At 46.6% G+C, this 72,089-nt stretch overlaps 1 long non-coding RNA gene across 1 annotated transcript; it reads right to left on the bottom strand.

Moving 5' to 3' along the window:
- Positions 1-8,568: 8,568 nt before the first annotated feature.
- Positions 8,569-58,154, bottom strand: LOC102576352 (uncharacterized). The gene is made up of 3 exons (XR_002094116.1): positions 58,072-58,154; positions 53,851-54,036; positions 8,569-9,367 (listed from the first exon to the last, which is right to left on the bottom strand). It is a non-coding gene; the product is annotated as an uncharacterized LOC102576352 (long non-coding RNA).
- Between the last annotated feature and the right edge of the window lie 13,935 nt (positions 58,155-72,089).

Consider the following 72,089-nt stretch of genomic DNA (forward strand, 5'->3'; position numbering starts at 1 on the left):
GGGAACAATCTCCAGGCGAGGTTCTTTTGAGTAGCTGTGATATCTTTTATTAGACCAACTGAGTAGTTGGTCTAATAAAAGATATCACAGCTACTCAAAGAAACTTTCCTGCCTGTGTCCTTAGACCAACACTGCTACAGCCAAAAACCTAGGGGAACAATCTGGATCATAGGCCAGGAGTACAGTGTAAGTATCCCAGCTGCTCCCTAACACCAGGATTAATCTGCTTTCTCTCTGCTCTTTCTGCACATGGTGCTGGTAGGGAGAGAGCACAGGAACACTGATACCCAACACCCATGTCTTCTCCCTGCCCCTCAGCAAAGACCAGGTCAGTCTGCCACCCACTCTGGCCTTTTTCTCTCCACAGCTCTCTACCAGGCCTGCAGTGCTGTGTGGCTAAAGAGGCTCACACATTAAAGCCTTATTCCAGTCTGTGTGACAATTACTGACACAGATGCTCCTGTGTCAATATGGGCTCCTCTCCCTATTCCGGTTATAGCAATAGGTGGGCCTGGCAGGGGCTCCCTTCAGCTCAATCCAGGAGAATTATGGGCTTGGGAAGGAGCCATGGCTGGATGGGATTCCACAGGGGAGTGGCCTCCCAAGCACATGTTCTGGCTTCTTCTCGAATCTCCTACCCAGAGACCCCTGAACCAGATCACAAGCAGCAGTAGCACTCTGCAGTGTCCATGCCTTGCTGCTTCTTCCGGATCTATGTGCAGCGTAGTGCAAGCAAATGTGAGAGGGGCAGTGAATGCAGTGAGCAGGAGGGGCATGTATAATGCAGGGCATGCAGGAAGGGTGAGGGGCACATGCAGTGTGGAGCACATTTGTTTTGAGCCAATGAGTAGAAAGAATGCAGGGCCCTGGCATTGCAGCTCTGCTTATAGCTTTCAGATTGTTTCCACATCCCCTCCTCACTCAGCTTCTCCCCATACCCACTTTCCTTTAGACTAGGGAAAGACAGTCTTTATAGTTGTTATATGACTAGGGCATGAGCAGTCAGAGCAGTGGTAGGAGCTAAGGGTCAGAAGTAACTCGGGGCCACAGATCAGTGGCAGGAGACAGGTAACCAGGGCCATAAGCTAAAAAGCAGGAAACAAGTGGTCAGAATCAAAGCAGCGAGCACACTGGATACATGTGCATGGAGAAACCCACGGAGGGCCCTGCTACCCCTTTCAATCAATCAGGCAGAGTGCTGTCATAGCAGCTCAGAACACCTTAGCTGGCCAGTGATTCTTAAGGCTTAAGCAGAGCCAACTGCTGGGGTCCTTCACAAGAGCGTCTATAGGGCAAACCCATTCCCCCTAGCACACATGCCCATCACCCCTCCCCCCTCTCATTCCAGGGGCTTTGTGTACCCCCTGTTCCTTTGTTTTTCTGATGCCAGAGTACCCCATTTTCTCTCCCATTTCAAGGTCTCTGTAGGTCGAATGTCTCTCCCTCTTACCTTCTCTTCCCACCTCATTCTCCCCTTACACTATGCTCCCCATTCTTTGAATTGTTCTTTCTTTCCTTCTGTCCAGGAGGCAAATGTGACAGGCTCACACTCACCATACTGGTTGACGGGCATGCCCTCACCCCTTGGGCCTCATCACACTTGGGCCTATTCACCTGCCATGACTTGATGTTTCATGCTTGGTGTTGAACAGTGGTTCCCTGAGGGCCCAGTGGTCTCTCTGTTAGCACATTGTGGGCCCTGCTGGCACATGGTGTCTTCTGTGGGGCTTCTCCTCCCCTACACCTCACCCCTTTCCACTCATGTGTCACCATCAAATCTGGTGGCACTCTGGTATGATGACAGGACTTTTCCTCCTGTGCTGGATACCCAGTGAGAATGGATGCTACAAGGTTTTTGCTGCTGTTTTGTAAAGAATCACCGCTGCTGTTTTCAAGAATCACAACACAACCAAACATGAATGACATTTGCCTCCAGTGGCTGGTGGGGCATGGTGGCAGGAGTGCAGCAGCAGTGGAAGCAGCAGGAACATGGCGGCAGTAAGTGGGGGAGCTCCCGCAGATGCTGCTGTCAGTGGTTGGGTGGGGAGGGGTGAGTGCTGACCAAGGAGTGGAGACCAGCGACCACCCGCTGGCACCGCCGACAGTGTCAGTGGTGCCTTTTGTAGGGGGTGCACTGCCATGCGCAGGGGGTGCACATGCACCCATGTCCACACGCTACACATCACCTCTGCAACCAAAAATCTAACTTAAATAGTTCTGAGTGGGCAGCAGGCAGGGTGGCGGTGCCCCCATTTTAAGCTATTCCCCTTTGGGCTGATTTAGGCTGTTTCAGTGCCTGGTGCACCCTTCTCTCACCCACCATAGAGCTCACTAGGCCTCCTAGTTAGCCAGCTTTCTGGCATGAGTTCTGCCCATCTTGTCACCAGAACAGGTATGGCACTGCCTAATGGTTTCCTCCGGCATGATCATACAAGGTTTGCGACTCTGCCAGTCCTCTTGGTGTGCTCTGATCTCGCAGACACTCTGACAGGCTGTGCAGTGTCAGGGGGGTTTTGGGCCTGGGTTTCCCTCCAGTTGGTTCCCACAGGGCCCACTGGGCTGCCGTCTCCAAGCCCCACCTGATCCATGTGCTTCTGCGTGGCCATCTGCATACGGTGGGGAGCTGTGTCACAACCAAGCTGCGCTGCTTGCCAGCTGAGTCAGACATGCTGGTATCTGGTCAGGTCCCTGGTGTTCCATCAGTGGCAGTGGCTTCTCTGGGCTTTCCCAGGTATTTCTGCCCCAGGGAAAGCAACCAGCCTCCAGCCAGTTGTAGTGTGTGCAGGGTGTTTCCTGGATGACTCAGCTGCTGGACATGGGCATGCCACTTCCCTGGGTGTGCTGGTCCTAAGGGAAGGCGCTAGATCCCTTCCGGCAGCGGGGAGAGTACCTGCTTCCAGCATTCCAGCATGCTCTCCTTCTGCCTTCAGCTTCAGGCCTGCTTTAAACACATGGCCTCCGGGCTCTGGACCAACTAGCCATGTTCCCTCTGACCATGCAGTGCCAGCCAGCTTACAGCCCAGTCACCTGGGCTACAGCACCATGGTAAGTCAGGCAGGGGCCTGTTACAGCAAGTCAATTGAGATGTCACCATGTTCAACTCAGTTAAGATGGGCAGGGCTGAGATGTTATATTGGAAGAGTAAACTTTAAAGGCTTCTTTATTTTGTGGGTCTAGATGACAGGCTCTCCCCATGTCCTCCATATCCCACTTCTCTCTTTTCTGATTAGCACCAAAAACCAGAAGTTTCTATCCACAGAGGCCTAGGACTATCCTCAAAAATTCCAGGTTGATCACGTATAGCATCCAGAAGTTATCACCTTCCATCCAAACAGTGAAATGCCATTAAGCTGAGTGCAGGGGTTTAGCCAAATATTGGTAATGTATGTTCAAGCTATAGAAAGCATACATGGCATTCTGCATGCACCCTGAGCAATAGAACAAGTCCTATCACTGTAAATCGTTACAAGCAGTTAGACAGCCCCAGCTGCAATGGTGTGGGCTTTTCATAAGTAAAGAGTGGTTTTATCTAGAGTTGTGGGATTAACAAGTGCTAGCTAATATGTTTCAGAAGGTTAATGTAGACAAAGCAGTGTGTGTCTTAACTGGCTAAGACAGACCAGCTGAATTCCACAACCCTCCCTCTAACCTGAGCATTTTAGCACACAATTAAGGCAGTGAGACTTCCTAGGCTGTGGTTAACACATGCTAGCTAACATTATGTTAGTTAACCCAGATTATAGGTATAGCTGGATAAGGCAGATCCTGCCTTGAAACCAGAAGATGGACCTACCTCTCAATGTCCCTTCCAGCCCTCTTTTCTATCATTCAGACATGCCCCTATTGAAACCACCCATCTCTGCAATCCCTTAGCGCCAGTGAATGGGAAATGAGAGTCCTTCTATGGACTGACTGATCAGTGCCCTGGATCACTTGAAATCTGCACTCCCCAATGGCTCCAGAACAGTCCTCAGAATTTAAGTCCTTGTCCCTTTAAATGTGATGCATGTAAGGAAAAAATTGACAAGCTCCCTCGCTCTCAAAAGAGTGAGAAATTTTCATTGATTGATTTCTTCATGGCTTCTTAAACAGATAATTAATTCACCGTGAACCTGCGGACACACCGTAGTGAGTCGTTAATATTGTAAATTCACATATACTTCGATAATCGCCTGACCCCCCCGTCACCCCGAAAAACAGATAGCTATGCAGAGGTGGGGGTGGGGAATCGATTTTCGAAGACATGAAGGGATCACCCAGCAAAGGGAAGCTATTGATTCTCTTTTATAAGACACCACTATAATATTTATTCTTTTGTAAACAGAATTAACCTGGTATCATGGGTCATTCCTATTGAGCAGCGCTCCTCTCGTGCGCACAAGGAAACAGATTGCATCAGGAGAGGTGGAAACATCCAAACCACACCACCTACTTCAGGCTGCAAGTCAGGAGTGGATCCTTTCAGGGCTGCTGATGCTTGCCTTAACAGGGGAGACCCCTCCTCTGCCCTATTAGCTGTCCACTGTGTCCCAGCTGCTGATCCAGAAGGATCTCATGTAGGATCCCATCCCTTCCATGACCAGGTCACAAAATCCTTGGACACAGGTGTCGTGGTGGACATAGTCTTTCTGGACTTTAGCAAGGCCTTCGACACGGTCTCTCACCCCATTCTCATTAAAAAAACTAGGAGACCGTAGCGTCAATATCTACACAGTCAGATGGCTCACTAATTGGCTGGAGTGCCGCACCCAGAGAGTGGTGGTGGACAGGTCTTATTCGACCTGGAGGGATGTGGGCAGTGGGGTTCTGCAGGGCTTGGTCCTCAGGCCCGCACTGTTCAACATCTTCATCAGCAACTCGGACAAGGGGGTAAAAACCACCTTGTTCAAATTCAGAGATAACACTAAGATGTGGGGAGAAGTGGGCACGCTAGAAGGGAGGAATAGGCTGCAATCAGACCTGGACAGGTTACAGGGGTGGGTGGATAAGAACAGGATGGGTTTCAACACTGACAAGTGCAGGGTACTGCACCTGGGCAGGAGGAACCAGCAACATACCTACAGGCTGGGGAACTCCCTTCTCGTCAGTGCAGAGGCAGAAAAGGATCTTGGAGTCATTATTGATGCCAAAATGAACATGGGCCGACAGTGTGGGGACGCGGTCAGGAAGGCCAACCGTACCTTGCCATGCATCCACAGATGCATCTCAAGCAGGTCCAAGGAGGTGATCCTCCCCCTCTGTGCAACACTGACTGGTCAGGCCACAGTTGGAGTACTGCATCTAGTTCTGGGCGCTGCACTTCAGGAGGGATGTGGACGCCGCACTTCAGGAGAGGGTCCAGAGGAGGGCCACTCGCATGATCAGGGGGCAGCAGGGCAGACCCTACGAGGAGAGGCTGAGGGACCTGAACCTGTTCAGCCTCCACAAGAGAAGGCTGAGGGGGGGGATCTAGTGGCCGTTTACAAACTAGTCAGGGGGGACCAGCAGGCATCGGGAGAGTCCCTGTTCCCCCGAGCACTACCAGGAGTGACAAGAAATAACAGTCACAAGCTGGCAGAGGGTAGATTCAGGCTAGACATCAGGAGGTGCTACTTCACAGTCAGGGCAGCTAGGATCTGGAACCAACTTCCAAGAGAAGTGGTGCTGGCTCCGACCCTGGGGGTCTTTAAGAGGAGGCTGGATGAACACCTTGCCAGGGTCGTTTGACCCCAGTACTCTTTCCTGCCATGGCAGGGGTTCGGACTTGATGATCTGCTCAGGTCCCTTCTGACCCTACCAACTATGAAACTATGAAACTATAAGAATTCATGCCATGGAAATAAATCTTCCCCCAACCTCTGGCAGTTGCCCACCTGTTCAATGATCTCTTCCTGCCCCAGGGTGTTCAATGCTAATCTCTTCCACAGACTCCTCTCCTGAGGCACAGATATTCCCAGAAGCCCCTGCAGTGTCAGGCTGTGTACTAGTACTGTTAATATAACTATCATATGCTCCTGCCTGACCCAGATTTTGTCCAGAAATCACAGGCTGGTAGAAGTTGTTAGTGAGTTGAGGTGGCTGTTGCTCAGCAAAGCGACATCATAGAAACATGGGGTCTGTTTAAGCACCAGCTTGGAATTGTTCCAACTGCTTCAGGGCCATATTAGTGCTCAGACCCTTAGTTCAAAGACCCAGCAGGCTTAGCACTGTCTGTACCTGGAGGATGGGTAGAGGGGTCATGTCAAGGCAGGGCTGGATCGCACTGTCTTCTGGTAAGCCTCACCACATAATGCCCTCCTGAAACTGTTGAAAAAACAGGCTGAGTTTAGAAATGTCCAGATGCTGCTCTTATTTTTGCTGGACACCAGTTTGGCTTCTGTCTAACCCTATGGGCAGATGAGAGAGGAAAGTTAGGCTAGAGCTCGCACATCTCTGCTCCTGTGCAGAGGAAGATTTAGCACCTAAAGGGCAAATTGTCAGCTTGGGCACACATCAAGTGCTGGTGGCATACACTGCTTTTCATTGGAAGATGACAAACTGGAGATGGCTAAGGTAAGAGGTACCCCTGCAGAATCATGCCAGTCCAGAAGAAACCCTACCCCCATAGCTTCTTTTACCACACACCCCTGAATAAGACATACACCTTGTTTTTGGAAGGTGGAATGAAGAAAAAACATTTTTCTTGAAAATGCCAGCAAGTATTTTCACAGGGAAAACACAGGCAGCTGCAGTAAGGAGGCAGCAAAAAGCTGTGGCTACTTCTTTAATGCCCTAGCTGCATGGCATGGCAGGTACTGCTGGCTGCCCACCCAGCTCAAGCAGAAGGATCAGGCAATTGGTATACATCAGGATTGGCCCTCAACTGTCTTGGCAGGCATGGCTGGCTGAGCCAAACTGCCCAGCCCCTCTCCTTGATCTGGGAGGCAGCCAGTAGCTCCTGCCAAGTCAGCTAAGGCCTAACCAACTTAAGAGGAGCCAGACATTTGTAGGATCATTTGTAGGATCAAGCCTTCAGCTGAGTCAGCAATTGCCACTGGCTTCCCACCTAAGTAGAGAAGAAGAACCTGGCAGCTCAGCCCCCACATGATTAGGCCCGCTGATCCCCACATTTCCTCATTTACGACATGCACCCTGTCTAGTAGATAATTTTTTTAAAAGGTGCATATTGTATATGACTAAATACAGGTATATGTTTTTCTAAACAAGGGCAGTGGGAAGCAATTGAGCTTTAGGCCATGCCCTTCCAGTGCAGACCTCTGAATCTGAGGAATCCTTGGAACAGGAGAGGCTGCTGAGGGGAAATCAGAATGGCCACTTAACTGAGAGAGCTGGAGGAGGTGAATTAATATAGAAAAGCCCTCCACACTGGCCTAGCTTTGCTCCGATTGAATCTAATGCTAAAGCTCCCATTGGCTCCAGTAGCAGCAGAACTAAGGCAGCACTGGGCACGTCTACATGTGCATTAATGTGCTGTAATTACAGTACATTAATTCTAGTACTGGTAATAACAGGTACTAACTTAATGCACGGTAATCGGTAGCACCAGCACACGTCTTTTAAGTGATGCTAATGCACAGTAGATTAATCCTACTGTGCATTAGCTCAATAGCACAGCTTTTGCTGTGATGTGCTAATGCGCAGTAGAATTAGTTTACTACACTTATAGCATCTCGTGTAGATGCATCCGCTGTGAGGTTTTGAGAATCTCCACCACCGGCTTAAGCTAAACCAAAGACATACGTAGAGATGGAAATATGGACCCTAAGGGTGAAGCTCATCTCTCTGTAAAGGGTCAGTTCAAGCCCTGCATGCTACCTAAAGCCCTTAAGATAGTTGACGTGGCATGGTTCATGAGACACATTCACCCTCACCCTGCATGTGAAAGGAGCATCCTTTACCACTAGGAAGGATGATCCCATACTTGCAGTAGAATGACATCCACACAAGCCTACAGCCTGACTGACTATCCTGTCCTTGACTCCCATTAGTACATGCTACCCAGGAAGCAGGAAGTTGATGAGTCGCTTGAGGGCCTGCTGGGAAGCAGCATCAATCTGCTCAATGCTGCCTATCTCTAAACCAGATGATAAACTCCTGCTTGTTGCCCACCATCTGAAAGCGGGACTTGAAGCCCTGAACTAGTAACAGTAACTTTGGACCTTTCTCTTGCCTGATCCCCAGCCTGACAGTCTTGCCCATTTAGATTGCATGCTCTTCTAGGTAGGAACTACCTCTTTCTACATGTCTGTACCGTGTCTAAGGCCCTCTTCTCAGATGGGGCTATTGCAGTAAGTTTTGAAATGACATGTTAGAAAGAGGAGACAGAGACCCTCTTTCACTAATATCACCATGGCTATTTTAGAAAGCTAGTAACGCTGAGTGAGGATGATGTTTTGTTAGAAGGCAAAAGACTGTTTTGTCCAGTTCACTGAAAAGAGAAATACTCAACACTATCAGCAAATAAAGCCACAGCGTATATTTTTCTGGGCTGGATCAGATCTCTGATAAAGAACCCAGGCATAACTGAAATCCCAGAGAACAGTGCTGAATGTTAGGAAGAAAATTAAATAAAAAGAAGCAAACAGAATATGGGTAATAGAGAACTCACAAGTGCAGGTTTATTGATTCATGGATTTTTAAAGTCAGATGGGAATGTTCTGATCCTCCAGAGTGACCTGCTGCATAATGGAGGCCATGAAACATCACCCAGAAACTTCTGCATTTTGCTCCTTACTTCTGTTTGATCTACTGACAAGAGTTTATATAAAATAAGACTCAGATGATAGCCCTGGATACAAGTAGCCTTGAACTACAGAAAAAAATGTGGGTAGGTCTCTGAATTTCCAAGCTCCCTCTTATATTTATATAGTGACCAACTCTAAATACTCAAAAATGGTGAGTTTGTTTAAAGTATGATCTTTTGTACTGGCCTTCTCAAATGTGAGGCTTTGGGCACTGTGTATTTAATTCTTTTTACTGCAACCACGAGGTCCAGAAACTTTGTGTTTTTAATTGAAGGTGAAACCTTGTCATAATCACCTGGCTTCAAGAACTGGCATCTTAAGAAGCCAAGCAAATGAGGTATGCTATAAAATCATGAGTGCTGGCCATACTTTATGAGCTGAACAATTCTTTGTTCTGGGGAAGTTTGTAGCTAGAGCCCTAGATTTCCCAGCCGGCTTTATTTTCATAATGTAGCTGAACCCACACGCAGCTCTCAATACCACAGAGCTTCAACAAGAACAGGATCTTAGCTCTGAACATCTCTGCTTTGTCCCCTGTTGGCAGCCTCAACATGGCCCTTGCAATTTGGATGTTGTGGGCCTCTGAGGCTCATTTGGTTGTCTTCTTTTATCTTCCTCTTGTCATTGCTCCATCCTGCCGGAAACTAGAGAGAGAGAGAGAGAGAGAGAAAAGGAGAGAGAGAAAGAGTGTTAAATTGTGTAAAAGAATTTAAAAGAGGGAGTAAGAGATAAAGAAAAGTATCCAAGACAGGCGAGCAGCCCATGAACTGCCTGGCGGGAGTAGAAGCCCTAATTAAAAGACAGAAATACAGCGGCAAAGTCTTCCATTCAGAGGATGGACAATGAGAGGGTCTGCGGAGCAGAACTGGGAGGGGATGAAAGGACAAGGAGCGGCAGAGCCCCCACTGCTCCCCTCATCCTTCCAGAGCAATGCTCCGGCATGGGGCTCACAGAAACCCCCTCAGCCATCATACCCCCTGGCATAGAAGGGTAGCATATTTGCCCATATTACCCTGGAGATTCCCATCCTTGTGTCTGTACAGAAGGCAGCTGACTCAGCAATTTTCATTCTCTTGTGTCGATATTTTTTTTCTATAGTTAAACTTTATTTGCCCCTTGAGAGGGCACCTAGGGTCAGGTGAATGAAAGCTGCCCAGGACTGGAGGGATGTGGGGGTAAGGCCTTGTCTGGATGTAAAAAAGACTAAGCCAAGAGGTGGTGCTAAGATAATGGGGAGGGTTTATAACTAGAGGGGGAGGAAGGGAAATACCAGACCCTCTTGGGTCACCTCCCCAGTCCCCTTGGCTGGACAAATACTGTTCTGGCCTTTCCACTCCAGTGATGCTCCTGAATGTGTTAATTATCCCCAAAGCCCTTTCCTAGGAAGTGCTGCATGAGTCATATGACAGCCATGAGTGGCTTGGTCTTAAGGGAAGATTGAAAGCACGACATTCTTCAAATGTGGCTTTGGTTGGTGGGATGGGGTTATGTGGGGGTTGGGCACTGCTGTTACCCACTCTCTCGAAGGAGGGTCTCTCCCAGGATTGCTAAGAGATGTTACCTTTGATCTTGGGCTGAAGGAGGTGGGGGTGGGGAGGAGTGTCTGCTGAGTCCTGTTCTTTCTGGGAGTGGATACTATAAAAGGCTCCTAGAAAAGAACAAGAGCCCCCAGGCTTGTTGAAGGGCAGCCTACTACATCAGAATTAATTTGGGGCTCTTTCCAAAACAAAAGCTCTCTATGGCTTTCAACATGTTTACACAATAGTGCACAGAAAGAGCATCAGAAATGTCATCTTGAGGGTTCCTCTCCCTCCCCTCCCCTCCTCTCCCTCCACTTTTCTTTCTTTCCCTCCTCTCTTATGCACTCAGCATGCTCTTCCACCTTTCCTTTTTTCATTCATTCTTTTTCTTCCTTGAAGAATTTCTCTCCTTCTCCTTCCCTACATTCTACTCTGTTTTTTGCAGGCCAAAGAAGCCCAACTTGTGGGGTGTTCATAGTTACAGCTACTCCAATCCCAGTCTCGCTCAGCAGGAGGGTTTGTAGGGAGGGGTATAATAGATGTGAGCTGTTCAGCTACTCTGGTCCAGTCTCTCCTAGCACAAGATGCAATAGGGAGTATAATAGAGGTGGGGTGTTCATAGCTACTAGGCCTGTGCAAAGCAGCTACTATTGGCTTTGGATTCAGATTTGGCCAATTCGGGGGACAGTGATTCGATTCGGTGGTTCGAATCACTGTCCTGAATCTATTCGGATGAATCTGATTTGGAGATTCAGCTGCAGCCGAATCAGCCAAATCTCTGAATCACACAGGCCCATCCCCCACCCGCTCTCCCAGCCCCAGCAGTGGCTGCCCCTCCTGCCCCAGCTCCTGGCACTTTGAAAAAAAAAGCCCCAAGTCATCGAGGCCCTGAGGCCCCTGCAGGAGCTGGTGAGTTCAGGGTTTGTTTTTTTTCTTAAAAGGACAGAGCTGGGGCATGTGGGGCAGTTATGGGGGGCTGGGAGAGTGGGGGGGGTCAGAGGGCTCGTGGCAGAGCCCCCCCATGCAGCATGGGGCAGTGGGGATCACTCCCCCCCCAGCTGGGCAGCACCTGGTGAATGGGGGCTTTTTTTTAAAGCTCCGGGAGCTGGGGTGGGAGCAGGCAGGGGATGGGGCCTGGCAGGGGTCCCCCCATGGTCCCCTACCCCCTCCTCCAGCCTCCCCTCCCCCACTCCTACTTATCAGCTCCTAGTCCGGCTTCAGCTCCCTGCTGCAGCGACTGGGGACTGCCCAAATCACCGAAGCTCTCCAAATCGATTTAGACCTTTTAATTGGTCCCCTGATTCAATTCGGATTTGGAGATTCGGCCACTGAATCAGGCCAAATCTCCTCCAAATCGAATCAGTGACTGAAGCTTCGCACAGCTTTAATGTGCCAATCTCTTCCATTAGGCACTACTGGAGGAAAGAGATATAGGAGTTCTAGTGGTAGGTGTTCACAGTTACTCCAGTCCCAGCCTCTCTGAGCAGAAGGAACCATACCTATAAGGAGCTTTTAGTTATATGAATGTCCATATCTTTTGCTGTAGGTCAGACATTACAATAACTGCAGTGCCAGCTTCTCTTAAGGGGTTGTTACACGTTACACTTAGCACATTAACTGCACTTAAACCACTAGCGTCCAAGCGTTCAAGCAGGAAAACACGTTAGACACGTGCTAAGTGCCATCGTACCATAGCAAAATTAGGACTTTACTGGTGGAATATTTCCAGATCCTGTTACCTAACACGTGTTGAGCTAACGCCTGACTGCTCCACAGACGTAATACGATCAGCCTAGTGGAGGGCTGGGACTAAGAACCAGCTGTCTGTCAGTTAAAGCCCCCTCATGGAACCAGAGTGGATTTAAGACTTCAGTGTGGTGAGGGGCTTTGACCAACCTATAGCTGATTGTCAGCCTCAGCCCTCCCTAAGACTGATGTGGTGGGAGGTCTGGGACTGGTGATCAGCTGTTTGTCAGTCAAAGCCCTACCATGGTACAGTGGGAGGTCTGGGATTCTGCTGCTCTTTGCCTCCATGCTGGGTCCCAGGTCCTGCTGTGCTCTCTACCACCACGCTGGGTCCTGGGACTGGGTGCAGAGGCAGGGAGCACTGTGGGACCTGGGCTCTACTACTCCCTGCCTCTGCACTGGGTTTTGAGTCTCCCTGTACTCTCTGCCTTTGTGCAGGACTCAGTATGGAGGCAGGGAGGGGGTGTGAGACTGTTCTGATGGGTCCCCAAGTTGAGACTGAAAATTAGCTGATTTTTGGCCTCAGCAGCAGGATGGAAGCAAAGCCGGTTCAAGACTCCTGCGTGCACTAAGTTCTGTATTTAGATCATAGTAAGCATTAGCATGGGACTGCTCAGAAAACTTTCTGAATTATATTAAGTGTCCTGTGCAACAGGGCCCTCAGTAAAAGCTATTATAGTACCCCTGGCTATAGAGGGAAGTGCACAATTATTGCAATCCCACCTCATCCCAGCAGGAGGTTCTTTGCACAGATCACAGCTTATCACAGCTAGTTCTAGATGCAAACTGTCCAAGGAAGAGCTTATGCTGTAGGGCAAGAAGAAACTGTTGGGCTGGATACAAGACTCCCCCCTAGGTGCAATTCTCAGACCTTTGCAATGTAGGAGGTCAGGCTGGATGGTCCAAATGTTTCCTTCTGGCCTTGAAGTCTGTGGCCTTAACATCTATGAAGGTGATGGTAATGGGTAAGCTAACTGTCATATCAGGCCCAGGTTTGGATTGCACAAACATATTTAAGAATATGACAAAAAAGCTAAAGATAGAGGCCTGGGGCAGTGCTGTGCGTTGTCCACAGGATGGACAAAAGAAAAGGATTGGGTGGAGAGAGAGAGAGAGTTTGGGGCAGGCAGCAGATAGCCAGTAGTCCCAGACCAAAACCAGGGCAGGTGCTCAGACTAAGCCTTTCTATCATAGTCCTCACAGTTAATGGAGATGTGCAGGAGCTCCTCCAAAACCAATATCCAGGTGCATGTGTGCCACATATCCCAACCCGTCTCAAGAGATGGATCCCTTGTGCTTTGTAGATAACAACACCTAGCCAGTCGCTTTCATGAGAACTCCCCCCCCCCCCCCGTCTCACCTCAGCTGGGCAACATAACTCAATACACATGGGTAAAGAGCAGAAACCAATGGCTTCCTGTACATTGTGGACTCACTCGCAGGAGTATCTTTGTCCACATGCCTTGCATGTATGAGATCAAGGAGGGGATGTCTCGGACAATGGTTTGTTACCATGCTCTGGCACAAGATAATATGCATGCATGCAATTCAAGGGGCCTACATAATGCAGTACATTTGCTGGCATATTCTTTAACATACATACTCATTTCTGCAGTAAGCTGTTGGTGTGGGTGGGAGTGGGTATCAGGTCACCTTTCCCCATCCACTGTAGAGGAACAACACAAATGATTCATCAAATCTGTATCAATTAGGAAAGAAGGTTTCACTGGGTCTCATTCAGGTAACACTACCAAAATCTATCCTGAATGATACTTTGTCCTAGTGGAACGCAGGACCTTTAGTTTGGTTTATCTGGCCATGCTAGGAGCTACAGGCACAGACTATCACACAGGCCCTACCAGCAGCATGGTGTGCCTTATCAAGTCTCATAGCCTTAGAGACCTCATAGACATACAAAGTCCCATATAGAAAGTCTAGAACTCTAGTTATGGGCAATATGGTAGCACCTGGGATAGGAAGCCAAGAAAGCCTGGTTCTTTTGTCTCTTCCAACAACCAGAGGCACTGAATGAAGCCTTGCTACTCATTTTGTTTCAAGGGTCTGGTACTCCACAGTTGTGACCAGGACTGCTTGGCTTGCATCTGCAGCAGCCAAGGTGCCACAGTAATCACCATCCAAGATGTACAGAGGCTCAGGACTGCTTAGCTTCCAAGATCAGGTGCAGGCAGCCTAATACAATCACTGCTTTGACATATCATTACTTTTTATTTTCTGTTCCCACTCTTTGTCTGTCTTGTCTGCTAAGTCTGTGACTTCTTTGGACTGAACCTCTTGTTCAGTCTCCACATGGTACAGCAATATGAATAATAATGCCCCTCACAGCAGCTCTGCAAGCTCAATAGTAACATCCTAGCCTTCAAAGATTCCATTAAGATTTCATGGGAGTGCCAGAGACCTCCTGGGTGTTCAACAGACCTACAAGGCAACAAACAGGTGTACCATATCTTTTGCAGAGGCCTAATGGAGGAAAAGAGTGCTTGGAGGCCATCAGAGGCTCCTAATTCTCATGGCTTGTTCCCTAGGTCAGAACAGTGGTAATAAAAAGTTTAAGTTGGCAATAAAAAAAAAGTTAAATTGCAACTGGCGACTGAAGTCTGGTGCAACCCTTTGCTACAACAGATATCACAGCTGATCATGCACTGAGTCACTTATTAAAGTTTGCCATTGCTTTTTTCAACTCTGAGCATTCAAAAATCATGCTTCAGGCCCCATACCATAAATCAAGAATTTAGCTTAAAGATGTGAAATTAAAAAACAATGAATTAGGGGGGGATTTTCCTTTTTTTTTTTCTCTCCTTTTTTTTTCTTTTGGCTTCTTGTGTTTTTTTAGCCTTTAGGAGTTACTCTCCCAAGCATATCTCTATTACCACGAGACTCAGATATAGTCTTTAAAGTAAAAGCCAGAATTCTTCAGATAATGACATGAATCCAGGAGATGTGCCTTTAAGAAAAATATCAAATATAGCAAAACAGGCAACAAAAATCATGAGAGCTGCCAGCACAATCATCGATTAAAAAAATTAACTTAGTATTTGGGATGTTTTTGTTCATTGTCATTTTGGCAAGTGGTTGGATTTTAATGATACTGCCTCCATTCATCCAGGACCTCACAATATTTAGAAATAGATAATGAGTGTTACATTGTGCATGGCCCCTAAATATTAACATCCCCTTTTGTAAAATGGGATAACTGAGGCACAAAGAGGTACTGGATAGCAAGCTGGATTCCAGGCAACTGCAGCACATAAAAATCAAGGCCCACCTTTGACTTAAGTAACAAGTCTAAGATCACACGGAGAGTCAGAGGCAGAGCTGGGAAAAGAACGTAGGAATATTGATAGCCAGCACTGTGGTCTGACTAGGCAAACACATCACAGGCCACTACACCATGCCTAGAAGGACTCTATCTACCCTAATGACTCTGAGGACCTACTCACCACCATAGCAAGGAGTTGAGGGTATGCAGACCCCACAGGCCTATCCCAGACACCCTGTTCCAGAATTCTGCATCCTTTGTGGCACCGGAGACCATGTCCACAAATCTTGTGCTTCCCCAGCATCACAGGCCTGTCCCAGAATCTGCTCCCCTCCTTGCACTACAGGCTTGCCCATCACTCTATCCCCGAATTCGGTCCATTCACAGCACCAGGTTCATTTCCTTCAATGGCCCAAGTACCTGGGGAAAGTCTACCTCACTGTGGAGCCCCGCTGTGAGGCGCTGACACGGATCGATCCACAAGCCGCCCCCATGTTCTCCGCTTCTGATTGCTACATTTTTTGTGACAAATTGATAAACTGCATCTTCACTCAGTTAAAGATTTGATCTCACTCTTTTAATCCGCTATCAATAAGATATTAATCGCGCACCCGACCCGCTCTGCTCCCTGGCCGCCTGCAAATCCAATAATCATTTCAGAATTCACAGCCGAGTGGGGCACTCCCTTCCAACAATTAATTTCAGGGGAGTCTCATTTATTTTCCCTGTAACCCTCTCTCCCTCCCCTGCCTCCACAGCCACCAACTTCTCCCTCCCTCCCACTCCCCCCACCCACACACTCACTTCCCCACGGAAACTCTTGCTCAGCATAGATGGCTAGTGGGAGTGTGACTTACACTAGAAACCTGGCAGCATTTCCCAAACTCCCTTGCATTTGCTGCTCCATAGAACCAATTAGCCACCCCCCTTCCCTACCCACACACAGAACTTTAAGCCACATTCAACCCTGATACAATAGCCTGGACTTCAGTTGACTTACACTGGGGATGAATTTGGCCCTGTTCTGCTAAGCTTTTCTCTGTACAAATATATATATGGCAATCATCCCAGTAGGGAGACCCACATCTATGTTGTGGGTTGGTAAGCACAGATTTGAGGGATAATGGCCCAGTCAGCAAATGAACTAGAGAATCCTCCAGTAGAGAATTCAGTGAAGAGCTTGTTCACACTCGGAGTTATTCAGGAATTGCTGCCCCCTGTACAGACAAACCCAATTAAAGAGCCCCTGCAGGCCAGAGGAAGGGCTCAGAAGGGCAAAACATAGAAGGAGCCCTGCTGTGCATTGCCAGTCTTACTCACTCCTTAGTGAGAGTACCCTACCTCCCTCACTAAAATGTCTAAGGTCCTCTCCTTTCAATTGCTGCACTATTGCAGGTGGGATGGAGCATGCCCAAGAAGGTAGGACAAGAAACTGGAATTTTGGAAACCTGTGTCCTCCTGGTTCTGCCACAGACTGGCTGCATTACCAGGCGTCTCTCTCTTGAGTCTTTTTCCCCCCATCTTTTTTCCCCTAGAGTAGGATAAGTGGTAGGTACTCACCTCTGGAAAAGGTTTTGTGATCCAAGGATGAAAAAACTTGAGTGTTACTACCTTGGCTGACAGAGCTGGCCTGACAGTCTCAGCTTGTAAGCTATGGATACTGCTTGGATGGGAAACCAAGCGGTGATCCCAGCCTCTGCAGACACAAGCCAAGCACTGTGGTCAAACACTCTGTGGATACTGGACCATAAGAGTTGACTGAGTGAAAAGACTTTCACTTGGTTCTGTTGCTGCTGAGGGCCAGAAATTAAAAAAAAGGAAGGAAATGTTGCCTTTATGTAGCACGGTGTGCATAGGGCACAGGTGTTATATTCATCCTGAGATGCCTATGGCGAATAACAAGCCCAGCGAGACCTTCACTATGCCAGTCCTCTTCTTCCTGCACCTTTACATGCCTGGTCACCCTACCCAAGGCCCAACCATATCCAGAACCTCCTCTTCAACTTGCTGTGGGCTTTGGCCATGGATTTATCAAGGGGAAGGACGGCTCTGTGGGACTGTATCGACTGTTTTCCTTCTATCCCCCAGCCCAGTGGAACACCACTGTAAGTCTTCCACCCATTCCCTTGAAATTGCCTCCAAGTAGAGAGCTTTGTCCAAGGTTTTTTGCTCTGCCTTCCCTTCCTGTCCCAGTGTGTCCACCATGGACAGGGGCCCATTGTGTGTGCCTTCAGGTCTTCTTTCACATCCTTACCCATTTCCTTCTCTGAGGCCAACCAGGCCAACATCTTTCACTAGTGCTAAATACACTTTCATTGTTCTTAAGTTTATGACTATACATAAGTTAACATGTGCAAAAAGTTGTCTCATGCCTGGAGCTACACAAAGTGTGGCAGCCTTCAACACAGAGGGCAGAAGGATTGCCCTCCAGGGACATGCAGACATCTCCCTGTTCCTATCATGGGGCACTTCCATGCCCGGAGGAGGTAACAGAATCATGCCTACATTTCAGGTTGCTTACCGCAAGGCTAGTCTCAAGCTATGCTTTGGTTGTCCACTATGCGAAATGTGATTCTGCTCTGCAAACCTGCAAAAAGTCTTCATGGGACCTTCAAAAGCTCTCAGGGCAAAGACGAGCTGCCTCAGCAGCTGAGTGCCCCCTAACAGCAGGCTGCACCATTGGTTCTGGGTTTTCACTGAGGGAAGAGTACACCCTAACAATTGGTTGAATGTGGTTCACCTGCCCTCGTGGCATCTTTAGGAGAAAGAAACCAGCCAAGGCAAAAGAGGGAAACAGGAGCTGTGGTTTTAGCAGTAAGTTGCAGAAACCTAGGTAAGGGTTTGGGAGAGGGGGGAAAGCTCAGCCCCCTTGCTAGAATGGAGAAGAGGATCTGACAAATTCTTTAAGCCCTTTGGGCACCAGAAAGTGCTGCGCCAAGTGTTTTAGCAACAAAAGTTTTGAGGAGAAGAAAGACTCTAATCCATTAATGAGCTGACTGATCCCCCTCCTTCATGGTCTGGCTCTGTGTGCTGGGAGAGCCACATGCCCCCTTCGGAGTGACCTGCCAGGGCTGCATCAGAACTGATTCAAAACACTCGCCAGAATCCAATCCAATTACCCTGTGTCCCGCTGATGGCCCCACAGAGACAGCTCTTTCACTGCTGAGTCTTATTGGCCTGTTAATCCTTCCCTCATTAAAAAAAGTCTTGTTCCTCCTTCCTGGGAGGCAGTGGCCGTAGGGGAAAAGAACACAAACCACCGAGATGGAGTCTATGCAACAAACCTCAAGCACTAGCTGTAGTGTTTGCTCCAAGCCAGACCTCCTGTTGAGCAGTCATCCATTCAGGAATGGCCATGAGGGGGACTCTGCTACCTGTCCCCTTCCACTCCTCCCCTCACCCCCATTCCAGCACATGAAATATGGGCTCCACAGGGGGGAAGATCCTGATACCCAATGTATCAGCCCTGCATAGGCCCCACATGCTGCTCCTGCACCACTGCTTTATTGGTGTCTCTTTAATGGGTCTGTCATTAAGCCAGAGAGAAGCAGGGTGGGAGGGTTCCCATAAAACAAAGGCCTCACAGCTAATGAACATGGCACCCGGGGGAAAGGACACAGCAGCAGCAGGTGTAGCTAGTCAAGCAGAGCTGAGCTGGCTTTCTTGCAAGAGAAGGGCCCCTCCTCATTTGGATGAGACCACGGGAAATAGCTGGGCATCCATATACACATAAACGCAAGTGTACACACGTGCACGCAGAATCAGAAAATGGGAGTTAGAAGGGACCTCAGGAGGTCATCTAGGCCAACCCCCTGCTCAAAGCAGGACCATCCCCAACTAGATCATCCCAGCCAAGGCTTTATCTAGCTGGGTCTTAAAAACCTCCAAGGATACAGCTTCCACGACCTCTCTGGGTAAGCTGTTCCAGTGCTTCACCACCCTCCTAGTGAGAAAGTTTTTCCTAATATTTAACCTAAACTTCCCTTGCTGCAACTTGAGATCATTGCTCCTTGTTCTGTTGTCTGCTGCCACTGAAAACAGTCTAGATTCATCCTCTTTGGAACTGACCTTCAGGTAGTTTAAGGCTATTATTAAATCTCCTGTCAGTCTTCTCTTCTCCAGACTAAGCCCAGTTCCCTCAGCCTCTCCTCATATATCATATGCCCCAGTCCCCTCACCATTTTCATTGCCCTCCACTGGACTCTCTTCAACTCATCCACATCCTTTCTGTAGTGGGGACTCAAAACTGGACACAGTACTCCAGGTGTGGCCTCACCAGTGCTGAATAGAGGAGAATTATCCACTTTTCTTGATCTGCTGGCAACAATCCTACTAATGCAGCCAGTATACCATTAGCCTTCTTTGCATCAAGGGCACACTGTTGGCTCATATTCAGCTTCTTGTCCACTATAATTCTCAGGTCCTTTTCTGCAGAGCTGCTGCTTAGCCAGTCAGCCCCCAGCCTGTACTAGTGCATGGGATTGTTCTGCCCTAAGTGCAGGACTTTGCACTTGTCCTTATTGAACCCTGTGAGATTTCTTTTGGTCCAATCCTTTAATTTGTTGAGGTCTCTCTGAATCCTAGCCCTATCCTCCAGCATATCTACAACCACCCCCAGTCTGGTGTCATCTGCAAACTTGCTGAAGGTGCACTCCATTCCATCTTTCAGGTCGTTGATGAAGATATTGAATAAAACTGGCCACAGTACCGACCCCTGGGGCAATCCACTTGATACCAGCTGCCAACTAGACAGTGAGCCATTGATTACTGCCCTTTGAGCCTGACAATCCAGCCAGTTTTCTGTTCAGCTTACAGAAAACCCATAGCTTGCTTGCGAGAATATTGTGGGAGACCATATCAAAAGCCTTGCTAATGTCAAAGTATATTACATCACTGCTCTCTCTGCATCCACGGAGCCAGTCATCTCATCATAGAAGGTAATCAGGTTGGTCAGGCATTACTTCCCCTTGATGAACCCATGTGGACTGTTCCTAATCACTTTCTCTTCCTCCAAGTGCTTAGAAATGGACTGAGGTGAGGCTGACCAGTCTGTAGTTTCCCCACATCTTCCTTCTTTTCTTTCTTAAAGATAGGCACTATATTTGCCCCATTCCAATTCTCTGGGACCTCTCCCAGTCACCACAAGTTTTCAAAGATAATGGCCAGTGGCTCTGCAATCATATCAGCCAACTCAGCACCCTTGGGTGCATCGTGTCCAGCTCCATGGACTTCTACAGCTTTTTCAAATAGTACCTAACCTGTTCTTTTGCCATTTTCAGCTACTCATCTCCTCCAAACTGTGCTGCCAGGTGCAGTAGTCTGGGAGCTGACCTTGTCTGTGAAGACTGAGGTAAAAAAGGCATTGAGTACTTCAGCCTTTTCCACATCATCCGTCACTAAGCATCACTAGGTTGCCTCCCCCAATCAGTAAGGGACACACCTTTTCCCTGATCCTCCTCATGTTGATGACATACTTGTAGAAACCCTTCTTGTTATCTTTCATGTCCCTTGCTAGCTGCAACTCCAACTGTGCTTTGACCTTCCTGACTTCATCCCTGCATGCCTGAGCAATATGCTTATACTGCTCCCTAGTTCCCTGTTATAAGTGGAAACTTGGACAGACGTGGGCAAAATGCGGCCCACGGGCCAGATGTGGCCTGCCAGGCCATTCTATCAGGCCCATGGGCCCCCCCCCCCCAATTTAGAAAATTAATATTTATCTGCCCCTGGCTGCCTGTCATGTGGCCCTCGATGGCTTGCCAAAACTCAGTAAGCGGCCTTCTGCCTGAAATAATTGCCTGCCCCTGTCTTACAAGCTTCCTTGTTGTATTTTAGCTCACTGAAGAGTTCCCCGCTAAGCCAAGTTGGTTTTCTGCTATACTTGCTAGTCTTCCTGCACATCAGGATGGTTTGTTCCTGCACCCTCGGTAAGGATTTTTTAAACTACAAGCCGCTGTCCTGGGCTCCTTTCCCCTTCACAATGGCCTCCCAGGGGATCCTGCCCATCCGTTTCCTGAGGAAGTCAAGTTCAATGAACTTTCTGATGTTCAGTGTCCATACTCTGCTGCTCTCCTTCCTTCCTTTCCTCAGGGTCCTGAACTTAATCATCGCATAGTTGCTGCTGCCCAAGTTGCCATCCACTACTACATTCCCCATCAATTCTTCCCTGTGTGTGAACAGCACATCAAGGAGAGCATGGCCCCTAGTTGGCCACTCCAGCATGTGCACCAGGAAGTTGTACCCAACATGCTCCAAAAACTTCCTGGACTGCCTGCACACTGCTGTATTGCCCTCCCAGATGTCAGGGTGACTGAAATCCCCCATGAGAACTAAGGCCCATGATTGGGAAACTTCTGCTAGCTGTTTGAAAAAACCTCACCCACCACTCCCTCCTGGTCTGGTGGTCTAAAGCAGACACCCACCACAACATCACCATTGTTGCTCTCCCCTCTGACCCTAATGCAGAGACTTTCAACAGGCCTATATCTGATTTCCTACTGTACCTCTGACTAATCATACAAGTCTTTCATAAAAAGAAACTCCTCCTCTTCTCTTCTGCCTGTCTTTCCCGAACAGTTTAACTTTATATCCATTCATGACAGTGCTCCAGGCATGCGAGCTCCCACCAAGTTCCTGTTATTCTAATCACATTATAGTGCCGTGACTGTATGAGGACTTCCTATTCTTCCTGCTTATTTCCCAGGCTCTGTGCATTTGTGTACAGACACATAAAGTAACAAACTGATTGCCCTACTTTCTCAGGAAGAATTAAAAGACCTCTCCTGTTGTCCTCTCCTGCTCATGCTTCTTCCAGGTCACCCACTTCCCCACTTACCTCAGGGCTTCATCTCCATTCCCCCGCAAACCTAGTAGGGCTGTGCAAAATTTCACCGGCTGTTTCAATTCAACACTCTTACGACTCATTTTGAGCTCAAAACAGTGAAATCGAATCGAAACGAAGGGACATTTCGAGTTTTGAAGCCAGCAGCAAGGTGGTGGGAGGCAGGGGAGAAGCAGAGCTGTGCTCCCAGCAGCAGCCGGGAGTGCGGTCCTGGCTCTCCCCATCTCCCGCCACCCAGCTCCGAGAAGCCGATCACAGCACAGGGGAAGGGAACTAAGCCCACGCTCAGTTCCCCTCCCCAGCACTGCGATCAGGCTGGGGATGGGAAGTCAGCCCAGCTGGGCTGGTATGGGGTGGGGGATTGGTGGTTGGGGTGTGTGAGGGCGGGTGGGTGTGGGGGTCTGTGTGTATGGCAGTGCAAGGGGGTGTGTGGGTGCATGTGTATGGTGGGGTGTGCATGTGGGACTTGCCTATGAACACACACACACACACACATACACACACACACACACACTCTGCCCCCCCGCCCATACACCCCTCCTGCTACTGGCCCTGGGGTACCAGTGCAGTCCCATGCTCTGGTCTGGCAATGTAGTGGGAGCCACGTGGTGCTGGAGCAGTGCAGGGGCAGGAAGTCAGGGAAATGGTTGGGGTGGGGTGGGGCTAGGCTGCTTGGTCCTGCTGCAGGCTCCCCCTGGTCCTACTGCCCCTGGCTCCTGTCATCTTTGACAGGCTGCCAGGAGCAAATAAACATTAATTTACTACATTTTTTAGGGTCCCCGCAGGCCAGATAGAATGGCCTGGCAGGCCAGATTCAGCCCACAGGTCATATTTTGCCCACCCCTGGGCTGGGGTGAAGGAGGCCGAAGGGCCAGGGTGGGTCATAGGATGCTCGTCCAGGTGGGCTCCTATTGCTGTGCACACCCTGGTGGAGGCCCGTGGGGCACATGCACCCTGGATCTGTGCATGGGATGGAGGTGGGCTGCCACTGCAAGGTGGACTCTGCACCCCGCTGCCTCAGGAGTGGTGAAATGCCACGTGCTTGCTATGGGCTCAGTGCACCCCGTCCCCTGTCTGCCCAACAGTAGCAGGCACATGGCATCATGCCACTCCCAAGACAGTAGCAGCGGGGTGCAGGGCCTAGCCTGCAGTAGTAGCTCACCTCCGCCCCACACACATCCGGGGGGCTCGTGCCCCCCCGGTTCTCCACCACAGTGTGCACAGTGGCATGAGCCTCCCTGTGCCCCTGGATGACCTGCCCAGGCTCTCAGCGTCCCACAACCTGCCCCGGCCCTGGTGCCCCATTCATCCCTGCCCCTCTCCCTCCCTCGCCATGGGGGCATCGATCTGCCTTCCCATGCCCCTTCTCCATGTCAGACTTACCTGCTGTGGTGCACAGTGCTCTACATGCTGCCAGCCTCCTACAAGCTGCGGCTCTGTGTCTGTCTGTGCATGCCGCTCCCCCGCTGCTGCAGCTGCCTGCAACCTGTGCCCAGGCTTCCCTGTGGCCATACCTGCTGCCACTGCTGCCCCACATGGGAGGGGGGGGGGCGCTAAGCCCTGTTAGCCCCGGCCTTTCACCACCTATAATCACAACCTGTTACTTCCGCTTGCTGACAGTGGAATCAGTCCTCCCAACCTTAGGGATGCCTGGTCCAGCCTCTTCCACCAATGGAACATGCTCCTGTTCCTGCTCCTCTGTTGCTAAGGCTCTGTAACTGTTCTCCATGCCAAATGCTACATGTGGAGATGAAGACTTCTGCTTGCTGCAAGAGGTCACAAGTTTCCAGCTTCCACCTTCCTGGGAGTCTAAGTTCTGTTTCTTCTCTAGCATCACCTCTGGTGGCCCTTCCTCTGTGGTCCTAGAGGGCTCCTCCAGCATCAAATCAATGAACTCACCACCTCCTCCTGTAACTCTCTTGCCTGCAACAGGAGGTATCACTCACATTGCAGGTGCTTTCCTGCTTCCCCCCTGAGCTGTCACTGGAAGGAATGTGCAAGCCGCAGTCTCCACAGCACCAAACCAGAACCTGGGGGAAGCCTTGACAGTGAGCAGTTCTACCTGGACAAACACCTTCCAAGTGCAAGAGCTGGCAGTGGCAGTTCCAGCATTGTGATGTCCTTCAGCCATCTCTCTGGGTCTCTTAATCTTCCACTAAACACTTCCTGCCCCTTTCTCCAAGCAGACCTTCCCTAGCAAACTCGCCTGTAAGCTGGCCTGCTTGCTGGTTCTTGGTCATCAAGCTTACAGTGAAGGAAAGTGAGGGAGTTTCCCAGCAAACTTCCCTTTGCTCTGGACTCTAGTTAAAGCAGGGGCTTAAGTATTGGTCTAACTGCTGAGTATTAGCTACTTACTAGGCCTGTGCAAAGCAGCTAGTACTTGCTGCAGATTTGGCCAATTCGGGGGACAGTGATTCAATTTGGTGATTCAAATCACTGTCTCAAATCGATTTGGCCGAATCTGATTCAGAGCTTTGGCTGCTGTTGAATCAGTTGAATCTCCAAATTGGACAGGCCCCAGCCCTTCCATGGCTGCCATGCCCAGGCCCAGCTCTTGGCTCTTTAAAAAAAAAAAAAAAAAAGCTCCAGGCTCACCGGTTCCTGCCAGGTGGGGGGAGATCCCTGCTGCCTCCCACTGCCCTGAGCTGCATGGAGGGCTTTGCCACAAGCCCCCAGAAGCCCCAACAGCCACTGCAGCAACTGGTGAGTGGGGCCTTTTTTTTTTTTTTTAAAGAACCGGGATCTGGGCCAGGCAGGGCAGCCATGGGGAGGCTGGGAGAGTGGGCGGGGGATGGGGGCTCATGGCAGAGCCCCCCCACACAGCGTGGGGCAGTGGGGGGCAGCAGGGATTGCCCCCTTGCCTGGCAGCAGCCGGTGAATGGGGGTTTTTTTTAAAGGGCCGGGAGCTGGGGCTGGGTGGGGCAGCCCTGGTGGGGTTGGGGGAGTGGGCCGGGGTTGGGGGCACTCAGGAGGGCTGGGGGAGCAGGCAGGGGTCCCCCCATGGTCTCCTCCCCTGCCCCCTTACCAGCATGGAGTCTGGGTCCAGCTCCCGGAGGCAGTAAGCAGGGACTGCCTGAATCTCTGAAGCTCTCAGAATCTTTTCCTAATCCATTTGGAGAGCTTCTAACTGATTAGGACCTTTTTATTGGTCTCCTAATTCGATTCGGATTCGGAGATTCAGCCGCCAAATCAGGCTGAATCTCCTGCGAATCAAATCAGCACCCAAAGCTTTGCACAGCCCTACTACTTTAAATGTATGTAGTATAGTTACTCTTAATTAAAGAAAAAACTTACCTTAAATCCTTTTCTTCCAAGAGCGGGGGTGGCAAACTCACCTATGAACTGACTTGCGAACTGCTTGCAACCTGCCCTGTTTGCTCCTCCTGTTCATTCAGTCTCCATTTATACCCTCTTGGGCTTGGACTGGCTCTGCCCCTTGTTAGGGCTTTTGTCAGACACAGGCAGCAAATCACCCAGCTAGCAGCTCTCCCAGCTGCTCAGAGCACATGGCCAAACACACAGTCCACCAAACAAACACTTAGCAAGCTAAGCACATAGACAGCCCTGGCTCACTTACCTTCCCTGAGCAGAATCTGATGCCTAGTTTGTGGCTCCTCTTCATCTTCTTCCTCTTGCTCCCAGCAAGCTACTTGCAAAATGTCCTGTGTGCTGTCCCAGTTCACTCACTCCCTGGTCACTAGGGAGTCTCCTTTTACTTACATGCACACACTCACATGTTTCCTGGTCACTTGGGGAGTCTGCTTTTACTTACACACACACACACACACACACACACACACACACACACACACACACACACACACACGGAAGGCTTCCTCACACTGAGGTTTCTCCTGCTTGGGATAGGACAGCAGTGAGACCTCAGATTTCCCTGCTCAGGCAATGTGTCTCCAAGCTAATCAGTACTCTATCTTTTTTATTTCCAGTAAGTACATCTTAGTCCAGATCCCTTGGATTGAGTCAGCAGTTTCCCTTCCTGGGCTGCATCCCTTGGAGTGAGTCAGCATTGTACTGTATGGCATGCTTCTCAGTCCAGGTTCCTCCGGCTGAATCAGCAACCTTGCTGCCTTCCCTCCCTACAGGGCAGTCCCTGTCCCTTTGGAGTGATTTAGCAATTTTACACCATCCTATTCTGTCCTGAAAGTGCAGTTACAACATCACAATATGTTATAATCAACAGTATTTATCCTCCGATCATTATTTCAGCTTGAAGTTCTTACTAGTACAGTAGTCACATCTCAGTCCTATCTCTGTAGTTTTCTGCCAGAGCTTTAGGAAGTAACAAAGACCAAAAATGGCTACTGGAAAAGAGCAGAGATGTAAGGTCTGAATACATACAAATCAGCCCCTCCTCATAACAGACCACTTAGCAAACCTACCCCCTACAGGTAATCAGTTGGTAAAGTGACAGAGAACCAGGCCAACACCAGAAGACACAAGAAAAGTAAGCGTAGCATCAATTTTTCAATGAACAGAAAAACAAATGTAGTCCTGGCAATAACTAATCCAGTGAAACAGCGATCAGGATGTAGTCCCAACTAAAAGGTGCTGTAAAAACTGCTGCAATGGGGCCTGGTAAGCTGAGTAATACAGGCAGAATACAATAGCAGGAGATGCAGTTTGGGAAAGGGCAAAGGGTTATCACTAGAAGTAACAGCATAAAATCAAGTAAGGGAAAGTTAGGGAAAACCATTTGGTGGTGAAATCTATTAGCCTGCAGAAACACGACCACTTTCAAGGGTGGAAGTCCCATCATTTGGGGGTTTTAAAAAACTGCATTGGAGAACAAACTTCAGGGAATAATGCTCACCTGGGCTGCAGACCTCCCCTGGACGTACCCTCACCTGGATACACAGGCAGCACAGGCCTGAGGAGACCTCGCTCTGTCACAGACCTGGAGCATGCCCTCACTGCATAGTTAATTTGGGGTATTATTCTGTACCACCCACACATACTTGTGCTGTGCATCGCAGTGTGTGCACCTTTGGTTGATGTGTATTGGGTTTCTTTTTTCATATTTACCGTTTTTTCCCCCCCTCTCCTTTTCCCCTTTGACCTGTTGCTGAGGAGAAAACATGCAGTCTGGCCATGTGGGCAAGATGGCCCCTGTTGTTCTGGCCATGTGCTCTTTACATGGAAAGCTGGAGCATTATATCTGGGTGAGATATAATGCCTGATTGGCCAGGGGGGATCCAAGACTTCTTCAGGCAGATTGGTTAAGAGAGAGAATGGAGTGGGGCACTCCCTGACTGGACAAGGCTCAGATGATGTCATGCTAAAGGATACAAGGTCAGCTAAGCTGGTTTGGGGTGGAGAAGCTGTTAGGGCAGGGCTGGGCAAAATACTGCCTGTGGGCCGGATCCAGCTCACCAACTAACTGGACTTGGCCCACAGCTGCCCCTGCTGTGCTCCACATAGGGCTAAGCCCCCCCCCCGCTCCCACTGGGGCAGCCAGCACTGTACCTAGACTCCTGGTGGCCCCAGGTAAACTTTTGGTATCAGGCCCCCTTTCGCCAGAGATAATGATATTAATAATTGGATAACGGAAAAAAAATTACCATTTTCAGCCCCCTTTCTATCCGGGCCCCAGGTGGCCACCCAGTTGACCCATGCCTGTGTCCAGCCCTGGGGGCGGCCCGCACCGTGCTCCTGCCAGCCCAGCCCAGCCCCCGGCCAGCGTGCAGCTTCTGGTGGGGCTGTTCCCAGTGCAGCTGCAGCTGGCTGGATGTTCCTTTGCTCACCTCACTTGCAGCAGCAGCCACTGCTCCCCCAACCTGGTGTAATTCATTGATACCCTAAATGTGAACCCAGCACTTCTTGCTGCTGACTGGTGCTTGGCAGAAGGGTTACATTTCTATCTGCACAGGAAGTTATCCCATTCATTTAGTAGGGTTTTCAAGCTATGCTAGCTGGCCTGTCCAGGCCTACAGGCTAAAACCAAACTAAGGCCGTGTGTACATGAAATGAGAGGCGTGTGTACACAACACTTTAAAGTGGGCTAGATGCTTCTGCACTGCTTTTATGGTGTCGGTTTTTGCACACCCTGGAGGCATATTGCATGTTAATTCTAGCCACTGTAGGAAATTCAGCGGTGTAATGCATCTTAAATGACTTGGGGCACAGCAAACTAAAACTCCTTTGAGCCGGGTGCCTGCGGGCAGGTGCTGCCTGGGGCGGGGGAGCCCACTGCCACAAAGGGAAGCACCAGCTCCCCCCACAGCCCAGGAACCACTCCACCCACTGGCAGCTCCCTCTCCCCTCCCCGCCTGAGAGGCAGGTAAATCAGCAGGGTGTGTGCATGCCACAGGGGTTTAATCAGCCCTAAACTGAAGTGGTGTTTCTTAAAACCCACTGCTTCAATTTAGGGCCCCCGTTTAATCTACACACACCCTAAACTTCCACATAGGCTGGCATCCCACCCCCAATATGATGTGGAAACAACCTTTATCAGGAGTGGCCAACCCACAGCACACATTTCACAAGTGGCAAGTGTAACCTGGGCAGTACTCCAAGAGGTGCCCCCTCTCCAATTGAAGGGATCAAAGCAGGTGCACAAGAGCTGTGGGAGGTGTAGGGACTCTCCTCCCCCTATAGAGCAGAGTCAGGTCACCAATGGGGACTTAACCATATACCTTTTAATGAGGGAACAGTACTGGGAACATAACCAGTATAAACCAGGGGGGTATAGGGGACACTACAATGCCCCGAAGGGGCAGGATTCAACAAAAGTTAGACACTACAATCATAGACATATTTATCCAGTTGACAAAAGACAGGGTTAACCAAAATGTAAAACACAAACAGCCGAACAAACAATACTGGTTGGTATTACTGGAAATACAAAAGGCACAAAATACAAAATGTCAAATTACAAGGAATATAGGGCTTAGGTACCTGGAAGGGGAGAAAACATAATGGCCCCTTTCCACTGCAAGAAGAATTCCCCCTTGTTAGCTCACTCACCCCAAATCACTATAGCTGGGACTTGAACTCACATCTCCCATTTAATAGGCAGAAACTCTGCCACACAGCTACCAGTGCTAGTATTGCTCCAAGCTGCTAGGGATCTTGACCTTCCTGGAGCCCCTGCCTCACATCAAGCTGCCTGGCCTCTGATTGGAGGGGATGGAAGCAGAGCTGGAAACACAAAGATGAAGTTTCCCACTACTGATAGACTATTAAGAGTCCCATGTCACAGACTGCTAGGACATGCCTGGGAAGATCCAACAGGCCATTTTTCTCTGTGTCTTCTTTGATTTCTCTCTTGTTATTCAATCTGCTTTATGACCTATGCCAGGAGAGGCCACATTGGCATGAGTCCTTTGGCTTTGGACAGAAGTTATTCCTGCTCAAATCTTTTATCCAAAGCCTTTCTTGTCATCTCATCCCTTCTTTCATAAGTGATTACAAGTGTCAGGATATAAAAAAATCAAAGTAATCTCCACTGACACTGTTTGCTTTTGCACTTCTCCTGTAAAAGGAAAGCTCGGCTAGTCAGTTTTAGTTTTTGTATACGGTTCATTTTACTTCCAGCAGATGGTGCTGGGAAAAGATAATGCTGATCTCAACAATTCACAGAGACTCCTTTTCCTATGAAGTTAGCCTTACTAATGGTTTACAATCAGCTGACAATTCCCTCCCATCCATTTCTTATTCACAAAGTTTGGCTGAATACATTCTTAGGAATGATTCAAACTGTGTCTGTTAGCTTTGACTGGGTTCAGAGGTCATATTCTCTACTGTTAGCCCCTGTTAGGATGTATATCACTTTTAAAGTTAGGTCTCTGGCAAGAATCTACTGATTTACAAATGAAAACATTTTTTTTTTGACAAACATTCATTATTTTACTTTTAAAAATGTCTTGGAATATTGGTTCCACAAATATTCCTGCTATCAAACTTCTCTGCTAGGATTCCACCAAACAACAAGCACCAAAGAAGTGAATCCCTAAGAAAATGATACATTTTTGATTGGAGGCTGGACAATGCTGTGCAATATTCAAACACTCCTGTCCCAAATCAATATGGACCTGACCCTGCAAGTTGCCCTCTGGGCATGATCTAAGAATGTAGCATAAAAAGTTCAGTGCGTGGTTAAGTGTCTTCACAGATTTCATAGAGTTTTAGGATCAGAAGGGACCTCAGTAGATCATCAAGTCCAACCCCCTGCCCTAGGCAGGAAAGGGCCCTGGGGTGAGATGGCCCCAGCCAGGTGCTTGTCTAGTCACCTTTTAAAGACCTCCAAGGCAGGGAAGAGCACCACCTCCCTTGGAGGCTTATGCAGTGCACCCAGAGGGTGGTGGATGGGTCGTTTTCGGTCCTTGGACCAGTGCAGTTCAATATCTTCGTCAGTGACTTGGATGAGGGCATGGAAAGCACTCTGTCCAAATTCATGGACAACACCAAATTATGGGGCAAAGTAAACACACTGGAGGGCAGGGAGTGGATTCAGGCAGATTTGGACAGGTTGGGAATGTGGACAGAACAGAATAGGATGCAGTTTAACAGGGATAAGTGCAAAGTGCTGCATCTAGGGAAAAAGAATCACCAACACACCTACAGACTGGGAGGTGACTTTCTAAGCAGCACAGCAGCAGAAAAGGGATCTCAGAGTCATACTTGACTCCAACGTGAACATGAGTCAATGTGACGAAGTGATAAGTAAAGCCAATTGCACTCTTTCGTGCATTAGAAAGTGCATCACGAGTAGGTCTAAGAAGGTGATACTTATGCAGCATTGGTAAGACCACAGATGGAGTAATGCGTCCAGTTCTGGGCACTGCACTTCAAGAGGGATGTGGATAACCTTGAGAGGGTCAAGAGAAGGACTACTTGTATGGTTATGGGCCTATAGGTAAAATCCTATGAGCAGAGATTGAGGGACCTGAATCTCTTCAGCCTCCGCAAAAGAAGGCTGAGAAGGGATCTTGTGGCCATCTACAAATTCATCAGGGGGGACAGCAAGGAATAGGGGATACTTTGTTTATCAGGGCATCCACTGAGGTTACTAGGAACAACAGTCATAAACTGAAGGAGAGCTGATTTTGATTAGACATTAGAAAAAAATTCTTTATGGTGAGGGTTGTTAGATCAAGGTTAAAGTGCTGGGCATTTTGCAAAATTAAACCTTTGAAATGGTTTTCCCTTTAGAGTAAGGCTGCAGTCCTGGAAAACCAGATCAGGTTTTGTCAACTTTTATTTTAAATGCAACTGCAGTGTAAGGACCTAAACTGAAAGGTCTCCCTGAAACTCTCCTCTCTGTGGGCAGTGTTTTTAGCACGGACACCTCTGCGTGCCATCCCTCAGCCATGCAGTGATTTACTTTCCACTGACAAATGAGGCCAGGAAACCTCCAGCCCTAATGCAGTGATTCTCAACCAGGGTACCTCCAGGTAAGCATGAGCCTATTCTTGCCCAGCTTTTCCTCCTCCCTTCCCACTTCCCCAACAGCCCAGTGCAAAAAGGTAACAGAAATTAATTTCTGAAATGGGGTGCTGCTCAGTTCATAAAGGTTACAAGATGAAGGCTCAGAGTGTAAAATGGTTGAGAACCACTGACCTAGCAGAACAATTTCTTTTACAGCAACTGGATTTAAGTACACTGGGCCAGATTCTGAGCTGAGTTCTACTTCTGTAAATCCAGGAGTAACTCCACTGACACTGGTGGATACTTGTATTACTGCTGGACATAGATGACCCAACTGAGATCACAGCCCTCTTGTGCTACACAGACCCATAGTAACTGCTCCATAAAGAAACTGGGGAGAGGAAACTGAGACACAAAAACATGTCTAATGCTCCAAAGCAGCGCTCAGAAAGAGAACCCCGCTCTCCTATCTCTGAGTCCAGAAGCACAAGTATCATGCTACTTCTTCAGATCCAGCACAGATTTACATCAGAGAGCAGGTTGGCCTAACATCCTATCAGCTGCAGAATAGCAGGGATGGAAATCACAAAAAATGTCCTGGGAGATCATGTCCTGTTTTCACTCCTGTCCAGCTGCCACCTTTATCCAAGTGGCTATGAAGTGAATTCCTAGGAGGTGCTGTAGGGAAGGAAGAGGCAGGGGTGGGTGGGCAGAGAAGCTGTCTCCCAGGAGGGCAGAGGCGGCCTTAAGGGAAATGGTGCCCTAGGAAAACTTGTATTTTGGCATTCCCCACCCTAGTGCCCCTCCCACTTCCCTCCCCCCACCCCCCAAGTCATGGGTGCTTGTGCCCTGCCACAGAGGGGCTCCATTGGATGGACTGGGGAGCTGGGCAGGGTGACTGCCAGTGGCAGGGATTGCTGGCAACAGCCCCGTGGAACCTCTGCAGGCCACTGGCCCCAGCCTGGGGCTGCCTGCATGCACTGCCCGGTCCCTCCGATCCCACCCAGGTGGGAGCAGCTTCTGGTCCTGCCCCCATGCGCAGAATCTCAGGAAGCCCGCCCCACCCCACTGAGGCCCACTGCCCCCCAACCCGTGTCACACAGGGTCCCAAGCAACACCCCAGGCACGCCCCACTATCTGTTGCTTGTGACACCCACGTCTGTACATTGTATGTGTGTGTGTGTGTGGGCAGCCCCATGACCATGGCACCCTGGGCGGTCATCCACGGCACCCACCCTAAGGCTGGCTCTGTAGGAGCAACAAGTCAAAGGAAAGTAATTCAGAGCTGGATGGCCTTTGACAGAAGGCCTAGTGATTAGCTGAGCTTCCAAATGACCCAATCCTCATAAACATCTATCCTCCTTTATGACCCCCCTCTTCAAGAATGTTCCCCTAGCACAAGCTGCTTCTTGGCTTCCCCTCACCCTCTGCAGATGATTGTCTGAAAGCTAATTTCCCGGTGTAGGAATAACAGGTCAGCAACTTCAAATGAGAGCTAAAGCAGGCAGTTAATAAGTAAATGATAAAAGGTAACTAAACAAGCTGGTTTCTTGCAGGGACTTGCCTTGAAAGTGGGAGTTACAAACTGTCCTTTCTTAAAAGGTCTCAACCTTTCCTCCTTGCTCAGAGAAACAGTCTCTAACACCATGCCTCCCTTACCTCCTGGGGAGTCATCAGCTGTGACTATTAATTTAGCAGGGGGTCTAAAAGCCTAAAACACCACTCTGCGTGTGGCAGGAGTCAGCTTTCGCAGTCCAAAAGCTGAGCAGCCTCCTGAATATCCATGCAGTCCACTCATTAGTGGAGACTAACATTGCAGCCAGAGCAAAGGTTTCTGGGTGCCACACAATACTAGGTAAGAACAAGTTCAAGAGAAATGAAAATTATTTTCCTTCAAGAATCAAAACCAACAACAGTATGAAAGGACAGGAAAGGCTCCAAGGAATAGGCATGTGCCAGGTCCTTCCCAGCAAGAGGTGCTATTGACTGCAGAACTGCAGTTCCCACTGTGAAAAGACCCCGGAGCTATTCTACTCTCAGCCTCTCCCCAGCAGGAGGCACTGTCTAGAATGGTAAAGGATCAGTCTAAGGCTAAGTACAGACAGTCAAAAAGCCAGAGGTTGAATTGATTCAATCTTTGCAGGTTAATCTAAGATGCATAGATTTAACTGATAAGCAAGTAAACAGACATCCACTTTTGATTCCAGAAATGCAGCCACATGCTGCATTTCCAGCCCAGGCCAGAAGCTGGGGAGTGCTAGAGTACACCTCCTTGCTGGTGGGCACAGATAGCTGGGGCCGAGGCTAGATCATCTACCGGGTGGTGGGGGAGATACAAAGCATTCTGGGATTCTGTGGGACTGTGAGTTAACTTGAATCTGGAAGGGATCTGGGACAGAAGTTCAATAAACTGATGTAACCTAAATCAGTTAAGTCTGATGCTATGTCCGTCCAGGTTTATCTTAAACCTGTTTCGGCCATTTTGAAAGCAGTTTATGTGCACTAAACTTCTGTTGTGTTGCAGATTTGAACCTATTTCTGATCACTTATACCAATTTCTGTCCCTAGCCTAAAAGCTCACAATTGCTGCAGCCTTTACCTTTCCTAGAAGGGGGCGCTGTAAGGTGATGCTAAGCTCCTCCATTCCCTTATCCTTAGCCAGCCTAACCCTGTGGGGTCCTATATTCCTTTGAAACCTGAGTTGTGTTGATGGATATATATGCTGGATGCCTCCCTTCCCCTCTGGGCCCTGGGAGCTCAGCCTGCCCTGTCTGGAGGTTCTGTGAGGGAGCGGGGTCTGGAGTTTAAGACAGTTATTGTTACCGGAGGAAGGAATTTTTGGTTCTATAAATCAGTGGCAGGCAGCACTAGGGCCGGCATACTTGGAGTGTGTGAACAAACTTCATTTCCTGGGAGACTGGCCTTCAATCACCCTCTGTCATACTTCACTGATCAGAGGTGGACATGAGAGGAGTTCATTAAGGTGGAAGAAAAATAATATAATAGGTCCTCCCAATGCATGCACTATTCCCGACCCCTGGAGATGGCAAGACACCCCCTTCCCTATGCTAAGAAAAGATCCAAAACACAGACATGTAAGTGTTCTTCTGCCTAAGCAAATTCCATTCCAACCCTCACACCTCAAATACCATCCAGGATTTCTTCCGGCTGAGTTTAGACTTTCAGGTCAACCCAATTTCAATGCTTCTTCATTCAATCTTGTAGTTCAAGGCTCCAGTTAATCAGAGAAAAATTTGGAGCAGGGCTGCTTAGAAAATAAAACAATTTCCAACACAAAACTACAAGAAATACAATATTTTCAAGTCACTTACATTTAACATAGCTCCAAATGGAAGTATCTTTTTTGTTTGTCTCAAAAGTTTTCATTGTTTCTTTCCCTTAATGTTTTCACCTATATTTTTTCTATCTTGTTTCTCCTTCTTTTCTTCTCATTTTCTTTTTATTTATCCCTCTCTCCTCCATTAGTTTTGAAAATATGCATATCAGTTCTTGAAAATAGCTGGGAGAAAGGAAAAGAAGATCAAATAAGGAAGAAGGAAAAATTGTGGAACACTATAAACAAAAAGTGAAAGTGTTGAGAAAAAAAAATCATGAAAAGCTTCTTAAACAATTTTTCACAAAAGCCTCATCATCTGCTTTGCTCCTGGGGCCAGGAGCATCCCAGTCTGGGGTTGTGTGATCCCAGCATGTGCTCCAACCAGTGGCGGGGGGTTAGACTAGATAATCTATTCAGATCCCTTCTGACCCCTAACTACTATGAAACTATAAAGCCATTTTTCAGCCAAAAAGACTATTTCCTTGAAAAATGTTGACTAGCTCTAATCAGGATTGAGTGGTATGTCACTCACTTTAAGCCAATACTCTGGTGGTGATGATGATGATTATGCATCAAACAGAGAGGAAAGAAAAGGCCCTTTAGGTTTTTGAACCAAGTTGGTGGCCCCAGTTTGGGGTGTCTGGGTTACAAAAAACTCCCCTTTGTTGCTCAGAGGATTCTGGGATCTTATTAAAAGGTAGAATTTGGACCAAGAGCACAAAGTGTCTGAAGGGGCTGAGTAATATGAGACAGACTATTTCACCTCTAGGGCACTGGTTCACATCCAGCCTGACGTTGGCAGAAACCGATTTTGTTACCATCTGATGTCTGCTCAGTGACCCATGCGAAACAAGCAGGTGCTCTCAGTCCAGTCCTTAGTGAACAAGAGGTGTCGCCGTCATCGTGAGCCCACTTGCTAGAATCTCAGCAGAGACACTAGGGGCTAAACAGACACCCAATTATTCCTCTGAACTCAGTGCCAGGAGAAGATTGAAACAAAGGCAAGGCAGCTGAGGAAGAAAAGCCTTCAGCACCATTTCCTAAATTGATCCTACACGTAGATCACCAGCAGTCTTCAGTCTCAGGGGCTATCAAAATGGTGGCACTGTTCAGCAGCACTAAATTCATTTTAGGGAATTGGAGAGAATCTGAGATCATGGGAGAAAAACCTGAATTGAAGCTTCACAGCTGGGAAGTCTGGATGAGAACTGTCTTGTGTTCCATTGTCCTGTCCTTGAGACATGCAATTGTAGGGTTGGAAGGGACTTCAGGGGCAGGTCCCCACATGCAGGGGCGTGCTGTTTGTGGCACCACAAACTGCTTTGTGGCACCAAAAACTGCAAGCAGGGAACATGAAAATGTGCATCGCACTGCAAATTTGCAGTGCGGTGGTAAAATTTGCTACTGGGAGATCCTAATAGCAAAGAAAAGCTCAGGGAAAAAAGTTGTGCAGAGGTAGCCAGAACAAGTGGAAGGCTGGCCATCCAGAGCAATGCTCTGGCTGCTGGCCAGACTCTGTGCTGCCAGATCTGCATACCTGCTGCACCAGGATACCAGGTAATACTGCTGGGGCTAGCACAGGTGCTAGCTCCAGCCTCCCCTACAGCTACCCAGGACAATTTGCTGCATGCCCGGTGGGACTCTACGAATGACTGGACCACAGGTATAAATGGCTATACCCTGTACAGGAGAGATCACGTTAGAAGAAAGGGCAGGGGTGTAGCTCTCTATGTGAAAGAGCAATATATTTCCCTACGGGTGGAGATTGGCAACCAAGGAGGGTGACTTGAGACCCTCTGGGTAAGAATAAGTGGGGAATGTGGTGAAGGGGATATAACACTAGGAGTCTACTACAGACTAGGGGTGTGTAAAACGGGTCATATTTGATTCAGAATCTGATTCGGCCCGAATCGGGAACAGTGATTTGATTCATTGATTCAGATCATTGTCCCTGATTCGATTCGGCTGAATCCGAATCTGAAGATTCAATGCTGGTTCAGAGAATCAGCGATTTGGCCGTAGACAAAGTTTTAAATATATTTTCTACATACCTTGAAGTACCAGGTGCGGCTTGTGAATGCTGTGATGCTGGGGTGGATGCAGCATCCCACCAGAGTGTGAAGCATGCTTGGCAGTGAACCTGGAAGTGGAGCAGAAATACTTCTGGTCTGCTTTCAGGTCCACTGGGGAGCATGCTGGGGGGCCCATCTGTGCCCCCCCGGCTTAGCAATGGGCCACAGGGGGACCCCGGGTGCCCCTCCCAGACCCAGGAGGCACCAGTCACTGAGCCGGGGGGGGGAGAGGGGGGGATGCAGGGGGACCCCCTGTCCACTCCCTGGCAGACCCAGAAGTGGACCGGAAGTGCTTCTGGTCCACTTCTAGGTCTTCTGCCGAGTGCACTGGGGAGCCCCCCATGCTTCTATGTGACGCTCTGTCCGCCCCAGCATCGCAGCATTCACGAGCCACGCCTGGTACCTTGAGGTATGTAGAAAAAACATTTAAAGCTGTGTCTATGTCTAAATCTTTCTGAATGAATTCAGAGGGTTCCGATTCAATTTGGAGAGATTAAAGGGTCTCCTGATTCAATTCAGATTCAGAGATTCGGGTCGAATTGCCGCTGAATCTCATCAGGGACTGAAGCTTTGCACAGCTCTACTACAGACCTCCTAATCAAGAGCAAGAACTTGACCATGAGTTTGCCAGGGAGCTGGCTGAGTCTGCACACTCTCGGTGCATAGTTGTCATGGGTGAGTAACTACCCTGGCATCTCATGGGACGAGCACTCAGCCAAATCTGATCAGTTGCAATCTTCCTCACAAGCATTGAAGAGCTTTGTCTCAAGAAGTCTATGGACCAATGAGGGGCAAAGTGCTGCTGGACCTGGTTCTGGCCAAAGGGGATGATCTAGTCAGCAACCTGAGAATCAAAGGGAAGCTGGGAGGCAGTGACCACAAGTTGATCACATTCTCTATTCACCACAAAGCTGGCAAGTCAGTCAGCAATACAGAAGTCCTCGACTTTAGGAAGGCTGACTTTCACAAGCTTAGGAGGCTAGTTGTTCAGGCCCTGAGAAACCACAGTCTGGCAGGGAGGAATGTCAGACAAGAAAATTCCAACAACTTCCCTAGGCAGCTTGTTCCACTGTCCTCCTGCTTGACAGTAAGGAAATCTTTCCTTTTCTTTGCTATGGTTTAAACCTACTGCTTCATGATCTCTGTGGCAATGAAGATCAGATTGCTTTCCTTTGGGTGCTTGTACACATAAAGGGAGTTTAGTCTGGTTGCATTCTTTGCCTCCTAAACTGAAACTCTTGGTTTTTAATTGAAACCCACCATTTCAATTTAGAGACTTCGATCACTGTTACAGTGAGGGGCATGACCTTTTATTCTCTGCCCCTCGATGGAGCCAAGCTGCCTGAGGGTCAAGCAGCCCCTGAACTTTGGGGCACCCTGGTCCTTCCCTCCGCAGTGGCAGTACCCCCCAGGGCTGCCCAGGTGGGCTGCTAGTGGGCCAGGTGCTGTTCCAACTTGGAGGCAGTACCCGGCCAGATCGAACTCTTCCCTGACTCTGAGCTGGAGCAGCACCCAGCCCACTACTGGCCCACTTAGGCAGCCCCGGGGGGCACCGCTTCTGCAGAGGGAAGGACCAGGGCTCCCCCACAGCTCAGGGGTCACTTGGCCTGCTGGCAGCTCAGCCCCCAGCATCGGGAGAGGTGGGTAGGCTCTGCCAAAAAAAAAAAAGGGACCAGGCCCCTTGTTGCTTCTGCCTTTAACAGCCACCTGCTGAAGGCAGAAGCAGCAAGAGGCATGATCCTTTTCTTCTGTGGAGCCTGCCTGCCTCTCCCATGGCCGGGGAGGGGAGGGTGGTGAGCTGACTTGTAGCTACAACTCATCGTTCCAAACTAAACTACATCAGGATGTAGTTTAGTTTGCAATGATGCAAACTCATTTAAAACCCTCCAAACTCCTGCATGTGTACAGCTTGACACCATTAAGCCACACAACATGACATTTTTGTCATATGTACATGGTAATGGTGTCACATGTACAAGAACTCTTTATGGCCACCTTTCAAATATTCACCATCTAGAAGTGGATTCTTTTACTTATGATCTCTGACTGTCTGGCATTATCTGACCCCACTGAGGACATGAATCAGGATGCCATAACAACCTTTGTTCACCTTTGGATCTACTGGAGGTCCCTCCAACAGAGTTTTTCCATAAGGCTCCCCCAGAAACAGCGAGTCCACTGGCAGAGGGTGCAATGCAAGACACTTTCAACCACCCATCTGCAGGGAATAGCAGCAGCAAAGTGGTGGGCAGCTAAGCAAGACCCAGACATTCCTGCTGCAGACTCCAAAGGAAGATCTCCAATTATACTCAGTATCTCTTGGTAGAGTCCCCAAAGAATGGACATCTATGGGCACAGACAGAAGTGACAATTTTCACCTAATCTGGCCCCAGAAAGTGGTCTACAGCCATGACCAAACAGAAGTGCATGGCTGCAGATCACTTTAAAAGGGCCTGATCCCATGAAAATCTGAACCCTCACTGTATGAAGGTTCAGATGAACACATTCCGAAATGGAGCACATCTATAACTTGTGACTGTGGAGCTCTCTACTTGTCACTGTTTTCAGAACAGGAGTGGGGAAAGGGAGTGGAAGGATTTTGGTCTAGAGTTTTTTCAGCTGGCACAGAAGGGTGGGTTGGGTGGATTGGAGCCACGCCGAAGTGTGGGGGAGGGCTCCAATCCACCCACCTCACCCTTCAGTGCTGGCTGGAGAACCCCAAGAATAAGCTTCCTTTGCTCTTTTTCCCTCCTCCCATTCTGAAAACAGCATCTGGGCTAGGAGCGGGGAGTGGCATTGTTATGGAGACCAGGCTGCAGGCTGGCAGCAAGTGCCTGGAATCCCCAGCTCCTGGACCAACAGTTGATATCTGTTAGGCCCAAGGGATTTTTGTAATGTATAGCACTTCCTTTCAAAGAACTATGAGTTGCAACAGGGAGCTGCTCTTCTGTCTGTGCCCTATGAAAGGATGACTCTTGTAGAATAGGGGGCCTCTGTTGGCCCAGGAACAAGCCATTAGCAGCTCCTGCACTAACAGGTGTAGAATTGATCTGTTTTGTTAGTGTCTCCATCCGGAAGCCGAACTATGAGGCACTGTTGACTTGTTTTCAGTTGTCTTAGTAGTAGGATTTCTTGGAAAACCTTATTTAGGAACACTACCATGTAGAAAACATATAGCAGTCTGGTCATTTTGCTGGAGCTATCAGACAGTGCAGTCCTAGGAAGCAAGACAAGGGCTTGTAAAGCTGCCCACCGTTCCTCAACTCACTTCAGAGCTCCTACTGGTCAGGCTAAGCCAGGGATGGGCAAAATAGTAGATCGGGCCAGTGGCTGAACTCCATTTCCCAGCAGCCCCTATTCATAGTCCTGTGGCTGGTTTCCATGGAGACCCCAGTAGTGGGAGTTCGGAGACAGCATGGGCCCTGGGTTTCCATGGAGACTGGCCCCAGCAGCACTGGTAAGATGCGTAACTGGGCAGGGAGCTGCTCCAGGGCTGGAGCTGGGATCTTGAAGTGGTGACAGCATGATTCAGGACTGCAGCTCTGCCTCGGCTCCAGACCACACTGTCACCACCACAAGATCCCAGCCCTGGAGAAGCTCCCCACCCAGCTGCATGCCCTGCCAGTGCTGCTGGGGCCAGTCTCCATGAAAACCCTGGCCCCACATTGTCCTGGCCTGCAAATCCTCAGGTCTCCATGGAAATCAGCCTCAGTGGCTGATGCAGAGGCTGCTGGGAAATGGAGTCTGCTGCAGGGCCAATCCAGCCCCTGGGCTAGATTTTGCCTGTCCCTGCTCTAAGCTCTAATGGTGTTTTGATTCTTCTGACCATTGACATGACAGAGGCCATAAAGCCAAAAGGGTGCTTGTAGATGTGCCAGGAGACTATTCTGATGCGTTTTAATTACAGTTCATCTGACCACACTTGATTCAATCAAGTCTGGTGGAGTGTGTAATTAGCTTGCTCCAGCCAGCCCCCCTGTCTCATGTATCAGTGTCCCTGTGATTCAAAATGGCGATGCTTGAACTAAAGCTCATTCAATGAACTTTAGTTCAGCGTGCCCCCACCACTATTTTGAAGCATGGGGACACTGATACACCAGGCACTGCAGGCACTTTAATTAGAGCTCCTCTCAGAGTTGCTCTAATTAAAGCATCCCCTTCCCCCACCCCCAGAGCATGTGTAGAAATACCCAATGACTGTCTTTTCCAGGAAAATACTGAAGGGCAGATTTTTCTATCTGTACAGTAACCAGAGCATCTTTTGTCTCACTTCCACAACTGTGTGCCTTCCTGGGTGCCCCATTCTTCCCCTTAGAGGTGGCTGTACTTTAGTGGTGCTGGATATATTTGGTGTTATATAGTGGACGATAGGCTTTGGGAAATTTTTAGGTGAAAGATATCATACAGATGTTGAGTGGCTTTTTCAGCACTGTGGTCATCCTTCACCTGGGCTTCTGAATGTCTTCACAGATTCACAGAAGTTTAGGGCTGGAAGGGACCTCATGAGATCATCAGGTCCAGCCACCCTGCTATGGGCAAGAAAGACTGCTGGGGTCAATTAACCCCAGCAAGATGTGCACCCAGTCTCCTTTTGAAGATCTCCAGAGTAGGTGCCTGCATCACCTTCACTGGGAGTCGATTGCAGAGTCTGGTCACACGAACTGTGAAGAAGTTTTTCCTTATATCCAGTCTGAAACCTTCTTCTAGGAGTTTATGACTGTTGCCCCTGGTTTTCCCCTGGGGCACTCTGGTGAATAGTTGTTCACCTAGCCCCTGATTCTTCTGATATTTTGTAAGCTGCCATCAAATCCCCCCAAAGTCTTCCCTTTTCTAGGCTGAACAGTCCCTTCTCTGTCAGCCTTTCCCCATATGGCTTGCTCTTCAGGCCTCTAATCATACAAGTGGCTCTTCTCTGGGATCTCTCAAACATCTCCACATCCTTCTTGGAGTGTGGCTCCCAGAACTGGATGCAGTACTCCAGCTGCAGCCTCACCAGTGCCAAGCAGAGCAGGAGAATAAACTTAGTTTTGCTGGAGATGCATTGGTTGATGCATGCGAGCGTATTGTTTGCTCTGCTAAATGTAGCATCACATCGGTGGCTCATATTTATTTTATGGCCAATTATGACCCCCAAGTCCCATTCGGATGTAGTGCTAGCTAGTGTAGCACCACTGAGCTTGTAAATTTGTTGCAGATTTTTGCTCCCCAGATGGAGCACTTCATACTTCTCAGTGTTGAACAGCATCTGGTTCTGGTCCGCCCATCTAACCAATCTGTCTAGGTTCACCTGGATTGTCAGCCTACCCTGATGCATGGCCACATTTCCCCACAGCTTAGTGTCATCGGCAAACTTTGCCAGTGAGTGTGCTTTTCACCCCCACATCCAGATCATTGATGAAGATGTTGAAAAGCACTATTCCAAATACTGAGCACTGGCTACCTTCCACCAGGTCGACAGAGGTCCATCTATTAGTACTCTCTGGGTCTGACCCCGCAGCCAGTTTCCAACCCATCTGACCATTAAATTCTTGAGCCCCTAGTCCCCACATTTTACCTTGAGAACCTCATGGGACACCAAGTTAAAAGCCTTTCTATAGTCCAAGTAAATTACATCAACCTCATCTCCCTTATCCAGGTGGTGAGTAACCTGGTCATAGAAGGAGATGAGGTTAGTCAGACACAATCTACCTGTGACAAAACCATTCTGGCTGTCAGTCAGAATTTTGTCTTCTACTAGCTTATCACATATAGACTCCTTGAGAAATGTTGAGGATTTTTCCTGGGATTGAGGTCAGGCTGATGGGCTTGTAGTTCTCTGGGTCCGCTCTCCTCCCTTTCTTGAAGATGGGCACAACATTGGCCCTCTTCCAGTCTTCTGGGATCTCTCCTGAGTGCCATGAATTCTCAAAGAAGTTAACCAGTGGTCCTGCAGTGACTTTGGCTAGTTCATTCAGCACTCTCTGATGGAGACTTATAAGCATCCAGCCTCTCTCGCTGTTCTTTCACCAGCTCTACATTGACTGTTGGTAGGTGATCATTGCTACTGTGACTATTCTGTTTCATATTTGTATTTGGCAGGCTATCACTCTTAGCCTGGTGGATTACAGATGTGATACTTGTTCCAGAGTTCAATTTTCTCCTTTGTGTCAGTGATCAGATGTCCAGATGCATTGAGCAGTGGTCCCACATTTCCACTGGTTTTCCTCCAGTTACCTACCTACCTATAGAAGGACTTCTTATTGTCCTCGATTTTAGTTGCTAACCTGAATTTGGTCACTGCCTTTGCTTTTCTAATCTGCCCCCTACAGGTGTGGGCCAATCTTATGCAGTTCTCCTTGTGGCCTATTCCTAACTTCCGTCACTGGTAAGCCGCCCTTTTCTTTTTCAAAAGATCTGCAGCTTCTATTGAGCCAAGATGGCCTCCTGGGGTTTGTGCCACCTTTTTGCATACTGGTATGGACAATTTCTGTGCAGCAAGGATCATGTCCTTGAGGAACGACCGTTCTTCATCCACACTCTTTCCTGGTGGTCCATGATCCTGTAGGGCATCACTCACTAAAATCCTTAGCTTATTGAAGTCAGTTTTTTTAAAGTCAAGAATTTGTACCTTACGGACAGATTTCCCAGCCCTATGATGAACAGTGAAAATGATAGGGTCATTTGCTAACATATTTTCTTTATTAACACATTCAGTGTTTTAGAACAGATTTCCTTACTTTGTGTCATTAATACTACATATGCTGAAATTCTCTGCTACTGTGAACAAGTGCAGTACTGATTGGGCTTCCTGACTGTATTTTCCATCCTTAACAGAAGAAAACTGGGTTGAACATGCTGATCAGTGCCACAGAACTAGTAAAATTAACTTTAATGTCTCATGGGTTCAAAAAGAAAGTTAAGAGAAATGTAAAAACTGCAGCTGTTACAGAATGTGGAAGGGTAGGACTACCCACGATGGACACAGGAAGCTCTGGGATTGGTGAGGGGAAAAACTGAGACATTCCAGTGCTATGCATGAGGTGCCAGGGCTGGTGTTGAGCACACACCAAAGTAACTTTATGGAAAAGAGAATGGACCCTAGAGGGTGTTGGGGACAAGTCAGGTCATGTCAATGGGAAGAAGAAGGCAAGGAGGTGGGTGTTGGAGATGCACCGAGGCATTCCCATGAGGGCCAGATGAGTAGCTGAGTGTAGCTCTAAGATGCACCACTCTACAGCTATCGCAAAGCTCTGTTTGGGTCATTAGTGCTTCTTTTAATTTATTTAGCCAATTTTATCGCTGGAAACACTTAGTGATTTACAACCCTTCCTGAGTGCACAAATTAATAAGCCTTCTCCTCACTTCCTCTAGAGACAATTATCATGTGCCCATGATGGGGAATGACTGTGATAAGCCAAGTAAGTGCTATGCTGCAAGGGCTAGACATCAAAATAAATCCTGCAGCCTGACACCACTACTTAAAATCAAGCACTGATGCCTGAGTTCTGTAAGTATAGCATCATGCACATGGGATCTGGGAAGAAAACACAAATACCCAAGGACTGATCAGTCACAAGAAAAAACATCATAGAGCACAACTGACACACTCACCAGAGATTTTAATAGTATAATGTTCTTGTCAGGGCAATAAGAAGAAGCTGTAGACGGTGGGGTTTAAGTGGAGACTTGGGAGTCAGGTGGTCTACTCCCAGCTCTGTCACTGACCAGCATTGTGTCCTTGCACAAATCACTTACCATGTCTGGACTATAAGATCTGGGCAGCAGAAACTCTCAATTCTGTCCCTGTAAAATGATTAGCATCTCCCAACTGCAACTGGGACCTTGACACACTACTACAGCCAAGAGTTCTTTGCCCTGACAGAATGTGGCACAGAAGATTTTCTCTCCATCATCTTTATGGAACTATTTCAAACACTGAGAACTGCTAACATGCCTCCCTCCTTAATCTCCTTTTCTCCAGACTAAACATACCTAATTCTTTCAACAAAGTTAGAGTGGCCTTTGAATGCGTTCAATACACTAACGTTCCATACCATCAGCTGTACCAACAGCACTATACTACAAAATCCATAGCCAACAGTGCTGGAATCTTTGCAAAGAGATGCCAATGACTTTTTATTCCAGTACCTTAATAACTCAGTCACTGCTACCACAAAAAGCAACAAGGCGGAGGTCATTATCCTGGTGGTAGTTCTGCCCTTTTACCGAAGAGCAGTTAAGGCAGTCAGCCAGGATGTGGGAGACCTGCTCTGAATTAAGCCAAGCATGCATTAGGAACAAGATGAGTGACAAGTAAGTGTAATAAACAACAGAAGAGGAGCAAGGATGGATTGATGTGGGTAACAGCCAGAGACTGAACTGTTTGAGGAAGGGACCAGCTTTCTGGTCTGTGATTGTACAGCCTGTCATATAATGTGGTGACTAGGGCTCCTAAGTGCTATTGCACTGAAAGTATTAAATAAGTCCCTGAATACATAGGTTAGTTATGAGCACAGCAAAATGGGCCTAAATCATTTTATGTTGCTTGGCATGTGTCAATGTGATCAGCCTTCAATACACTCAGCTTGAACCCATGAGGTCCTGTAAAGCTCTTCCTCTCCCAGTAAAAATGTGGGCTACAACGCTGTTACCTTTTGTTTGTTGCTTACTTTGCTACTCTGGCCCCACTTCCATAAACACTTGACCCAACTGTCTTTCTAGTCATTTGACTTTCCACATTGCTGCCTTGATTTATGAATTGATGAGTTAGGACATTTTATTGCAATCTCAAAGCACTACACATCTGCTGCAAGAGTGTAGAAGAACCACATCTGAGTGGGTTCCACAAGGGTGGGGAAGGGCTGGCCCTACTCAACCTCTTTGCAGAGGTGGCAACCAACTCATTGCCCACCCTGAACTCATCTCCATCAAGTCTTTTCCATGTGACTCTTGAGAATTGAACTAAACCAAATGCACCTTCCTCTTCATGTTCCTTCTGGGCTTCCCACACCACCCACCTGCTCAATTCCTGTCAGATTTGAAGCTCTATATGGGAGGGATTGTGCCTGTTTGGCACCATCCGAATGGTTACTGCTTAACAATAATAGCAATCTGCATTCTATAACTTCACCTTTCTCCAGGTACTCACATTCCCAGTTCTCTGACTCCTCTTCCCTGTCAAACTCTCTCAGTGGGGACCCATAACCAGCATAACTCTCAACTCCAGGAAGCCATCTTTAGCAAGTTCCTATCAGCAGCACTGCCATAGTCCTATTCCATAGACATGTATGTGTCCCCGTCACATCCATTAGGCACCCCTTTTTTTGCAACGAGAAGATTTCAATTCACATGTCGTCTCACAGCGTTTGCTCACACCTTACATATAGTCACACGTGGCAGTCTCTCCTGTGCTGGGTACTATTAGACAGCCTTTGGACAAGATCTGATCTGGTTCAGATTCACAGGAAGCCGAGCAAAGATCCTTCCAATACAATTCTCTTTGAATACCTTTTCCCCCAAAGTGGTACAGAGACTTGATGATGCTGTCAGATTCAAACTAGTTTATCAAGAGGACGGTAGGCTGGGAAAGCCAAAGAGACTTGCTGTCCTGGTCTAACTGCTGACTGTGCTGCCTTCCCTCGCCCTGCTGATAGAAACTACTTTGTGGGAGGCTGATTCACTCTAGAGAGACTTTGACATAAATGGAGTTCTTTCCCCACCTCTACATCAATCAAAACTTAAACTTATTTGTGCGTATATGATACTTCTTAAATAGAGAAAATAAAAACTGGGTTTAGGAGAGTGCAAATATTTAACAATAAAAAAACACATTAATTTACCCTTTTTCATTTCTACAGAAGGAACCTTAATGGAGTCACATGACTCTTATTCTAAGTGATAAAACACAGGTCATAAAGCACCACTTTATCACTCTGCACAAGCAGTATAAATAACAGCTATTACCCAACCTCACTCCATCTGATAAGCTCAGAGATTTTCTAATATACATTTCTGATTTTTTAAATAATATTCATGATCATTTCCTCCTGAGTGTTATGAGTCTCTGGCTATGTGGCCCTTGAAACCAGGGCCTGTGAGCCCTTGTACAATCTCCCTGATTTATAGCCATGTTGGTTGGGACTGACGCCCTAATGAAATCTGTGACACTGCATTAATGGGGCTGTTTGTTACCGCTGGAGTTCAGCGGCTGGCTGTAGTCTCAGATCTGTGCTCAGGAAGGCACACACAGAGTCTATAAAACCCACGGAGTGGGTCACAAGCCTGCCATACCTGCACACACTAACACAACTGCATGCATAAGCTGTCTGGCGAAGTCTTTGAAACCCATCAAGTGTGCGACTAACACGCCAGAGCTGTGTGTGCAGTGACACAGCTGAGTGTGCAACAAATATTCGAGATCTCTCCATTGTAACACAGCTACACACTCACCAAGTGTGTAATTAACATGCAAGACCTCTATGTTCAGTGGCACAGCTGCACAAAACCAATGAGCATGTGACACGTACTCAGGGTCTCTCCACATAGTGAGTGCATAATTAACATCCTAAATCTATGTGCACAGTAGTAATTCAGCTGCGTAAACATGATGAGTGTGCAGATCCAGAGCAGCTATGTGCACTCTGGTACAAGCAGACACAGTCACACATAACAGAGGACAACAAAGTTATTGGTACTGTGCATGCTAACACTGAATGCAAAGCAGGTGCGCAGCATACATGCATATTTCTGTTACCCAGTCATCCAGAGTAATTTGCATCTATAGGCTTTCACTTCCAAAGCCACCTAGCTACACGACTCTTAATTGCATGGCTAAATCCTGCCATCAGCTCTGAAAATGTCATCTGTGATGCATACAACAAAGATCAACTGTATCAACTGCACAATGAAATATACCTGCAGAAGAGTCTTTTTCCAATATCAATACACATGACATAGAGGTGTCTTACCACTACCCCCAGCTCAGAGAGACAATAACAAGTGAGCAGGCAGACTACTGTGGAGTAGCTTTATGTTGCTTCTTGCTTTAAATACTGTTTAGGTACATACTTGCATACTTTTTCCCTAAACAGACATCAAAGCCACACAGCTACTTTTTTAAGGTGTTCCTTTGTTTTACTTTATTTTTTTCTTTTTAAACCATTTGGGAAATCAAATGCAAAAATCTATGTTGGTGCCAGCCTTTGGCCTCTCAAAAGGTAGGAAATAACAAAAATTAGCTGAATGTTTAACCTTAACTCTGCCGTTGTGCGTTTATACAACATACCTTTAATTGTGTGGTCACATGCTACTCTTCAACCAGTACATTGCAAGTTCTGCCACAAGTTTAAATACGTGCGTGTAAGAACTTTGCTGAACATTGTGCAAAGATATTGTTTATTGAATTTTATAGCTGGAAAAAAAAAAGTTCTCTCATTGAAAGTAGCCTTTCTTCAAAACAGATATTGTCACGGAAAAAAAAAAAAAAACAGCGTGGTCAAAATGTTTCATTTTTGCATAAAAGTTCTCTATCTTTTTATCCCTTTACATGTTCACAGAAAATATACAGAAAATTTTATTTTGCTTAAAAATCCAGTGTTTGTTCAATAAAACCTTTTGGAAAATGTTTTTTAAATAAAGTTTTGGGTAAAAACACCACAAAATGAAACTCATACAATTTGAAATGTAAAAACCTTGAAAATGTCAATATTTTCATAAAACTGGCTTTGTCTTTTTCTACCAGATCTTTTAAATTCCAGCATCATAAAGATCCAGTGTTTTTTTATTGACAGACTATCTGGTAAATTCTCTTCTGTCTACAATATATTTGTAATGATTTTCCTCAGCACCAACATGTAATACATTTAACCAGATTATTTTTTCTTCCACAGACAGTGATGCCTCTTAATAGTAATTTATTGTTGTACAGTAATGCACAAACTACGTCTTAGAGAAATACATATAAAGTATTTTAGTAACAGAATGTATTTTAATGATTTCTCATTTGACTATGTTTCTTTTCCATACAAGTGTAAATAATTTATATTTTTTCTTATGACCTATAGTCAAATAGCCTTAATAAATACTACTTTCTTCAGGCATTGGATGTATTTTCTTTAAAATATTATTGAATGAATTATATAATGAGTGAGAATTTATGCATAGAATTTATGTATGTTTGCAAATGATCTAAAAGTAATAAAATATTTCTAATTGTACAAGTTCAAGTAAATTAAAACTGATTTTTCCCCTCATAAACTGACATGCTAGTGTGTGTTGCCAGGTGCAAATTGTTTAACTGTATGATATAGTGAATGAATTTGCAATAGGGTATGTTAAAGACGGTTGTAGTCATTGAAAGAGCTGCTGCAGTTGTTATATTATTATTTGTAGTACAGTAATGCTCAAGGACCCCAGACATCCTGGGAATCTATTGTATTTTGCACTGTACATTCACATAGCAAGAGGCAGTCCTTACTCTGAAGAGTTTACAGTCTAAACAGGCAAGACAAAAATAAGAGGAATGAAGGATCATTTAACAGATGGAGAACTGAAGCACAGAGACATCAAGTGGCAGTGAATGTTGTCATTTAATTTCCAACCCCTGTAAACTCCAGCACTTTTTTTGCAATGGTGTGCAGTGCTTCTTAGAATTATAGAAAGTTAGAGTTGGAAGGGACTCAGGAGGTCATCTAGTCCAACCCCCTGTGCAAAGCAGGACCATCCCCAATTAGATCACTCCAACCAAGGATTCGTCAGGCCAGGCCTTAAAAACCCTAAGGACGGAGATTGCACCACCTCTCTAGGTAACTTGATCCAGGGCTTCACCCTACTAGTGAGAAAGTTGTTTCCCAATATTTAACCTAAACCTCCTTTGCTGCAATTTGAGACCATTGCTCCTTATTCTGTCATCTGTCACCACTGAGAGCAGTCCAGCTCCATCTTCTTTGGAATCACCCTTCAGGTAAAGGCTGCTATCAAATCCCCGTTCAGTCTTCTCTTCTCCAAACTAAATAAATCCAGTTCCCTCAGCCTTTCCTCATAAAGTCATGTGCCCCAGTCCCTGAACCATTTTTGTTGGTCATTGCTGGACTCTATCCAACTTGTCCACATCATTTTTATAGTGGGACCCCAAAACTGAACACAGTACTCCAGATGTGGCCTCACCAGTGCTGAATAAAGGGGAATAATTACTTCCCTCAATCTGCTGGCAATGCTCCTACTAATACTCCTACTAATTCTTCTATACCACATTGCACAGTGATATACTATAGGCTTGCTTTCACCTCTGATAAATCCTGGTAAGGAAGAGGTTGAGGACACCTTGTCCATGTCCATGCCCTACCTAACAGGCACACTACAAACTGGAAATACAGTGCTCTCAGCATGTCCCTCTGCACTCAGTCTCAAGTTTTCAGTCTACAGTGTGCCTAAGAGCAGCTGCTAGTAAGAAGCCCGGACCACCAACTTTCGCACTTGGAGTACGTCAGCTAGACCAGGCGGTGCAGGTGGGTGGGGTATCCTTGGCCCTGTCCTCAGCAGAATCTGCCACTGGTGCAGACAAACCCTAAATACCATCTGAGAAAGGGTGTGCATTCATGACATCACACGCTATTTTACACCAACAACTCGAACATGTAGGCCAAAATCAGAAAAGCAAAGGTGAAAAATGAGATTGAATCAGTGAGAAATGTTAAAGACAATAAGAAGGGGCATTCTCATATGTAAAAGGGAAAAATGGGCTGGATAGAATTATCATTAGGTGGACACATAATTGGCTGAATAACCACAAGCAAAGAGTAACTATAAATCGATGGCAGGAGGCAGGAGGTCTCACGGGGGATTCCACAGGGGTCTCTTCTGGGTCTGATGCTGTTTAACATTTCTATTAATGATGTGGATGCAGAAATAGAGACTTTACTGATGAAGTCTGAAGATGACACAAAATTAGATGGGCTTGCAAACACTTTGGATTATAAGATTAGAATTAGACAAGGATCTTGACTGGAGAATTGGACTATAGAAAGTAACATAAAATTCAACAAAGACATATGCAAGGAGCTACACCTAGGAAATAAAAACATGTGCTGACACAGAAAGAGAGAGAATTAGGGACGTTTAGTCTGGAGAAAAGGAGATGAAGGGGAGGTGTGAGACAGGATAACACTTTCCAAATATCTGAAAAGCTTCCATAAGAAGAGGGAGAACCACAGAGGCCAGGTCACAAGGCAACAGTTTTTAACTGCACCAGAGCAGGTTTAGATTAAATATCAGAAAAAACCTCATAACTGTAGGAACAGTCAGATAGTGGACCAAGCTGCCCTGGGAAGTTGTGGAATTTCCTTCACTGGAAGTTTCGAAGAAGAGGCTGAACAGGCATCTGGGATGATTCAGGAATAGCACATCCTGCATCTGTATAGGGAGTTGGACTGGATAATCCTGAAGTTGCCTTCCAACTTAATGATTCCACTGTAATAACGGTTTTAGAGGGCCAGAATTAAGGTTATACATGCAACCTTAACTTTAGTATGATCTTTTTTTGTGCTTAACTACTCTGACTTACCTTCGGTCTCACTTCAGAATAATATGGCTAACTACTTCTAAGCATCATTATGATTCTTTTAGCGTCATTGTTTTGTTTGGTTGGTTTGGTTTCATTGATGAAGCCACATCTGGAGTACTGTCTTCAGTCCTGGGCCCCCCACTACAGAAAGGATGTGGACAAAGTGGAGAAAGTCTAGTGGAGGGCAACAAAAATGGTGAGGGGGCTGTGGCACCTGACTTCTGTGGAGATGCTGAGGAAACTGGGCTTATTTAGTTTGGAGAAGAGAAGACTGAGAGGGGATTTAATAGCAGCCATCAATTACCTGAAGGGGGGGTTCAAAAGAGGATGAATTTAACACTGTTGTCAGTGGTGGTAGATGACAGAACATGGAGCAATGGTCTCAAATTGCAGCAAAGGAAGTTTAGGTTAGATATTAGGAAGAATTTTCGCACTAGGAGGGTAATCAAACACTAGAACAGATTACCTAGAGAGGCTGTGGCATCTCCATTCTTGGAGGTTTAAGACCCGGCTAGACAAAACTTTGGCTGGGATGATCTAGTTGGGGATGGTCCTGCTTTGAGCAGGGGGTAGATGACTTCCTGAGGTCCCATCCAACCCTAATTTTCTAAGATTCTGTTTTTCTACAGTGGTGGCTGAAAGTGCCTAATTTAAAGACAATGTGTGTTAGCTATCTCATACGTCCATAGCCTCTTTCTGTGTGAAGATTTCAAAGCATTTTACAGTCATTAGTGTATTTAGCTCTGCAACTGTCCTCTGTTATAAAGTAAATCGATATCACAACACTTAAGAATAAAGAAACTGAGGCACAACAAGTAAATGATGTGTCTAGGATTATGCAGGGGGGTCTGTGGCTGAACCAGTAGAACCCAGATTTCTTCAGTCCCACATCTGTGCATAAAATTTAGCACCATCCCTTCTTCACCCTATAATTACAGCTATTAAAAGATCACTAGGACAGCCCCCCATTGCTTGTCTTTAACTGGTGAATCGTGCTTTTGAAATGCTTATTTAGCTAGCAGAGGAGCTGAGCCCATCTCTTCCAGTCTCAACTCAAGACACTGTCATCAGTCAGCCACCTGTCCCTGGGCACCTTCGACTCCTGCTCAACATCTGTGATTCCTATTGATTTCTGTAGGGACATTGACCAGCGTTATTTATATCACTTGTTATCATCAATTACCGCTGGTCAGGAATGACTCCACACATACACAAATGCATGCGTACACGCACAATTTTGATAAAAACATTTTCTGGGCTTGAGGTTTCTGACAAAACATGGAAATCTCAACATTCTAGAAAAAATTCTTATTTGGCTGAAAAAACAATTTTCTGTCAACCTCCCCCCTAACCTCCCCCCCCAAGATATGATGCAGAAATGTTGATAAGGCCTGGTATTCATTTACTCTGTGTGTAAACCTTTAGGAATAGGTGCAAACTTTTTATTGGTATGCATTTGTATGCAATGTATGTGTGCATTTGTACACAATGCCCAGCACACTGCAGCTCTGATCTCTCTCTAAAATTTCTGCCCACTACTACAATACAAATGATACTTAATACACATGTTCTTAACATTTTATAGACTTTGAGGCACCTCTTGTTAGACTCAGCCCTTGGAAAATGCCAGCTCTTGCTCTACTATTTTCCCATAGTCAAAGAAAATATGAAAAGCAAGTCCATGTTTTGGTCAGAAAGACCAAAACAGGCTAGAATATTTTTGGCACTCTGGACTCCTATTTGAAATCTCTGGGTTTATCTTGTGAATCATGCGTAGACCTAACAGTGCTAATATTATGTAGCACCCCCGTTGAAACTCACAGCCTTACAGTAATACAAGGTGACAATCTTCAGAAGTGCTCAGGTGCTTTCTAAACATTGAATAAGTCAGAATCCCTGCCCCAAGGAGCTTAGTTTTATGTGCTGTGAAACAGCTCCTTGATGTGTCAAAGCACAAGTGCACATGCTTCAGTTTGGCCATGTGAATAATCCCAGGGACTTCTAATAGGACAAAAGATTTGTTTAAATTCATGCCTAAATGCTTGGCAGAGCAGAGGTGGGGGAAGGAGGACTAAGCATTATTGTTGCTCTTATTTTAGGTGGGTCTGGAGGCCCCAATTAAGATCATATAGCCCTAAGTGAGAGCTAGTCTGTGTCCGAGGGAATTTGCAATCTTCCTGGGGCAGAGCAGGGAGAGAATAAGCAAAGTATGGAAGAGAGAACAGGCAAAGAAGTGCAAGGTTCTCTTGCTATGGCCCAGTGTACTACCCTCCACACTTCTGCAGCTGTGCTACCCATCCTGGGTACAGACAGTGTGCACAACTGGGCTGGGAGGACAGCACACAGCATATTCCACAGGGTTCCACGACTCATGCCTAGATAAATTTCCACTCTAACCATGAGTTCACCTGATTTCCATGCTGATGGCCAAGTCTTTATGTCTGCGTCTCCAGGGCTTTCGCCCTGAAACTTCTCTTGTTGTTTGGTGGTGTTCTTTTTGCTTGCAGCTGCTGCAGTGCTCCCCTCCTCTAGTTAATGGCCCATTAACTAGTTCTCTCCATGCGAGGGGTAGGGGAGCAGGGAATTGCTGAGTTCTGGAAAATCATCACAATCAGAGGACATTAAAGGAAAAAAAAACAACCCCAACCAAAACCTTTTTTTTTCCCCCTCTGGGAGGGGCTATGAGACTGTGCTGGGGTCCCCAGCAGCAGGATCAGGGGTTAGACCCCAGCAATGGCAGGGAAGGGGCAGGGGGAAGGGATCTGTATTTTCTCTGCTTCTTAGATGAGAAATTGACTATGGGGGGAAAAAGAGGAAGACAGGAGTCAGATTGTTAAAGGATTCAATGAGCTGTGCCCAATGTATTCGAAAGGTGCTTAAGCCAGGCAGAGCCAGGCAGAACACACAGCAGAGAAACAACACAGCACAGATACACCCCTGAGCAGAGAGCACACACAGAACACACAGCCCACGCTCGCCCCTGAGCACACAGCACACACCAAGTGCACATACTGCGAAGCAGCAACACAGCCCCCCCCGTGCTGTAAGTGCAAATTGCACATACAGACAAGGAACAATCTGCATCTAGGTGACACAATGAATATGCACATACACAGCATCCAGGTGATCCACAATGAACACATGCACACACACACATCCCAGTCAGTACATGCATGCAGGATGCATGAGCCTAGAGAGTGCTGAGTGTTTGGAAAACAACCTTTCACCTTAAGAAGTACCTGGGCAGAAAAGCCACTGTGAACAGGTGTGCCAACTGCTACCCTCAAATACAGACACTCCTGCATGGGCATCCTGAGAACACTTGGGACACTGACAGTGATAGGGAGAGGTCCATTTTTGTCTCCTCTTCCTCACTCAAGATCCACGGTTCCAAGAAGAAAGGGGTTCAAGCTTCAGACATACAGATTCAAACAAGCCACAAAGATGAGACACTGGATTTTGCACAGCTATAAAACAGGAGAATAGGGAACTTGTTCCATTAATGACACAGCTTAAGCACATTATGCCTGCCTTTCCCCAGAGTAGAGCTAGTGGAGACTTTAGGAATGTTTACACTGCAGAAGAAAGAGATATTTGAGAGGTATGGGGAACTTGGGAGCTGAACTCAAGTTGGCAAACTAGGGTCAGCCCAGTTACCTTGCTTTGTTGCTATTTTAGCTTGAGTTAATCATGTTTTGTTGGAACCAAATACAATTACCAGCAACTAGGCTTGAAAAAGGGAAACTATTAAGACATCCTCATACTGAGCACACTTTCACCTGGTGCTATGGATGCATGTAACAGCCACCTATTTATACCTGGGGCATATCAGGGCCCTGTAACCAAAGTGTTTGAAATCCTCATGGTCTTGAATGCATTCATCTTTCCAGTGCTCCATGATGAATTCTTGCTCCTGTATCGCAGCTGGGGATCCAAGGTCTTGAGAGGCTACAGGCCAGATCCATAAAAAGGACTTAGTCCTGGGTTCCAGGTCCTGCTCCAGGGATTATTTGTGCCCTAAGACAGTCACTGGGTTGAGGGAAGAAAAGGGAAATAACTCTGGGACTAGAATCTGAGATAACTACTTCCTAGCTGAGTACCATACCCCCAGGCCACAGAAGAAGGCTTATTACTTGTGATGAATCTTGCACTCTTCCATAGAAGGGTGCAAGGCCTACCCTTTACTTACATAAAAGATGGGTGGCAGTGCCATCACACTGCTGTTTTAAGAGGAAAACAGTGAACCTCACTCAGTTTTTTAGGAAGACATTTGTAGGTACCTACCCTCAGGAGAGAACCGGAGCTCCAATGCAGGAGTGGGGTGGAACCACTTGCCTTGCAGCTCTAACTCAAGAACCTAATCTCCAGGGAAGGTCAGGAGTTCAGATATGGCACAGGGCTTGGCATCTCCTACTGGCTCAACCTACTCCCCCCTCTCCATGTTTTGGATTGCCAAGCTGAGGTGCCTAACTCTCTCCATGTGTTCTATAGGGAACCTCACCAGATGCCAAACCCAGGTTTGGGTTGATGAGCTAGGTACTACAGTGCATAACTCATAAATAATATTGCCCCTTATTAGTGCTGGACCTATGTGATTGCTCAAAGTCACACAGGAAGTCAGTGGAAAGGCAAATCTATGCTAGTGACCTAAGTACTAGATCAGGGGTTGCCAACTGAGTGTATGCATACCCGCAGGAGTACTTGGAATGTGCTGAGGAGTACACGTGGGCAGACGGGGATGGAGCACCGTCACCCACCACCCCATTCTGTCACTGCGTGTAAGCCCCCCTGTTCGGCTCTGCATCTAGCCACCACCACCAGAAGAGTTACACTCCTTAAAAAAGGTTAAAAACCCCTGTACTAGACCATTCTTCATCTGCTGAGCTAGTGCCAACTCAATATCCCCTGGTTGTACACAGACTATATCTGACCCAATATACACGCACACCAACAAGAGCCCTGAACTGACTTGTAAGAGACAAGCACAGCACACATAGAAAACACATGCACCTGATGTCACACAGAGGTTCTTATGTTGTGCCCCTGCTATATTCACAAGTATAGAGAAAACATTTACATCCAATAGTGTGTGCGCTACTCCAGCTGAGGTACTGTACACCCAGCACCTCACACCCAACGCTATGTCATATAACTATACAATCAGTCACACACGTACACTAAATAAAACTCGGAATACCTATAATCAGACATAAAAAACATTGAACCCGCAGGAACCCACAGGTGCATGCTGATCCTGTGGTCATGCATACCATCCTACATGCTCTGGGGATGTTGTATGGCTACAGACCCTCCTTGCTTGGCCAGCTGCATTTCTAAGTAACTTGGTTGTTCTCTTTGACACATGCTCTGAGCATTTTTTCTTCCACAGAACAGTGTTTCCCCGATAATAAGAGGAGTCCTACAGCCTTGGATTAAGTTTGATGAGAAGTTTTCTAGGGCAGAATTGTCTGTTTGTTCTGTGCTTGTACAGCACCTAGCAGCAAGAGGTCCTGATCCATAATGGGAGTTTTTGGATGATACCTAGCTTTTGGATGACAACACTGGTCATCAGTAACACTCCAAATACTTTACAAAGAGGCCAGTATCATTATCCCCATTTTACAGAGGAGGAAATTGAGGCAAAAAAGTGACTTGCTCCAGGCCACCCAGAAGTAGAGATAGGAAGAGAATCCAAGTCTTTTGAAGCTCAAACCAGGGCTCTTGTCACTAGGAATCAAGTCTCCGGACCTTTGCTGGGTATGGATGGGAACCTCTGTCTTCCTTAGCTTGGTTGTGGCAAAACTTGGGTCAGCTGAGGGGCTGGGGGGAGCCACTCTTGGTATGGGCTGGCGAGGATGCAGAGGGTGGCAGGGTGGAGAGGGAAGGTCACACTACAAGCTTTAGCTGAAAGGAAAGTCTTGAAAGGTAGCCCCCAGTCACATCAGTGCCAGGCCCCCAAGAGTCTTGGAGCCCACCCACACTGGCCTCCGCCCTCGCGTCCAAACAAGGCATTCATCAGGCGGGAGTCCTGGGAAAGTTTAGACAGAAACTAGCCCAGCTCCCCAACGATCACTCACAAAGTTTGACATTAAAAAGTGCTGACAGCACTAAATGGGAAAGGAATGGAAGAAGGGCCACTTTCATCTTGTGACAGCCTCCCCCTAGCCCCAGGGTCACTGGTGTCTCCTTCTCCCCTCCCCCCTCCCAGTACCACCTCCTTCCACCACCACCCCATCACCCCCCTTTCTCCTGGGCATTTTATTAAATAGGTCACAGCCCACGTTCAGATCCCTCCCACCTCCCAGCTAAAATGAAAACACTCAGCCTTCAGCCATTTCCCTCAGCTTGAAGCTCTGGGACCCCTCTCCTCATGCAACCTTGAACTTTCCTTGAGCAACATCAAGGCAAAGGGTGCTTAGGGGTGGCTTCCCCTCTCCTTTTTCTTACATTAATTATCTTGTTTAGTTGAAAGAAAAGTAAAAAATGGAGCCTTCCCCTGGCAATTTATGACACCAGGAGACTGAAAGGTAATTTATGACTTGATCCAATTTTATTTTGTTCATTCTTTACACACACACACACACATATACACATACACACACACGAGAAAGGGGGAGTGAGATACTAACCTGAATTTATCATGCCAGGCACCTTCTCGTTGTAAGTAAAAACTGGACATAATTTACAGAGCAAGCAGGGGAGTGGAGGGGGAAGCGGGCATTTAGGAGAGTTAATATTTGAAAGTTGGGCTTTGAAGGGTGGGAGGCTCCTCCGGGTGGAAAACGAAAACCCCACTAATTAAAACAGCTGTATCAGTTTCAGGAGAAGAATGTGATGGCAATGAAACCGGGCACGGGTGAGAACTCTAGGAAGGTAGCTTGTCCAGGGAAGAAAGACACTGGACAGGAAAATGACTGAAACATCAAAGCAGCCGCAGAGAAGCTGGGGCTATTTAGGGGCTGATGCCACAGTTGGTGCAGCACTGGAGAAGCCATGCACAAACCAAACCAGCCCAGCTGTTTAACGAGCAACAGCGTATGTGTAAGCAACCCCACTCGGGTCATCAGCTGTACAGCCGTGTCACACTAAAAGCATAGACTTCTGCTGGCTGAGCTCAAGGAAGAGGTATCGTAACTGGTAATTATGTTATTATCTGCACTTCAGTAGCAACCAGGAGTCCCTACCCCAAAGTGCTGATAATCAAAATAGACAAAGCAGAAAGAGGCAGGAGAGGGTAAAGCGACTTGCTCAAGGCCACACGGCAGATCACTGGCAGAGCTGGGATTAGAGCACAAGTTTCCTGCAGTCCCATCTAGAGCTTGAGAAGCCTAATGGAGGCTGCGGCTGCCATATTAAATTCATACGCAGATGAGCCACTATGGGAAAACAAGGGCATGTTTGTGAGTGGCTATGGTTCAGGTGGAATTGCTGGCTTTTACTCAACACTCAGGCTGACTAAACATACAAAAGGCTCATTCAATGCATGTTGCTTGGTTGGTGGGTTAGGAGATGCCCTGATCATTATTGTATACTAATACAACTGTTGTGAATTGCCATTCGTTAATTCTGCAGCAGTTGTTAGGAGGAAACCAGGGCTCTGTTTGGGGCTGTACAAATAGAAGAGAAACGGGCATTTATTTATGCTCACTAAAAATCTGGGTTTGGCCTATGAACAGCGCTGTGTTAAAGCCTCTTCTAATCTAAGACATTTACTTAACCATACTGAAACCAAAATGCCACCACAGGCAACTTTGCTACACCTATATGGCTGCCCAAGCTAGAACTTCTCCCGTGGTAGCCATTCTGGTGTGTCTCCACTACACCCAGAAATGCCCCCCAACCTCAAGACTGCTGTAGTTGTCAACAGACCAGCCAATTCTCCTCTTTGTACCTCATGTGATCTCTGTGTACGGGAGGATCTGATTTAACCCTATGTAAATGAATCTCTTCATCCAGCACTGAAATGCAAGTGCCTCAGAGGTGTATTGCAGCAGCTGAAGATACACTGCATTACAATGTGGGACTAGGGAGCAAAAACATACAAATAAAACCAAAATCACACATACACAGAAGCTGGTATGTATACACATACCATCTTGTGAACACTACAATGAACTACAGAGATGCCTTCTCCCTCTAAAACTTTCTAGTCTCTCTAAAATTATCCCTACATTTTAAATTTTACACTCTTAATTTCAAGGCCAAACGTGAAGGTGGAGCAATGCGTCATGCTAGCATAAGAGAGGTTTTTTGCAATGAGTTAATACAGCAAACAGAGTTAACTAACTGAGTTAACTCTATCCAGAAAGCCATGAGCCCCCTGGTTTCTACTGGCTAAACATGCCAGGGAACCAAACAAGCATTGCTATTGTTGCAATTCATGTTCCAGTGTGCACCTGTGTCTAATTTAGTTTGGAAAGAGAGCTGGGCAGAACAGCCTGAGAGTGCTGTGATTGCTGTTTTGATGCCTCACTCTTGGAATCTCTTTACTGTGGTTTACAGGAGCTGGGTGTTTTGCAACAAAAATCACACAAACTGGGGGCTTTCTGAGTTTCCAGTGCACTACATCAAGAGACGAGACAGCCCTCAGAGCACAGTGTTGATCCCTCAGGAAGAAAGATTTTACTGCTTCAGAGTTACGTAAGCTTAAAGAGAGACCATCAAATTGAAAATCACACTTGTCTGATCATTTACTTCCTCCTATGGCCATAACTGACAACTTCTTTCCTTTGGAAACAGATTAGTTAAGTCTATGTAACCAACAGCTTTCACTGTAAGATCAGAGGGCCTCATAATCATTAACGGATCAGATCCTGTGGGCGTATGTACAGGAGTTATAGAAGTATTGTCCCCATTTTACAGCTAGGAATCTGAAGGATAGGGGAGATCCAATGCTTCCTCTAGGTTACACAGTAGGCGAGTATCATTAAGTCCATGACTTCTGAATCTCAGTCCAGTACCCTACCATTCCACTGGACAATCATTCCACTCTTGGAGTACCTCCATTTGACTTCAGTGGGCTTTGAATCAAGCTCCTACTTTGGTTTCTTAGAGTCAACTTCAGTTTCTTTGGTACGGTGGGTTATCTAGCTTGTTTTCCCCTTGTTGCAAAAGCCCCTATTAAAAAAATTTTTTTTTAAATCGGCAGAGGTTTTTGGGGGGGATGGGGAAAAGGGGGGGGGATTAGGAGGGGGGAAAAAAACCTCCCTAAAACACACTTCTTTAAAAAAAAAGGATTTTTTCTCAAAATAATTCAGGTGGCAAAAAGAAAAAAAATAAGATTGTTATAAGAAACAGGAATTCTTTTACATTAGGTATTCAAAAATAGATAAAGTCAACAACCTTCCTTCCAAGTTATGTGATTTTGAAAAGTGCAAAATCTATGGGAGCCTGACCATCCCTGTAAATGTATGCCAGTAGATTCTGCAGGGTAAAAAGGGAATTTATAGATAAACAAGAATTATTATTCCATTTGTAAGGATACATGCAATTTTTCTTACTGCTTTAATAGTAAAGTTCACAAATCTCATACCACAAATGGGGGTGTTAAGTGGATAAAGAAAATTAGGTTTTTCCTTACCGATTTAGGGGCAATTTTATTTCCAGTGAATATAAACAAAAGGGCCTCTTTCAACCTACAGTGTGATCTAAGGTTTCCATCGTAAAAAAAAAACAAAAACCAAGCCTAGATTGTCCTGTTGTTCAGAAGCAAACACATGCTTAAGTGCGTTGCTGGATCAGGCCTCATGTCTCAAACTTATGTTATACTGCATTTTTACATTTCAGTGTAATATATGACTGATCAAGTGGACGAGGAGGTGGTGTTACATTCCTTATTAAAGAGAGAAAAAAACGTGTCTCTTTCTAGTTCAATAATGTTCGTAATACATTTATAAAAACAAAACAGCACTTATTGTCACTCTTCCCTACTTCTCATGAAGCCCTGTCTCGTCTGTCTGTTTTGGTTAGATCATACACTCTTCACTGCTGAGGCTGTCTATATTTTGTGTCTTGTACAGCACTGGGCATTTTGTGTAATAGTAATAATCTATAAGGCATACAGATAAAGGAATCGGAGCTGGCAATGATGCTGGAGAACTATTTCTGTCAGCAAAAATACAAAATAGCAAAAAAATCCAGCTAAAAATTTCTATTTATTGAGATAATAAAGTGTGCCCGCGCATGTGTGTATGTGGGGGGAGATGACTCCATTAAATCTACAACCACATGGCACCTCTACATCTTATAAAGCACCCTAGGCATGATCAAAGCTAACTGACGCTCCAGGGGAGTTAGTGGGAGTGTGTGTGGCACTAAGAGCTACATGCCGTGGTATTTGCAGTATTGGATCCTTATATAAGAAAAACTCAGCTCATTTTTAGAATCCAATTTTGTTCACACCAGTTTAGAGAACAGGCTACTATGGTCTAACCGGGAGGGACAGTGGAAAGGAGCCGGGTCACTTGGGCTCTTATTCCCTATGCAGCACTGGTTTCCAGTGTGGCTTGGAGCAAACAGTATACCGTACTTTCTTGCATACCACATGTCCCCAAAGAAGATACACGGATTGTTTTTGGAAGGCAGAATATAGAAATCAGATTTTTCCCAAATCAATGCCTAGAGCTGGCTCTTTCATAAAGACACTGTGCTACAAGATGGCTGCCAGCTTTTCTGTCCCTGCCAAGAAGCAAGGGGAGGGGAGAGCTGGCACTGTCCAGCATTAACCATTTCACAGCCATGCTTAAACTGGTACCAGTTTGGGGCAGGTTTTATCCCATAACAAGGGAATGGGAATATGCAGTATTGAGATGGTAGCCATCTTGTAGCACATTGTTCTGTCCTTCTGTGCCTCCATGCAATGAAGTTCTGACCAAAAAAATAAAATAAATCAGCTTTGCATGGAAGACACACATCCCAGTTTTGGAAAGCTGATTTTTGGGGGAAGATGCATGTGGTAAATTCTCTCTGTGCCACAGTTTTGCTGTTTCCAAACTGGAGGTGATAGTTCCTCTTCTCAGCCAGTTGTTCAGAGGAAACAAGCTATATAGGGATTTCCCTTGGACCAACATGATTCTAGTTACAAGTTTTAGCTCTCATTGTGAAAAACTGATATTTTGCTGCCTATTTATTTTTTGGACTCATCTGCCCAACTCTTTGTGATTGTTATTACAAATTTGGTAATATTTGGTGTTATTTAAATTTCCAGGTCTTGGAGTCATAGGATTATGTGAAATCTCAGCTTTCATTTAGTTAAAAGAAAAAGCTTCCATTCCTTGTAGTTGAAACAAAATGACTGGAAATAGAACTGTCATGTGCCTTAAGGCTACAACATAGGCAAAGAAAGTAACCCCAATATTTATTAATTTAAAAAAAAGCCTGATTTGTAGCCAGGTCCCTGATTGTGGAGGATGAGGGGCACAGAATCATACAGTAGAGCCAGAAGGGACCTCCATAGATCTAGTCCAACCTCCTGCCTAAGGCAGGATCATACCTCTCTAAGCCTGGACATTAGGAGGAACTTCTTCAGTTAGAGTGGCCAAAATCTGGAACGGGCTCCCAAGGGAGGTGGTGCTCTCCCCTACCCTGGGGGTCTTCAAGAGGAGGTTAGATGGGCATCTAGCTGGGGTCATCTGAACACAGCACTCTTTCCTGCTTATGCAGGGGGTTGGACTCGATGATCTATTGAGGTCCCTTCCGACCCTAGCATCTATGAAAGCCATCCTATACAAATCCATAATCTAACCTAATAATGATTCATGATTTGAATACTTGAGGTTGTCCAGGCTAGCTGTTTGTGAAATGATGCAGCCTGGTTTTCCTACCTTTACCCAATGCTGCTGCTCAGAGTAACAACACTGAAGAGGGAATGTCAACTTACACGTTTTTATTGCAAGCCTTAGTGAGAGGATTCATGACATCCTCAGCTACTAGAACGCAACTCTTGCCTGATGCTCTCAGCTGATGATGAGCTCAACTTTCATCAAAAAAGAAAGTCTTTCTAGCTCTTACAGATGCAGAGAAAAGGTTGAAAATATGATCCCTTCCTCCAGAGTATCAACATAAGAAGGCGAATGAGCAGAAGCCAAGTGATCTTATTTTCAAAATCTCATGAGTTTTAAGACTGTACCCTCAATTTTGAAGGTCTGATGTTGCCAGTGCTAAGAATTAAATTTTCTTTTGATATACAAAAAAAGCTTTCATTAACTTTGTTTATACAAATATCATGAAAACCATTTCTCTCCAGAGAAACCAAAGGCCTTGATAAGTGTCCTAGATTGCTTACTGTTGTACCTTTAATTGGCCTGGAGGAAGTATTAGAATGCTAATAGATGTTAAGAATTCAGACAAGAGCTATTTAGTACGTTTACTCAGGATTTGAGCCCTGATCCAGCAAAGCACTTTTAAGCAAGGGCACAAATAAGCCAGGGCTTATTTTTTTAATCAAATGCTTAAGAACAGTTGACTTCAATGGGAGTGAGTCACATACTTAAAATTAAGCCCATGTTTAAGGGTTTTGCTTTTTTTCCAGAGCTCCGATTCAGAAAATGGTGAGAACTCTAGGGTGCTCCAGGGGGAAACTGTTTAGGAATAGTCTTGGCCACTGAAATGAACAAGCAGCAGATTAAAATGAAAGCACCCAGGACTCTTGTGCCAAGAAGCCACACTGTCTCCAAACTATAGGTCCAATTATATTTGTCATTGGATCTCACCCAGCTCAGTTTCTATGTACAGAAAAATCCAACCCATTCTCATTTGTTATAATCTAATCAGATCAAATATTATGGGGAAAAGGAGCAAGGAAGCAAGCAGCCAGGCAGTAGGGTTGCCTACTATAAGTAACATTTGCAAAGAGGTTTTTGAATTCTCATCTTCATCTAGTTTATTGCAATTAGGGTCATAGAGAACTATCTAATGTGAAAGCCTAGTAAAAGCCTACTCTCATCTTGATGAATAACATCAACATGACACAATACAAATTGTTTCTTCTAAGGTTCAGGCTGGGATTAACTGCTAAATCTCTTGTGCAACATTTTGAAAACTTTTGGAATATTTTTCATTGTTCTGTGGAAAAAAATTAAAATTTTGATTTTTTTTTTTGGATAAAGAAGGAAACAAAACTAGAGGAGGGGGGAGCTTGGGATTCTCCCTGCTTTTACCACTTTTCATTCTTTTCCATGATAAGATGGAGCAGCCATAATATTTATTCAAAACTTGGAAGAAATGCCTTGCAGTAAGAAACTCAAGGGGCTCAATTTGTTTAGTATATCAACCAAGAGCAAAAGGTAATTTGATTCCAGTTTATAAGTTCTTTTCTGGAGAGGAAATATGAGGATCTGAAAGGCTCTTTAACAAAACAGGGAAAAGCATTACAAGAAGCAGTGGTGAAGCCTGAAACTAGACAACTTCCAGTTAAAATTAAAATCAGTTTTGTTAGTAGTGAAAGTGATTAACATTGGAGCAAACTACCCTCCCCCCCCCCCCACACCTTTTGATGTTACCAGATCAAGACTGGATGCCTTTTTGTGAGATATTAACCAAACACAAGTTATTAGGCTCAGTATATCAGTAGCTGGATGGAAAATTCTGGCCTGTGTTATATATAGGAGGTCAGCTTATATGATCAAGTGGATCCTTCTGTCTTTAAAATGTGTGGAGGGAAACCTTTGCTTTCATCCCTTTTCCCTTCAAATAAAGATCAGAAAATTTAGAATGTATATATAAAAGCCATTTCTACTGGAAACAAAGGCTTTGAATGAAAATGCCTCCAGCACAAATGAATCTGTAGGTTTGAAAAGGGAGCAGACTAGAGGATCAGAGAACTGTTTCTCTTCACAAAAGCTTACTGGTCCCTGTCAGCTGAGGGTCCCTAGGAAGGATCTACAACACAAGGGTCTGTTTTGGAAAGTGGCAGTCAGATATCCATGGGGAAACCTTCTTTATTGATTTTAAGCAGGGCAGTTTCCCCATTCCTGTTCCCTGCTGATTTCATACCGGGATGAACCCCAGCTGGGCAGAACTATTTAGATAGCCCAGACCTAGCTTTGCCTTACCCCTTCCATTGGAGTAATTGTAATTAAGATTTGTTAAGGTTTGGAGAAAAATCTCATTAATCAGATAAGATCTGAACTTTATTTTCTCTTTAAAGAGCCAATTTGATCTCTCTTGCTTGTGGTAATTGCTCTCCTCTTCTGACACAGAAATTCATTTTCTAGGCACATAAAACACAATAGATTTCTACTGCAAAAATAAAAAAAGAGAGCGAGAGACAAAGAATTAAAAATATGCCCAATGGTAAATGGGATGCTGGATCCCGGCAGGAAGAGGAGGTTATGGGAGAAAGGAAGGAATCTTAGAGGTGACACAGAAAGAGGCAGGAGTGCAGGGCTGGGTGTTGTCAAAGGGAGATAGGGAGTGTAAGAGCAGGGGAACATGCTGCCATGGTGGAGTTGAAATGGACCTGGAAGGTGAGAGTAGGGTATTTGGCCATGGAAGGAAGGAACATGACAATGGGACAGTGGAAAGGGGTAAAAGGGCTGGAAGGAGGGAACGTGGCTATGGAAGAGTAAAGGGGCCATTGGATGTTGAAGAAATGGGGCATAAATATGGGCCAGTAGAAAGGGCATATCATGGCTGGAAGAAGGGGACCTGGCTATAGGAAAATGGAAGGGGCTGGAGGTAGAATGGAGGGGGCATGGTCATAGGAGAATAGAAGCAGGTGGGATGTACAGCAGAGGTGACAGGCATCCTGAGATCCTATGCACCGACTATTATAAATCCACCATCTTAGTGGTGTAGTGCTTTTGGGGTTGGACCATGGACTGCAACTAGTTCCCATCACTGGCAGTCCCCACAACAGACCATTAGTTTTAGGGCCTGTGCTGGATAGAGAAATGCTCCAATGTCCCCAGCCTCCCATGAAGAGAGTCTTCCCCAAGTGTATCAGAAACCAGTGCTTCAAAGAGCGATCAGAAAAACTCCCATACGTCTGACATTTCACACAATACGTGCATTTGGCACAGCCAGGATAAATGACACAGTGTGAAATATACTCCACTGCATCAAATCCAATAAATCAGCAAGATTCCTGGTTTCTAAATGTCAGGTGTGGAATATGAACTCCTTGGGAACATCTGAATCAGACTGCAGCTCCCTTCCCTCCTGTGGGTTCTTCTGCTTCAGATGTCTCCAAGACTTCTTGGTCTCTCTTGGAAACCAACATCACCCCATATGTTCTGATTTCTGCCCCCACAGATCCGTCATCACATTCACATCAGGTGGCTTGCAACAAACAAGAGATGTGGAAAACTTATCCACACCCTAATAAGCGTGGCTGGAAATGCTATCCTTGGTGTGCTGAGATGAAATGGTAGATCATGTGTATAACCATAGTTACACATACACAGAGGCCACAGAGAATGGACTCTACATTCTGGATCTGGTTTGTGCAGGTCTGGTTGTAAGACCAAGGCCAAAACATGGGGGGATGGATGGATTGGGGGGTTCTGCTCAAGGAGACTGAGAGCCTAATGACCAAGGGGCTACTCCTGGAACTACTCTTTCTCCTAGAAACCCCAGGACAAACTGAGAATCAGGGCCACAAACGGATGGCTGATGCATCTTGTTTTATCTTGGGGCTTAAGTTATTAACCCAACAGCAGTAATGCAGGCAGCGTGGTGAAAACACAACCGTGTAAAGGGCCCAACTTAAAACAAGTGGGGGCAATTTACATGTGAGGGCTGAGAACAGGAGAGAGAACAGCAAACCCAGGAGTGTCAGGAAAAGCAGCTCCCTCGCCCTGTCCAGACCAGCACTGAGCTCCCTGGCTACCTTGTTATTTCAGTGGAGATAATCCTAATTAGCACCAAGATTGACTGACACTATGTTATGCCTATTGACAATCTTCTGTCTCCCCAACTGGCGCTAAACTCTGCTGAGATTTGCCCCGTTGCATTTTCCGCAACTTCACTGACTTCTAACCAAAGCTTAGAGAAGTCCCACAGAGCCCTAAGCCAGGTCTGAATGGGCCATGATAAGGACACTTGAGCTAGGGATCAGACATGGGCTGTCTTGCACCCAGACTACAACTCTCAAGAGCAGCAGCTCTCCCAGTCCCTGGCATTTCCTGCCATCTCTCTGGGCCAGGAGATGTTAAATGCAGTGGCTCTGTCAATGGTTGGCTCTTCTAGGTCTATGCAGCTCTTGGAGATGCTGAGCTTCATAAAGAAGAAAATAGATATGTACAATAAATGCTAACAGTATTTCGCCAAGCTCCAGGTAATTGGGGCAAAAAATGAAGAAGGATCAGGCATCACTGACTTTAGCTAGCCCTCTGCCCAGTTCACAAGCCAGTCTGTCTAGATACTCTTCCATTTGGGGCAGATAGCCAACAGACCAACTCTATTGTCTTGTATTCTGGCTGCCAGTGGCATTAGCAAACTAGGTGGGAAAAGTTTCCTTGTACTTCCTGACCCTCTGATCATGGGGAAGCAGAATCCAGCCATGTCTGTGTAATAAGATAGTGTCTGTTGCCCTATGCTACAGGGACTGTAGAGAAGCTAATAGAGACCTACCATGAATGTGCCTTCCCTGCCCTTCTCTCTCTTTGGAAAGGAAATGTACAAACATATTAATCTCATCTCACACACAGCTCCTCTCTCCTGATCCCAGAATCCATATGTTAGGAGATTTACATAAATTACTAGCTATCAATGGGTCGCACGAGGTGCTGGGATTGAAAGCTACTGCCATCGCCAAGTGAATGATACGAAGGGACTGGAAAGTGGCTGAATGGCAGGGGGAGGGGCTGAGTGGAGCTGGGGAAAGATCACCACCCCCCAGTGAGCAAAAGTCCTGGGACACTTGGCAAGGCCCAGAAAGAGGAGAATCTATAGAGGTACTCCATTAGCTTTATCTGTGTTCCTGTCCTGTAGGAGCCCACTGATTTTAAACCCTTTTTGTCTGTGCTCCCAGGACTTGGGGTAGCCTCCTGGTACTGTCACTCTTGATGTGAACATCTCTTACCATCATGCATGGATTGATCCTCTTAAGCCTCCCCACCCAAGACAATGTAGGTAAATATCAGCCCTTTTTAACAGAGGAGGAATTGAGGTAGATGGTAGATTAAATGACAGACTTTAGGTGACATAGGGGGGCTGTGGCACAGCTAGGCACTAAGCCCAGGTCCCAGATGGCTAGAATAAATAGACAAAGAGGACTTGTCCATCTCTAACCCCTATCATTTCCCCTACCTCTCCAGTGAAGACATGCTGAAAATCTCTACTTGTACTGGGGAGAAGAATGTGGATTATGTAACCAGGCACACAAAGAAGATGCGTCTTTTAGAGTAGGCTATGGGATGAAGGCCTCATCTACTCCGGGTATCTTGAAGGGGTGCTCAGGAGTCAACATCAGGAACAAGTTATTCAAACCTCTCCCACTTCTCCCAGATCCATCAGCTCCATTGTGCTCCAGGGCTTTCAGCTTGGTTCCTGCCTTTGCTCTCTAAGGCAGGGGATCAGCCACCTTTAGGAGCAGTGGGCTGAAATAATGAGCTTTGTCTGATAGTGACCTGACTGCTGCCACCACTTCCCCTAACACCATATTACCACTGACATGTTTGCAACCTGGACACTGCTAAATGTCTCTGATTTGCCCTTCTGAATTGCCACTGATGTCCCGGCTTCATAGGCTGGATGACATTGCTTAGTGTGCTTGCACAAGACATAGGTTGCCAACCCCTGCTTTAAGTCAATACCCAGTTTAGACTCCAGTGACCACTCTTCTCAGCCTCAGGAACTCCTGGGTAAAAAGACTAGCCTCCACAAAAGCAATGGTTGAATCCCTGTTTACTTTTGTTTGGTTTCTCCTGCATTTTTTTCTGATTTTGCCACTGACTTGCTGTGGAGCATTGGGTGAATTACCTGATCACTCTACCCCTCAGCTTCCCCATGGATGGGAAGGAACTGGAATGAAATGTGTGGGCGGGGGCTATTTCCCTCTCTTTCAGATCTGTTTCAGGATTCATTTAATGCTGGAAAAGCACTTTCAGAGTCATAGGCAGAGGCAAATGTAAGAAGGTGCAGACACATGCAAAGCTTTAGCTTGGTTAATGGCTAACTGTCTACTGTTTTATTATTTCTTTCAGCAGGGCACTTGGTACCAGTATGCACTTGTTGAACAAGTCCAACTTGTAGCACAGCTAACAGCTTGGCATACAGAAGGCCAGGTATAGTAGCATCTCTAGAGGAGGTCCAATACCCTGTCCACACAGAACCTGTGGTAGAGCTGCAACCAGGTTTGCCCACATCCACATCACTTCTCTTAGTCTTACCACTTGGTTATACAAGGGATTAGATGTATACCCAGTAAACCCTTTTCAAGCATAAAACAAGTTAAGTTCCCTTCTTGTTAAACTCTGAAGGATCATCAGTTCTGGAAATTATGGATCTTTCTCTAACAGGAGAATGGGCATCTATCTTTCACTCCATGCTTTTCCACTTCCCAAGCAGCCTCTTCCTGGAGCACAAAATCTCACTGCACAACTCTTAGTTATAACCCCCCTGGTCACCCATTTTCAGTTCCATTTGCAGGAGAGACCCAGAAAGTTTGTCTAAGGTAAGTTTTCCCACAGTATTTTGCTGCCCCCTAGGGTCTGATGGGTGCATTGGAGTATAAGGCAAAGTTACTCCAGAAAAGTACATACAACCAAAGATCATTCCTTCACACATCAAATATCAGAGGACAAACTACTTCACCAGGGAAATAAATGTAAGGGGAAATGGAGCCAGGTTGCTGCTGTGAGTCTCACCCAAATTGGTAGGTGCAGAGAGCAGTTGGGAGGGTTGCTAGAGTGTCTGTGTCAAGTGAATTCAATGTCTAAGTTAGTTTCCTTTAAACAGAGTCCAGCAGGACAGACCCAATAGCAAAGCTCATGCCTCACCGCCCCCCCCCCCCCCCAACCTCTTTTGGAAGTCTCAGCAGAGAGATCAAGAGCCAAATGACTGAGAGAACCATGTGTGCTCTAGAAGGGGTCTCTCTGCATCAAGGTTTAGGCACTTGGATAAAGCAGAGGGTGGAGAAATGTGCCTTTAGACAGCACCAGGCTTCATGGCTGTTTAAATGGCAGGTCTTTTGGGGCTGGGACCTTTTCTTTGTTGTATGTACGTACAGTGTCTAGCACCCTGGGGTCCCTACTGCTACTGTAACACCAGCAGTGGTCTGGAATTCTTCACTGGGCCCCGAAATTCATCCTAGCCTTTCCATAGCACTGGGGATTTGTTCCAGCTATCCCAACTGTGAAACAGAGAAAGTACAGTTGAGAAAACCACTGGCCATGAGAAAGAATTTTTGCAATCTGCCCCAGGTAGAGCAGCCCTGGTGCCAACATACCGTGCATAGGAGCAGATAGAGGAGGTCTGGGTTTTTTTCTTAAACTGCAAGACAGAAAGAAGGAAATGAAGACAGAAGAAAGGCAGATCATGTGGCCACTTCAGTGCATATATAAATAAAGCAGAGGAAAGGGCAGAAGAAAGAACAAGTGTGTGCATGGCAGTGGTTGCATTTGCAGGTGTGCATTAATGTCTGGTGTCCATATTATATGTGTATATCTATGTTTCTGTGTACACACACCTATGAGTCTATATATACACAAACATATGAATGTCTGAACCTATGATGCACACTTATGAACGAGTTGGTATGCCAGTGTGTAGGTGCCTCCAAGCAAGCCAGGAACACATAAGTAAATATCATGTGCTTCTATGTCACAATCCATTAACCACCTAGGACAGTGGTATGTGAATGGGACACATAGGTGCTACCATTGGGCCAATAACAATGGGTGAGTGTACATATTTGTTTCCCTGTGTGCTCACAGCTCGGTATTTCTAAGCAGGTCTGCTAATGCTCAGGGACAGGCAGAGCCAGGATTTAGCTCTGGATCAGGATTAAGTTTAGGGTAATTGTTGAAATCAATGGTAGGAGCTGGGCTTCCAGTTGAACACAGCTGAGGATTTCAGCATTGTCAGCAGCTCTCAGCCCCCAGCTGGGGAGAATTTCATAGAGGACAGCTGTTTTCATGAAGCCTCACAGGCATTTAAGCCTCAACTGGAAATGACAGGCCCTTTCCAGTTCCTTGATCAGGCTCAAAGTGAGCAGTGGTTCAGGACCAGGGATTTTATTCTGGACTCTTCCTTCCCCAGCATCCAAAGGGCTGAGAGAGAATCAGGATTCTGGGCTTAGCCATCCTTTAGTGTGTGGGTTTCTCGGTATGTCTCTGAGCATGTAAACACCAACTTGCTAAAGCCCTGCCTGAAGGCAGATCCAGTATCTAACTCTTAGTGTGAGTCTCCATCTGAACACACAAGGCAATTCCACCCATGCTGCTCCATCTTGCAGCTGTCTGTGACCCCCCAGGTACAGAACTAGCTATGACTGGGGAGAACACACACTGAATCCAACCAAGAAACTACCTAATTCTCCTTTAAGTAGCTGCACTCCTGCCCCAAACAAATGCTGCCCTGTTGAGCACCGTGTAGAACAAAGGTGCCACTCTGTGGCCAAATGGAGGAATTTCATGCTCACAAATTTATTCTAATGACTGTTAGAATAAACAGGCATCCTGGACAAAGTGCCCATCCTCCCAAC

The sequence above is a fragment of the Alligator mississippiensis genome, chromosome 6 (genome assembly GCF_030867095.1).
Source record: "Alligator mississippiensis isolate rAllMis1 chromosome 6, rAllMis1, whole genome shotgun sequence".
NCBI lineage: Eukaryota > Metazoa > Chordata > Crocodylia > Alligatoridae > Alligator > Alligator mississippiensis.